The sequence below is a fragment of the Pleurodeles waltl genome, chromosome 3_1 (genome assembly GCF_031143425.1).
Source record: "Pleurodeles waltl isolate 20211129_DDA chromosome 3_1, aPleWal1.hap1.20221129, whole genome shotgun sequence".
Lineage (NCBI taxonomy): Eukaryota > Metazoa > Chordata > Amphibia > Caudata > Salamandridae > Pleurodeles > Pleurodeles waltl.
The window spans coordinates 36,880,928-36,953,016 of NC_090440.1; the positions used below are offsets into that span (position 1 = coordinate 36,880,928).

The 72,089-nt window shown below is 45.6% G+C and overlaps 1 long non-coding RNA gene across 1 annotated transcript; it reads left to right on the forward strand.

Annotated features, from left to right (window-relative positions):
- Positions 1-16,777: 16,777 nt before the first annotated feature.
- Positions 16,778-44,479, forward strand: LOC138285956 (uncharacterized). The gene is made up of 3 exons (XR_011201668.1): positions 16,778-16,848; positions 37,921-37,945; positions 44,390-44,479. It is a non-coding gene; the product is annotated as an uncharacterized lncRNA (long non-coding RNA).
- The last annotated feature ends 27,610 nt before the right edge of the window (positions 44,480-72,089 follow it).

Below are 72,089 nucleotides of genomic sequence, written 5' to 3' on the forward strand. Positions count from 1 at the left end.
TAGGCACATCATGAGCAATGGTGTGCCCCCTTGTAATGTATGCTCAAACCAGGGCTTAAACCAGGAAACATGAATGAAGCTTTACCAAACCTTAGAATAGCTGGTGGGAAGTTTATAGCATCTATTTCTGATGACCCCCACCTTGAATCCATGATGCCTGGGCAAGCCTTGATGTGGCAACAGGGGTCTCAAAGCGGTGGATTGCATACAAAGCCGCCCATATTGACAAGGACACAGGAAATCTAGCCTTGTTGGGCCACGTGATTCTCACAAGTTTGTTAACACATATGTTGAGGAAGGACGGATTGGTCCTCTCACCTCTGGGGCCTGATGGTCAACAATGGATAGCCATCATCCCAGTGACACGTATATGATACCGTTGATGGCTGGTGGGAAATAGTCATTGATTAGGAGTAAGTCATTGTGGACTGCATGTGCCATCTTCAGATGCAGTGTACATTATATGTCTGTTCTACCTCCAAACAATGCTGTATTTAATGCTTGATTCACCTCACTTTTCAGCTGCCAATATGACACCCGAGGAACGTCATGCTTTCCACAAAAGGGCAGACAGATACCGTCACATTTTGGATGTGGTTGCCGGGTACCAGGGGATGGGGAGGAGGTTCCGGAAGGAAAAGGCCACAGGGGCATGACGTGCTTTCACACATGTGGGACCTCTGTGGCAGCCACAGAAAAAGCAGGTAACACTGGGGAAAACATTAGGGGTCCAGGTGGCCCTTGCAGCTCCAACCACATCCACACCTGCTGTACCTCTCACAACCCAGGCACCCGTGCAGCCACCTGCTGCAGTACTGAGACCGAACTTTGAAAGTGACATGAGACAGGACATGGCTGCCATGATGGCCAGATTGGACAGGTTGGAGCAGGAGAGTGCAAAAAACAGGAAAATATCAAAGTACTGCAATAGAAAGCTGAAAATATTGTGATGTGGAACAGGTACAACCTCCCAGTTCTTCCCTCTCCCTTTTACTGTTGTTAATAGTTGTAGATTGGGTTTTAGATGGGTAGTGTTAGGTTAGTGAAGTAGTGTTAGGTAGGCATAGGTTATATTAAGTATAGTTGGGGGATGGGTATAGTACTTTTTTAATTGGGGGGGGTTTGGGTGGGGGTTATGTTGGGGTATATGTGCAAAAAATAATAAAACATATAAAAAATATAAAGTACCAAAAATATATGTATTTGTTTAGGCCATAGGTTAAGTAAGTACATGTGTTGCCTTAGTTTATGTTGTCCCACTTGTATCTTGTCTCTTAAGGGGGCTGGGGGACAATGTTTAGAGTGTGGTGTTACATGTGTAAGATTAGTTTAGAATAGGTTAGATGGGTGTAGTTGTAAGTTAAGTTGTTAGTTTAGGTTAGTTTAGTGTAGGGTCATTTTTAGGATTGGTTTAGGTATGCAGTTTTAATTATTTTAAAATAAATCCTGTTTGTATAAGGCTATTATTTTTCCATGTTTATTGAGTGTCTACGTGTTCTCATGTGTGCACTGGCCAAGTTGCAGGAATGGCTTAGGGTATGCTTAGTGTCTTGATTTCCATGGATTACAATGTGCATCCCCTATGACCAAGGAGCTGTCAGATTGGCTGCAAAATAACATCAACTAGTCCCTACATTTGCCATCCACTGGTCCAGCCATTCACATTGTATATGTATATGTTAATTTGGACAGGTAAGTATGGAACATCAACTGTTATTGGTGGGGTCTTGCAGTATCTTTGTTGGCAAGTGTGGCACATATGACGACAGGCAAATTTGGAACCGTATCTGACAGGTGCCCATCACTGATAAGGTTAGCCTCTTCTGTACGACACATATTAGTTTTTACTGGTACTTCCTAGTGGGTAAATTACCATTGACGTGGTTCTGAGCAATACATGCCGTATGTCAACTTCCAAGGATTTCTGCTCAATATATTTATAGAATACTCTGTAAGCTGGTTGTAGCACACAATGCCATCATTCACCTTTCTCATTTTAGGATCCCAGTGTGTGGCTTTCTGTCTGACAGTAATACACTCATGTAATGATGTTCTGTACTCATTGACATGGATTCACACAAAGCAATCGTTTAGTTGAGTAGATGGATCACAGTAAACGTACATGTTACATGTATACAAGGTGCTTTATTCACAGGTGCAAGTGTAATTTCAAATGCTATATAATGTCTAGTTCACTGACCCTATGAGAGAACCTTAGACCATTTGTAGTACAATCAGAGTCCAGGGGTGCGTGTGAGGGACATGTCATGAGATATGGATATAAGATGTGTGAATTAGTGAGGAGTTTTAAAATTCCCAATGGGTAAGAATGGAGACAATGACAGTACATAGCAGACAAGTCAACAGTGGTTGATTGAAGAGAGCATATTTCCTGCTGTCACAACAGTGGCGTGATCTGAAGCCCAGAACTAAGGATATACTGTCCATGTGGCACAGACTGTTGCTACCCAGTGGTTTTCCTCACAAATGTTGTTCCTTCCACATCTTCATCCTCTGATACGTGTGGTGCCTCCTGTGCCGTGGGTGGTGCTGTTGAGGTTGTGGGGGGCCACACACACATCAGGGGCTAGAGATGTGGAGTCAAAGGTCGCAGCAGCTGCCATTTGTGGGAACATAAGGCATCACTGCAGCAAGGAGGAACTGCTGATTTCTCAAAACAGCAGCAACATCACATTGGTAGGCAGCCATGTTTTTCCTGAGGGAGGCCACTTCTGGCTGTACTCTGTATACCCCCCACCTGGCTGCGGTGTGTTGGTAGTTGGGTGGTTCATGTGGAGACCCTGCAACGCTGTGTGTCCTCCCTGCGACTGGAGGTGGTGTCTGGAGGGATCCAAGGACATCCTGGAGTCTCTTCATTGATGTTCGGCAGCTGGTCATCCATATCATCTGTAAAATCCAGGACAGGCAGGTCGGCAGGAGGTAAGCCACCATCCTCTGCAATTAGATGGTGAAAAGTCAATCTTGGATTGTGGTGGCTGTGGACATGGCACATCATTTACTTGCTACTGGAGGCTCAGTGACATATTACAGACCCAATGCTGTAGTTGTATATTATGTGTAGAATTGTGCATCACACATGGGTCAAGCTCACAAGGTATTTTTGGGTGTAATTAGGTGACCCTAGTGCCACGTGAGTGTTTCTTTTCATGATGTTCGGGTGGCGCAATGCCCTGTGACGGTTTTATAATGTGGCACTAAGGGCCAGATGCAGCAAAAATTTGCGAGTCGCAAATGGCCCGAATCTCAATTTGCGACCCCACAAAATCGGAAATGGGATTCAAAAATCCCATTTGCGTAGTGCAAATTGCGATGCAAGCCATTACCGACTCGCAAAAATTGCGACCCCATTGTGCGACCCGCAAATAGGAAGACGCAATTTCGAGTCGCAAACCATATGAAAAAGCCAGTCGCAAATTGCGACTAGTCGCAAAAAGCCCATTTTGCACACCCAAATTACCACTAAGTCAGAGCAGGTGGTAACCATTACCAAAGTATAAAAGAAGACCCAGAAGGCATCTGGGTTACTCAAAATGGCTGAAATATATGTGATAGCAAGGAGGAGGAGAGTCCACGCCGCACAGCAGAGGAGGAGGAGGAGCCAGAGACAGGAGAGGATATACAGAACCAGGCAGACACTTTTCCAACAAACTGAGGAGGAGATTTATGACAAATACAGACTCAGCAGTGCAGCAATATAGGAATTAATTGATCTACTCAATCCGCAGCTTCGACGACAGACTGTGCGTGGCAGCGCCAACTCCCCTCACATGTGCAAGTGCTATGCTCACTGCACCTCTTGGCCTCGGGTAGCTATCAGGGGGTGATTGCAGTGGCAGGTGGGGTATCCCAAAGTGCACTCTCACAGTTCTTCAGATGTTTCCTAGATGCCATACCCACACACATGTCCAGAATTGCCAACTTCCCACATGTAATAGGGTGTGTAGACGGGACACATATACAAATATGCCCTCCTGCAAATCTGGAATATCTGTTCCGCAATCGGAAGTGTAACCACTCACTGAACATCCAGGTGGTATGTGACGCCCATTATGCCATCACTGACATGGTAGCCAAATTTCCAGGGAGTACACATGACTCTTACATTTTCAGGCACAGTGGGATACACCAACGCCTAGAACGTGGGGAGTTTGGAGACGGATATCTATTATGTATTGCTGCAGACACCCTGAAGCCATAAACACAGGTCACTGTAGAAACCATCCATGCCCTGCTAACATTGTTAATTTTTGCCAAACAGGTGACAGTGCATATGCGCTACGACCATGGATACTTACCCCATACCTAACACCCAGCAATGAGAATGAAAGGCGATATACCAGTGCACATAGGCGGACCAGAAATGTCATAGAGGGGACCTTTGGACTGTTAAAGGCAAGATTCCGATGCCTCCACAGAAGTGGAGGTGCGCTCCAGTATGCTCCAATAACAGCTTTCAAGATAGTTGGCGCATGCGCTATGCTGCACAACATTGCCACCAGACATGGGCTACAACTCACCCCTGAAGACCCAGATTCGGAGGATGATGAGCAAGAGCTACCACATCGCCAGCCTGGGGATAGAAGCACTGCAAATCAAGGCAGACAGAGACGGGACCACATTGCAGACCAATACTTTGGAAGGTACGTGGCAACTGTCACCACACACACTAATGTCACACACAAAGAGCTCAGTTGTGAAGTGGATCAAACAAAACATTTTAATACGTGAACCTAATAACTAAAGAACAGAACTGTTGGTAAGGGGCTGCACATGTCCACCCTCAATGAGGACACATTAACTGCATGTGCCTCATGAGTCCTGCAGTGTTTGGGCCTAACACCTCCTCCTGGTACGCCCAGCATGGCTCGTGCCAGGTGGGTCAGCAGACCCCTGACGTGCACTGCCACTCCGCAGTAGACGTGTGTCTGTGGCAGATGCACTGCTGATGGTGGACCCCTCCTCACTGTCCTGAGGGGTCTCAGCTGTGCCCCTTGCCTCCTGCCTGGCCTCCAACATGTCGACAGCATGGCTAATGCGGGCCAGTCCCATCGCCACATCCCCTGCAAAGTGGCCCAGGTCCACCTACAGGCTCACGGTCCGTCGTGACAGGCCTTTGGTGTTCACTGCAAGACGGACAATGGATGCTGTCATGCGGTCAAATCTCTGCACTAGTTGGCGCTCACAGCGCCTTGCACTTTGTCTCTCAGCCACCAGTTCAGTCACCAGTTGGCGTATTGATAGTGCTAGGTCACTGACATTGTCATTCAGTCTTCTGAACTGTGTGTTCACTTCTGCCAGGCCATGAGTGAAATTGTGCTCCATCCTCTGCATTGCCCCAGAAATAATCCTCAATTGCCTTGTTTGCAGGCGCTGACCAGATAGGAGTGATGCCTCAACTGCAGACATGGATGCCTCCCCTAGATCCTCCTGGGCCACTGCCTGGACCTGGACTCTGCGTCTGCAACGCAGTGGTGCTTCTGGCTTTTGCTGTCTCACAGTGTGGCTGGGACCAGGTGTTGTGTCTCTTTCGTCCATGTCCACTTCTTCATCTGGAGGGAACTGTGGTGGTGTGGTGCTGGGCCCTGTATTGGCTGCTGCAGCCTCCTGCCCTGCCTGTGGCCTGCTGTCTTCACCCTGGATGGTGTGGCTGATGGGGGTGCCTTGTGGGAGACCTGTGGGACATAGGGAACAACACTGTCAGTATCTAACATCTGTTGTATGCCTCCTAATAAACATTTGCCTATATGTTGCCTACTGTACTACATTGCCCATAATGCACCATTCTGGTGGTTGCTAGTCTGGAATGGAGCTAGTCTGGTTGTGCATGCTGCTGTGTACTGGGTGAGTGCGGGTATAGCATTTATAGATGTACATGCATGTTTCATGGTACTCACTTTTGGATTTCCCTTGCACTGACGTGTCCAGTGCTCCCATTCCTGACACTGCCTCAGGCTCCAGGGTCTGCTCAACCAATTCCTCCATGGCTGTGGGTGGTGGGATGGTGGATGGGCCTCCTCCTGTGCCCCTCATCACCCTGAGGTGCTCTGCCACCCTCTCCTTTGTCCTGGAGAGCAGGTCATACCACCGTTTTTTTATTTTTTTCGATGCTTCTGTGGCTCACCCCTATGGCATTGATCCTCTCCTGGATTTCCTGCCAGATCCTCCTCTTTTCAGTGTCTGGGACACTCAGGGATTCCTTTCCAAAGAGCTGGTCATGGTGCTGGCAGCATTCCTCTGTCAGCACCTCAAGTTCCTTCTCAGAGAATTTCAATTTCCTCTTCCTTCCTGCACTGCCTGTGTCTTCCATGGTTGCAGCTGTTCCTCCAGGTAGTTGCTCAGCAGTTTGAAAAGGGTGTGGTCCTCCCTCCTCCCATGTGTATTTGAGGTCTTCCTGACTCTGATGTCATCAGCAAGAGCCAGGAAGTGTTTTTCCAACTGTTTTGCTGCACCTGCATGCAATTTGCGGCACAGTCGCAATTTGCAACACCCGACTCGCAAATTGCAAGTTCGTTTTTAGCGAGGTCGCAAAAAGCGACCTCGCTAACAGCAGACGCGCAATCTGCGTGGCAACATCATTTGCGAGTCGCAAATTGATGTTGCTTTTTTTGATGGATCCCATTTTGCGAATCGGAAATTGCGAGTCGCAATGACTCGCAATTTCCGACTCCCAAATTGTTTCCTTCCTACATCTGCCTGTAAGTGACTTAGGGGGTGATTCTAACTTTGGCGGGCGGCGGAGGCCGCCCCCCAAAGTTCCCCCAACAGAATACCGCTACGCGGTCAGAATACCGCTACGCGGTCAGAAGACCGCTGCGGTTATTCTGTGTTTCCCGCTGGGCTGGCGGGCGACCGCCAGAAGGCCGCCCGCCAGCCCAGCGGGAAACCCCTTCCCACGAGGAAGCCGGCTCCGAATGGAGCCGGCGGAGTGGGAAGGGTGCGACGGGTGCAGTAGGAAATCTTTTAGGGGCCCTCTTACGGGGGTAATTGGCATGGGCACTGCAGGGGCCCCCAGGGGCCCCACGACACCCCTCACCGCCATCCGGTCACAACCGCCAGGAACAGGATGGCGGTGAGGGGGTCGGAATCCCCATGGCGGCGCAGCAAGCTGCGCCGCCATGGAGGATTCCTCAGGGCAGCGGAAAACCGGCGGGAGACCGCCGGTTTTCCGTTTCTGACCGCGGCCATACCGCCGCAATCAGAATGCCCTTGGGAGCACCGCCAGCCTGTTGGCGGTGCTCCCGCGGTCGTTGAACCTGGCGGTCAATGACCGCCAGGGTCAGAATGACCCCCTTATTATGGCTTAGGATCATCTTGTTTGGAGCGCCCCTTCATACGTAGCACTTTGCGTGGTAGGAGCGTGCAATGGCTGTTGCTGTGGGTGTGCCACAGCAATATCCATTGCCTTTTGACAGTGCCTCAGATTGATGACTTTCTGCAAACCAGAGTCCTTGCCAAAATACCACACCAATCCAGGGGTGGCATTAGCATGTTGCAATGATGTTAAATGCCATATTGTCTCCTCATTTTGAACTTGTTCCATGTGTGCTACAATGAGCAACACACGTAGACAGAGCGAATGGCCTCTTAAGAATATTTTTGTGCAGAAAGATGTTCCCTCCTGCACAAAAACCAACCTCCCCCTCAACGCAGCCATCCTTGCACTGTGGTGCAAGGCTTTCTGCGTTGGCCCAAGTCAGCTAAGTTAGCCCCGGCACAGGGAGTGACACAGGGGTGCCCCGTATTCTGGCGAATACTGACCATCAATTACTTTAGAAAAGTATGTTGCGGGAACACTGGCAAATACAGGATATGCTGGCACACCATCATTTGGGCCTTTGTGATTTTATCCCACACCACCTACTTCCTTGCAGACTCCTTGTCCCTGCCACTGACACAATGGTGGCATGTAATTAGCCTTCCTATTCACCATGGTGGACAATGCCACAGTAGTGTAATGTGTGCTGTCACTCGTTTGGTGCAATGATGCATTGGCACTATGAATGATGGGACTAGCGCAGCATAGCACAGGTAGGTCCATTGTATACAATGCTTATGTTACATTCTCATCTAATTGTAGCAGGCCCCACACGTGCTAATTGGAAGGGACAGTGCTACCATTATTGATTGTCTGCCCCATTAGATTGTCCCTCCCAAAATCTGAAACATTTCCTTGCACACAACATATCAGCAACAGGCATGTGTTGGAGTAAGGATGTTGAATGTGGATCGATGGAGGAATTTTGTGACTTTGTAGATGTGCAGCTTAGTTCCACATGGACTATTATTTGTATGATGATACAGTTGCATTACAGGCTAGTGACATTGTGCCAGTAGTGCAACATTGATGCCACATGTGCCAGTTCTCACGCATGTTGATTGTACCATTAAACAGTAGACCAACCTTTCACAAAAGGCACTCTATCTTGTCGGATGGTGAGACTGCAGCTACATGTACAGCTGCACACATGATGTTCACAGACATGCTCCATCTGTTGTATGTGCTGTATTTTGTGGGTATTCCCATATGGCGCATGGAGATGTGTGTGAGTTCACCCTGTATGGTTTGCGTTCCACAGGTTGCACACTTTATGCCTGTTTTTGTTCTCAAGTGGCACAGCTCAGTGCATCAGCAATATGTGTTGCACAATGCTGCACCTGTTTAGAAACTGCCGTGTTTACTGGAATCCGGTACACCCCTGCAAGAACAGATTTGTTCTCCCTGCACCAACACAGGCTTTGTTGCAGCATGATGAAGGGGTGCATGCCTTGAGGTGATAATTTGTTTATGTGCAGGGAGGTGTCCCTTCCTGCACATGTGCAGGCTATTTTTGCCAAGGTGGCATTTCAATGTGTGCTGCAAGATTCAGCACACATGAGAAGGGCAATAGGACAAGGAGGAAGGGATGCATTTTGGCCAGTCATACCACCCTGACACCACCCCTGGGGTGGTATTAATTTCAGTCCTAGCCTCTGATGTACAAGTTGTGTAGGATCAGGGGCTTTGACAATATGCATAGGGTGTTGTCGTGGCACAGCCACAGCCCCACTTTTTGCACGTCCCTTCCAGGCTATGTGCTGCATATTTACATGCTGGAGTATAGTCATAGTGAGTGGCTTATGCCCACGTTGTGTATATGTTGGAGTGCATTGCACAATCAAATCATCAGTACATGTGTGGGTTGGCTGGAGATGACGCGTCTTCATTCAGGGCCTATGTGTCCCAATGCAACCCTTTAGCATGCATTGAGTGTTTCCTTTGTGCCCCCCCCCTTCTGCCATTTGTGGAATTCCAGATATTCCTCCCTGCAACTTACCCTTCATTTGTGCTAGTTCTTGGTAATCTGCGCTGTCCTGTGATTCCACTGGCCAGCTCCTCCGGGATAACTGCTGCGACCATCTCCTCCAGCTCATCCAGGTCCTACTGTGGTGCGGGAATTCCACCTCCAGTTTGCAGTGCTGCCTTTCAGTTCCTGACCAGTTTCTCCCTAGCCTGCATTTGCAATCGTGCCAGCGCTTCTTGCAGTCAGTGACAGTCCTCTTCACCTCTGCCACACTGTTGACTTTGTCTACTATTGCCTGTCATATTGCGTATCTCCTACCAAATGGCAATTTGGAGGTGATGAAGAGCTGGTGTTAGTGCTCTGTCACCTCTCTGACTAGGACGTCATGCTCCTCCTCACTAAAGCGATACTTGCCCTTCTTCTCCTGGGACTTGACTGGACCCTCCTGGCTGGTACATGGGTGTTTGGGGTCTCCCTGGGGTCTCTGGTGGCCTGCATTCTCCATCTTCTCTTTCAATTTAAATTTTTCTAGCTTGTGCATTTTGTTTACGCCAATGCAGTAGGAAATAGCACTAACCTGTTTTGCGTCATAGATACGTGCCGCAAAACGGGCTGGCCCCAATTTTGCAGCATCAGCATCATTTCTCCTTACTGCATGTCGCAATGGTTAACGCCATTTTTTTTACACTAACCATTCCTTAGCACCATTGTGCATCATTTTTTAAATATGGTGCACAGATGGCGCTAGGGAATGACGTTAGCTTGTGTTAAATATTTTGACGCACAACTACGCCTGTGCAGTTGTGCTGCATTTTTTATAAATATGGGCCTTAATATGTTGTATGCAGAATATCTGCCCTGGTTCAAACATTTTCTACAAAGCACAAAAACTCGTATGGGACATGCTGAACACAAGTTGTCAACTGTCACCTGCACATAGGATTACTCTGCAATGCAAACAATAATAACATATTTAATACCTGTTCACAGCTATGATGTATTAGGAGCACATGTGTATTGTAAACACGTACACCCACTGGCTGGACAGAGGCAGTACAAAAGGCAGTACAAAATTAGTTAAGGAAATACTATGAAAGTTATGTGCCACTATGCAAACTATACTATGCAAACTATAAGTAAAAGTAACACACAAAGTGGATGATCCCATCAGTGATGTCATCAATTAGGTCATCATGTATGTCATATAACATGTCATGAGTGATGTAATATGTGAGAACATAAGCAGTGCATTGCAGGGGGTAAGTTATAACTGGCTTTGCTAACTATTACTTGTAAATTTCTGTGGTGTTTTAGTTCAAAATGTTAATGTCACTGACAGTCACCTAAATGGATAAGTTACTTACCTGTAAATCCTAGTTCTCTTCCAGGGGTATCCTCATCAAAGTCATAGACACTGAATAATCCCGCCCACGTGTGGGGAGGGGACCCCAGAGCATAGATAAAAACACATGTATATGCATTAAATGTATATGTACGTATATATAAGTGTAATAATCTTGTAGAGAATCTTAGTACATATGTATCATATACATGGGTAAAACAAAAATGCAGTGTATGTTGACAAACAGGCTAAAATGTATTATGTTTGTGTTTTATCTTTAATTAAACTCTTCAGTTAGAGGTAAAACCTTTCTGCAATCAAAGGAGAGAGCATAGACAGTAAATACTATTCCATGTAAAGAGAAAAACTGCAGTGAAAATACAGGGGCATAATTAGCCAATAGGCTGCATTCAAATTAACATTGCAGAACCAAAAAACTGGCTCCGTGCCTTTAAGGCCCTGAGCACCTCCAGTATCCCACCATGCTTCAGAGGTGAGAGTGAGATGACAGTTGGGTTACAGTTAGGTCAGTTCTTTTTTCCGGCTCCTTCTGTTAGGATCCTGGCGCACTGAGCTCTCTTTTTTTTAACCAGAGAAAAGCTGTAAAACAAAATTTTTCTGCATTTTACTCAACATCGCTTGTCTTTTTCTGAGTAAAATTAAATTTTTCTCTGAAGAAAATGCCTTCCCTTTTTGTGAAATGTCCTGATTGTGGTAAAAAGAAGGCTCAGACTGATCCACACTCAGTCTGCATAGTGTGTTTGCCTCAAAGCCACTTTACTGAGACCTGCAAGCATTGCCAGAATCTGTCAAAAAGAACTTTGATGGACAGAAAAATAATTTGTCTTCATGGACTGTATTAGAGAGAGAAAACGTTATCCACCTCTCTCCAGAAAAAGGACTCCAGAGAAAAGGCTTCTTCGGATAAAAGATGAGCAAGATCTACCTCAGCAGGTAGGATAATACCTGTTTGTTCCCCGTCGGCATTGACACAGATGACGTCAAGGGACATGAAGTCGAATACACAGCCACCTCCAAGAGATAAGTTTCTGTCGGTGGTCACCCACCGCTCAACGTCGAGCCAGCACTGACGTGCTGATACTCCAAGGGCATGCCCAGACCCATTGACATTGAAGAAATCAATGTCGAGGACAACCGCACATAGATCGAGGTCTTCATCGGCGGCAACAAGACGTTCGACGTCGAGGCACACTCTCCCAGTGACTCAGCACTGGGCGTCAAGGCATTCGACATCAAGGTTTTCAACATCAAGACATTCGCCTCCAGCAAATCGTTCCACAGCAAAGCATGGACGGTCTCTGTCGAGAGCACTACATCATCGTTCGTTGTCGAGACACTCTTCATCTGTACGATCAGCGTCAAAGCGAGCTTTTCAGCACCTTTCATGCTCGCCACAATCGCAACAATCTTCTCCTACCTCGCCATAAGTGCCAAAGAAGCAGGACCCTATCCTGACCATTTCATGTAGTTCATCTATTGCGTCCTCAAGAGCATTGTCACTCTCTAGATAGGTCTCGCCGATAAATCTTTCGCCAAGGTGGTTGAAAATCCTAAGCAAGAGCCCAGCTCATCAGTCTCCGGATATTCAGTATTCCCAGTTGCACTCCCACTCGGCCTCTTTTACGAGGACATCATCTACAACTCCTAGAGCTAAGCGAGTAACAGTACCATCTGCTGAACAACCCACTCCACGAAGACGGCACACTACTCCTCAGTCGCCCACAAGAAGCAGGTCTCCACAAACACCCAGACCAAGGTCAAGAACACGGGTCTCTCGATCCCATCACCACAGCTGCAGATCCTCTTCCTGGTCCACGGCTTCTACCTCATCTATTAAAGACTATTCACCCACGCTAACAGACTCTCCTCTGGCAAGAGTCTCTCCAGTGGATGACATAAATACCTTTAATGAGGTGTTGGTTAGAGGCAAGCTCATAAACTGAACATAGACCTACCTGAACCTTCTAGATCATCTTCTATAATATTCGAGAGGCTCGCCATAGTCCTCTTCTAGACAGCTTCTACCGCTAGTTCCTGGACTTTTGAAACCAGCCACTTTCCTGACACCAGCAAACTTGCATGCAGTGTCTGCAAGACTTCTAAAGAAACAAAAGGCCCCAAACCAGGACCCTTTACTTCTTAGAACCAATCCTCCAACAGATTCTGTCATCCTGGCGGCTGCCAGAAAAACTCATTCAGTGCCATCATCTTTAACAGTCCCTCCAGACAAGGAGAGCAAGCATCTGGACTCGTTGGGAAGAAAGATGTGTGGTACCTCCGCTTCCTTTATGAATGTCTCTAGTTCATTAGCACTTTTAGGAAGGTACAACCGATCTCTGTGGGACTCTCTCAACATGTTTCTCTATAAAATGCCTAGGGAAGACAGACATGATTTTCAAGAGATCCTGCAAGAAGGAGGCCTAGAAGCCAATCAGGTAATCAGCGCAGCGGCGGATAGTTCAGATCTGGCTGCTCACAGATATGCGCATGGTATATGTACAAGATCCTCATTTTAGCTGTGCCTAACGGGTCTCAAACCAGAGGTGCAACATCGTATTTTGAACCTCCCTTTCAATGGAAATTCATTATTTGGGGCTCACACAGATGAGGAAATGGCCAAGATGAAATCAGAATTATATACACTTAAGGCCGTGGGACTAGAAAGGCGCAAGGAATACTGTAAAAGGTATAGGCCTTATGATAGACGTCCCTACCAGCAGAGTGTTCAAACCCCTCAATGGACACAAAGACAGCAGCAAAGACAAGGACGACCTTTCTACCAGTCCCAAAAAACAACAAGGAAACTTGTCTCCAGCAGGCAAAATCAGACTGCAATGAAAACATCAGAAAAACAATGAGGACTTGCTTCCCCTAATCTTGTCACCCACTCCATTAGGGAGAGTATTACAGATTACATAAATGAGTGGCGATCCATAACAAAAGACAAATGGTTGCTACATATTGTCGAAAATGAGTATTCTCTACGTTTCAAGTCAACTCCTCCACCGGTGCAAGCAACAAAAACAGTTTGTCATCACCAGCCTCTCCTGCAGGAAGAGGTTCTCATTCTGCTACAAGAAACACTTATCGAGAAAGTTCCACCTTCCCAAAGAGGAAAAGGGGTGTGCTCCCGCTATTTCCTAGTACAGAAGAAAGGTCCAGACAAAGCTTTCAGGCCTATTTTGGATCTGAGACATCTCAACAAGTACATTCGAAAAGAAAAATTCAGGATGCTAGCCCTTCACCAAATCTTTCCCCAACTACATCAAGGGGACTGGCTGTGTTCCATAGGTCTACAGCAGTGGTTCCCAACCTTTTGATTTCTAAGGACCCCCACTTTAACATTAATGGAACCCAGGGACCCCCACTGAATCATAATGGGAATCCGGGGACCCCCGCCTGAGTCATTACTGGAATCTGGGGACCTAATTTGTCAATATTTGTTCATATTTTTTAATTTTCTAGGCTCTCGCGGACCCCCCGAGAAGGCTTCGCGGACCCCCAGGGGTCCCCGGACCACAGGTTGGGAACCACTGGTCTACAGGATGAATATTTTCACATCCCAGGTTAGTGAAACACCGCAAGTTCCTTTGCTTCGTAGTTGCATCCCAACACTACCAATACAGGGTACTTCCCTTTGGACGAACTCCGCCCCTTTAACAGTTTTCAAATGTGTAGCAACAATAACAGCACTCTTGAGAAAGAAAAAGATTGGTATTTACCCATACCCTGACAATTGGTTACTAAAAGGCAGCACTTCATTCCAAACCTTGCAACACCTAAAAATCACTCTGGATACCTTCAAATCCCTAGGTCCAAACAGAAGTCCATACGGACTCTAACCCAGAGGCTCCACTACTTGGGAACAACACTGGACACAAACCTCGAAAAAGTGTGTCCTTCGGAGGAGAGACTATTATCAATAGCACAGAAGTGTCATATCATACTCCTCTAACTACGGCCAATGGCCAGACAATTAGCATTGCTCCTAGGTTCCATGACCTCCTGCATTTTCATTGTTCCGAATGCCAGGTTACACATGAGACCTATTCAAGAGAACCCTGAGGATCAGTGAACCAGTTTGCAGACAGATGGCAAGACAAAATAACTCTTTCACCGGTGGCAAAGAACTCACTACAGTGGTAGACTCATCAACATCATCTGTTGGTAGGGGTTCCTTTTCAACAGAGCATTCCTACCCATATGCTCGTAACGGATGCATTGCTTCAGGGCTGGGGGGCTCACATGGGCTCTCTACAAGCCCAAGGACTGTGGTCATACAAAGAGCAGCAATCTGCTGGAACTCAGAGGGGTGCATCTAGCCCTCAAGTCTTTTTACCCTTCCATCAAGGGCAACTCCATCTTAGTCCAAACAGACAACACAACCACAATGTACTATTTGAACAAACAGAGGGGCACTTGATCTGGCCCTCTATCTCAAGAGTCACAAACCATTTGGCATTGGCTATTAGCGAGAAGGCTCACAATCACAGCGATTCACCTTCCGGGGGAATGGAACACACAATTGGATGCCCTCAGCCAAGGTTTTTCAGTTTTGCACGACTGGGTGCTACACGAAGACTTTGTAAAAGACGTTTCTAACTATGGGGACATCCTCAGTTAGACCAGTTTGCCGACGAAAAGAACAAAAAATGCTGAGACTTTGCATCCAGGTTTTACCGACTAGGGACAAGGAGAAATGCCCTGTTGATAGACTGGTCAGGGACATTTCTCAAAAATGTTCCTCTCATTCCCCTAATTCCCACAGTGATCAACAAATTCTACAGGGCCAAAACCAGATTATATTAATAGCCCCAGAATGGCCCCATCGAGGATGGTACACGGATCTCCTCCAGTTATCAGAAAAGCCTCACAAGAGACTGCTGTGCAGACCGGATCTTCTCCACAAATTAGAGGGGAATGTTTTGCTTCCCAACCTTGTCTCGCTGAGCTTGACGGCATGGCTTCTGAATTTCTGCAGTATGGCCATCTCTGCCTCTCACAGGAATGCATGAATATTCTAAAGGAGTCCAAAAGACCCTCGAAACGGCGCATTCAGTTGGAAGAGATTCTACATGTGGTGTGTCTAGAACAGCTTCAATTCCACCTCCTTCACCTTGTTAAGTCAGGATTGCAGTTTTCTTCCATTAAGGTACATTTGTCCACCATTACTGCTTATCGTAAGTCAACTTCACAAACGTCATTCTTTACTATGCCAGGGGTTAAGGATTTCCTAGCGGACTTGAGAAAAATGTTTCCACCGGTTCATACACCTTCCCCTCAATGGGAATTGAACTTGGTCTTGTGTAGACTCTTCAGCCCTCCTTTGAGCCCATACACAAAGCCTCTTTGCAATATCTTACATGGAAGACAGCTTTTCTTGTTGCGATTACTTCAGCCAGAAGAGTAGGGAAAATTCAGGTTCTTTGTTCAAAAGAACCCTATACAGTGTTTCTTGATAACAGGTTGGTTTTACAAACCCATCCTGGGTTCTTACCTGAGGCGGTAATATTCATATTAATCAGACCATATCTCTTCTAATATTCTTCACGAAACCTTCTACACCAGCAGAGAGAACTCTGCACTCCCTAGACTTGCAAAGAGGGTTAAAGTTTGATCTCGATAAGATTAAAGACATCAGGCAAACTGATCAATTATTCATAAACTATGGCCACTTCACAAAAATAAGACATTTTTAGCCTGTTTCCCAACATAGACTGCATTTTTGTTTTACACATGTATATGATATGTATGTACTAAGATTCTCTACAAGATTATTACTGTTATATATACATTTAATGCATATACATGTGTGTTTATCGCACGTCGGCGGGAATATTCAGTGTTTATGACTATTGATGAGGATCCCCTGGAAGAGAAATAATGTTATTTTAACCTTTGTTTTTTCAGCAAATATGTGTGTATATGTTTGTCAAAGACGTTTTATGGGACCCAAAACAGAGTGGGGATATGTGACTATGGTAGCCCAGGTGCTGAAGAAGCAGCAAAATAGTCATTTTCATGTGACTGTATTTTTGTTTGTATCAGCCATGCAATAAACTGACATGGGGTCTCAAAGACAAATTCATTTCCACAGGTGAGGGGGATGACACTGACAGTGATGAAGATTCTGGGGATAATGAAGATTCAGTAACACAATCCATGAACACCACAAGAGGGAAGGTAGGAAACAAATCTTCTGTTAGTTCATCATTTCTTGACCCTTATTCAAACATGCATTCTCACTCAGAAAATGTTAATGATTTATTTGAGGTGTTAGGTAATTACTGAACCGTGTTTTGTCTGGGGTGAACGTTTTTCAGTTTTATGTGGTTTTTAAGTGGATGGTGGCCGAGGCCAATTTTGGGCAAAAAATTATTTATTTGAGGGAGGTGTGAGAAATATTTTTATTATGCTAGATGTTGCCACTTTGTAAAGAGCAATATTTTCACTAATCTGCTTGCGGTACAGCCACTTGTTTCAGAATGAACTGCATCTATTCATGTAAAACAAATTCACCAACTTAAACATCAATCTAGTGATCTGGAATTAAATACTCCACACCTTCACTTCTATTTATTTAACTAATTTTGTGTTTGTTATTTTTCTGTCATGTTTGTTTTTTTGGTAATTATGTTTTCATCTACTTATTTATTTTTGACTAAGTCAAATGCCTTCTCAGCATCTAAGAAGGGACTAAACAAAGGGACCGTCTAGAGGTTAGCATTCTCGATTAATTGTATATGATTAACCTGCCTGAATAATATTTGATTAATCTGTATGAATGGTAGGAGTTAATTCCAGCATTATTTTCAACACTCATTGCAACAAGTGGTTTGCTGAAATTATGTGAACAACATGCAACAGCCAGATGGGTCTATACCGCAGCTTTGGTTCAACTTGGGAAACAGTTTATGTTTGCTTGACAAACTCTGCCATTTAACATTCTTTAAAAAAAGGCCTAATGAAGAACAGTACCTTTCCACTAATAACACCTTCATATGATCTGCCTGGCTGAGGTGACATATTACTTGGCAGTGTCATAATGTAACAGTGGAGCTCCTTAGAACTAGCTTTTTTCAATAACCTAATGCACTTAACACCAGAAACTATGAGCACGTCTATTCCAACTATGCGCTCTATGACTTTCCCCTTATAGCGGATCCCCACAATAATATCATCAATGCATTTGCTAAAAATTCTACCTATCACATCCTGTTCCATGAAAACTATTTACTGCCTACATAGGAATTTTCACCCCAATTGCTAAATAAATTGGAAGTGATAGACAGAATGCTTAAATTACTCTCAGCTGCCAGCAACGGCTCAGGGGTGCATCCCAATCAACCATTTTTTATCCACCATGTTGCCTCAGTTTGGACCCAGCCATACGCAAATCATCTTTAACTCTGCTCCAATCCGAACAGTCCAAGCTGAACTGCCGGGCCAGGTCCTCCCTGAACCGGAAAAACAAGCAACCCCGGACCTGTTTTGCCCTTTTTATGGGCTCATCATCAAGGTATTGCTTGATTCCAATGGCACATTGAGCATGGGTCCTACGTCTGGACATAAATGTCACAATTAGGGCAGCAATAATGACAAGGTGATGGATGGAATGCCTGAGTTCATCTCAGTTACTGGCATAACTCTAATCCATGTTTTTATTGCCCACCATGGCGTTTCAGTTTGGACCATCCCTTGCAAATCAGCCTTGACTCTGCTCCAATAGGAACAGTGCAGCTCAAAATACCAGGCCAGTTCTTCCCAGAACCTGAACATAAGCAAACCAGTACTGTGTTTTCCCTTAGTAGGGCTCATCAGTCAGGCATAGCTCGGCTCCAGTGGCAGAGTGAGCATGGGATCCACATCCGGGCACAGCTGTCACACTTAGAGCAACACACTAGAATATACAAAAAAGTGATGAAGGGAATTCTGGAATAATTTCAGCCACTGGTAATTAGAGTGTCTGTAGGACTGCAAATATAATTTACCATTCAGTTTCATGTATCGACATAAAGAGTTTAACCTACAGACCTTGATCAAATTCTACACATGCTTAAATTCTATGATGTTTTTCACACTGAGGTTTCAAAAATCCCACTTTCTGGAAATGGAATAACATCCATCTAGTAATCAATACTATCTCACAATATGCGTCCCATTTTTAATATTTCCTAACAATCTCTCATTCTCAATCTACGCCCCCATTTCAACTCTTCTCTATTCTTGCTTTCCAGTCCTTGAAACTGATCACCGAAAGAACATTGTATTGTTTATTATTATCACTACTTGTCTTGCACCATTTACCTCCTCAATCAATGCTCTTACATCCTGCAATTATGCGGATACTTGCATTTTTTATCATTGGCAATGTTTATCTTGCAACTGTAATAACCTGATTTTTTGGGCAAATATATGAAGTTCATCTCAAAGCTGGACCCTTGACGTTTGCTCTGCATTAAAAATATTGGTGATGAATGATAAATTATTGTTTCCCCACTTTAGAGTCTCTCTCCATCCATTGCGTGTGGGTTTGAAAAACTGGCCAATTCATAATATTGCATGGAATTTCGATACCGGGTTTACCGGGTGTGCCCAAAGCATTTTGCAGTTAATTAATTATATGATCCAATATACTACTGAACGTGTACCAAGGAAGAATAGAGGTCAAGAACAAAACAATGGTAACTGATGGCTATTTCCATCAATAAGGGCGTGCCTCAGGGTTCATCGCTGAACCCAACTTTACTTAACATCTTTGTGCCCTCCCCCCGACCCCGCTTGTTAAACTGTGCAGCTTTGATTTAATTCCCTATGCTGATGGTACCCAACTGAGAATTTCGCCGGGGCAGGATATTGACAATGCAAAATATCGTTTTCAAGACTGTCTGAGAACAATTGCAGCTTATATGACTGTCCTCAGCTGAACGGTGACAGAACTGAGATGTTACTGTTTGGAAAAGCTCAGTTTCTCTTAACTCCCGACTGGTGGCCTGAGGAGATGGATGTAGCTCCTTCACCATGTTATGCCATAAAAACTCTGGGTGTTAAACTGGATTAGGAACTACCCATTGAGAATCAAATTATTGTTACTTGTGGTTCTAGTTTTGCCATTATGAGACTTCTGAGGAACATCTTTCCTTAGCTACCATCCTCTGGCAACAAAACGATGGCCCACACCTTGGTTATAAGCCTCATGAATTACACTAATTAGCCGTTTATGGCAGTTTAGTGATATTCCACTACCTAAGCTCCAGGTGGGGCAAAATATGGTAGTCCACCCAGTCTGTCTTTTTCCGTCAGGCTCCCCCTCAGCTCCTATTCTGAGAGATCTTCACTGGCTGCCTGTCCGAAAGCGTATCTTGTTTAAGATTTGTTGTCTTACCCACAAGTCCTTGACAGGCAAAGCCTCTCTGTACCTAAAAGAGAAATAAAATTAGTTACTTACCTGTAACTGCTGTTCTCCAGTATTGGTATCTTTCATAGAGTCACATGCTTGAATCTTCCCCGTCGTCGAGGTGGGAGCCTCACGGTAAGTTTAAATACATAAAGCAGTAAGTCAATAAGTTTAAAACCAATAGGCCTCAGTAGGCCTTATAGGGTATTTTACAGTCTATCCACCTTGTTTTGTGAAAAGACCCAAACTTCAGTGTCAACCAATCAGGATTCAGCCCCTCCTAAACACTCCCAACAGAGGCTGCATTCCCTCAGGTTTTCTAGTAGAAGTGTGACGTTTAATATCTGTATAATAGGGGAGCCTCTGAGGGGAGGAGGGTGGGTCGCATGTGAATCTATGAAAGATACCAATACTGGAGAACTGCAGTTACAGGTAAGTAACTCATTTTCTTCTCCAGTATTGGATCTTTCATAGATTCACATGCTTGAATCAGAATAACGAGCTGTAATGTTTGAGAATTAGCGAATTAATTTGACTGTCATTTTATCGTAATTCTCTAAGTGATCTCACTTACGTTAGTATACATTTATATATACATATATATATATAAATATATCTATATAAGAATAATAGAAAAAGCTGTATGGCAGAAAATTTTGACACAATATGTGTTGTTGTTGTTTTGAGGTCTACAACATGTTAACACAATATGAAAAAGCGTTGATATTATGACTAATTTGAAGCACAATCTTAGAGTAAACCACACTGTGATATAAAATTAGATATTAACAAGACTGAGAAAAAATATCGAACATACCTTGAGTGTGGTGGTGGGATGTGTAAGAGGCTCACCTTAACGAAATAAATGCCTCAGCACTGCCTGTCCCACTGCTGTATCAACGTTACTAGTTTTCTCGAGACAATAGTGCTTTGTAAACGTATGCTGGCTGGACCATGTGGCTGCTCTGCAGATGCTATGTAGTTGCACCCCATCAAAGAGTGCAGCTGAAGTGGCTACCGATCTTGTAGAATGGGCTCTCACCTTGCTGTGGAGCGGTTTACCTGCTTTTGCATGGCAGAATTGAATTGCTAGGCCAATCCATCTGGCTATAGTCTGTTTGGACACCGCATGTCCCTTTCTCGTTCCGCCAAATGCAACAAATAATTGGTCAGACTGGCGGATGGCTCGTGTTTTCTGTAAGTAAAACTTTAAACACCTTTTTATATCCAGGGAATGTAATGTCCTTTCGGCTACTGTTTGTGGATTTGGAAAAAAGGTTTTTAAGATGACTGGTTCATTCAAGTGAAATGTTGAGGGAACTTTCGGGATGAACTTAGAATTTGTTCGTAGGATCACACCGGAATTTGTAAATTGGAGGAAAGGCTGTTTGACAGTGAAAGCCTGAATGTCGCTGACTCTTTTGGCTGAAGTAAGAGCTAGTAGTAACGCTGTTTTCCAAGAGATGAATTTTAGCTCGGCTCTGTGGATCGGCTCAAAGGGAGCTTTCATGAGCTGCATTAATACAACATTCAGGGACCATAACGCGGATGTTTTCGAACTGGTGGGAAAACACGAAAAAGGCCCTTCATGAATTGCTTGACAATTCTTGTGGAGCATAATGAGACCATGTGTGGTGATCTACGGTACCTCGAGATTACTGCTAGATGCACTCGAATGGAGGAATATGAAAGTCCTGACTTTGCCAAGAGCAAGAGATATGGAAGTATCTGGTCTGGAGGAGCGGAAAAGGGATGTATACCTTCTGCTGCACTCCATATACAAAAACGTTTCCATTTAAGTCTATAGGTTTTGTTGGTAGTGTCAGCTCTAGCGTTTGCTAAGATGTCTCTACACTCCGAGGAAATGTTGAGATTCAGATACTCATTGTATTCAGGAGCCAAGCCGACAAATGAAGAGATGATGGATCTGGATGCCTGACTTGTCCCTGGTGCATCGTCAAGAGAGTCGGACTCTGTCTGAGTTGCACATGTGGCTGTTCGGAGAGCATTAGGAGCCCCGTGTACCAGACCTGTCTGGGCCATCTGGGAGCTATGGATAGGAGGCGACACCCCTCCGTCTTTAGTTTGTTGATGACTCTCGGAATGAGCGGGATCGGAGGAAAAGTGTAGGCATAGACCCCGGACCATCTCATCGAAAACGCATTCCCCCACAAACCTTTCTGGGGAAGCCAACTTGCGTAATACTGGCATTTCTTGTTCTCGAGAGTGGCAAATAAGTCTAGGTTTGGTTTGCCCCATAATAGAAAAAGTCGGTTGAGAAGTTTCTGGTCTAGCTCCCACTCGTGATAAGGTATCACTGTCCTGCTCAGGGTGTCTGCCAGAACATTGGTTTGTCCTGGCACATGCTCCGCTTTGAGTGAAATATTGTGCTTGATGGCCCATGTCCAGATTTCTTGAGCTAGCTGCGAGAGTTGTAGGGATCTCGTGCCTCCTTGCTTGTTTAGATAAAACATGCTGGTTGTGTTGTCCGTCCTGATTGGGACGCTTGAATTTTGTAGCTTTGGCAAAAAAGCTTTTAGAGATAAGTGTATCGCTTTGAGTTCTAGGTAATTGATGTGGAGTTGAACCTCTTTTGCATTCCAGGATCCACTAATTTGCAGGTCCTGGCAGTGTGCACCCCATCCTTCGAGAGAGGCATCCGTTGTTGCTATGTAACTGGGTGTTTGATGAAGGAATGAAAGTCCGTTTGACAAATTGGTTAGTGTCGCCCACCACCTCATGGTGTTTTGTATTAGAGGTGTTATGTGAATCTTGTCTTCGAACGAACCGTTGACCTGGGTCCATTGTATGTCCAATTGCTCTTGCAGGGGTCGCATATGGAGCCTGCAGTCTGGGACTAGCGGAATGCAAGATGAGATCATCCCTAGCAATGATTTGTAGATGCGGACTGAAACAAACTTTTTTGTAGAGAGTCTGCGTGCTAAGGAGGTTAGTTTTTGTTTCCTCTCGTGAGACGGGTACGCTTTGTTGTGGACCATGTCTAGTATTGCTCCTAAGAAGTTTAATACTTGTTTGGGGTGAAGCTGAGATTTTTGGTAGTTGACTACAAACCCCAGGCTGTTTAACAATTGAAGGCAATACGAAATATGACGTATCACTTGCGGCTTTGAGGGTGCCTTTATGAGCCAGTTGTCCAAGTAAGGAAAAACCTGGATACCCGACTGGCGGAGATGCGCTGCTACCGGAGCCAACATTTTTGTGAAGATTCTGGGGGCCAATTTGAGACCGAATGGGAGAACTCGAAATTGGAGGTGCATACCACCCACTCTGAACCTGAGGAATTTGCGGTGGTTGCGATGTATGGGAATATGAAAGTAAGCATCCTGGAGGTCTAGGGATGCCATCAGATCTCCAGCATTTAAAAGACGCAGGACATCCTGAAGTGTTACCATCCTGAACGACTGTTTCTTTAGATTACTTGTTTAGTGCTCTTAAATCCAGGATGGGGCGCCAGTCCCCGGAGGGTTTCTTTACGAGAAAGAAGCGGGAATAGAATCCTCTGTTCTTCTGAGAAAAAGGGACTGGCTCTATCGCTCCTTTGACCAGCATCACTTTTACTTCCTTGAGGAGTTGGTTCATCCTCGGAGGTGGTGGGCCCGATGGAGGAACAATTGGTGGTGTTTGCGTGAATTCCAGAGTATGGGGGTTATTCCAACTTTGGAGGAGGTGGTAATCCGTCCCAAATGTGACGGATTTACCACCAGCCGTATTACGAGTTTCATAGGATATAATGGACTCGTAATACGGCTGGTGGTATATCCGTCACTTTACCGTCACTTTTGGGACGGATTACCACTTCCTCCAAAGTTGGAATAACCCCCTATGACCTCTGGCCACTATATCGAGCACCCATCTGTCTGATGTTATAGCCGCCCATTGGAGGAAATAGGAAGTGATGCGACCTCCGACCCTCGATATTGGTGGGGGGAAGAATACTGAAATGACTGGCGGGTCATTGTTTTCTGCCCGTATCTCTTCCTCGGGCAGCTCCTCTTCCTCTAGTTGGATGTTTATAAGCTGCGGCCGGTGGTAACCTGTAATGCTGCTGTTGCTGGTGGTACTGGTGTCGTGATCCTGTGGAGGAAGACTGATACTGGGATCTGTACTGTTGGTATCCCCCTCGAAAGGAGTGACTTCCTCTTCCCCTTGCTCCACGAAAAAGTTGTTTTTTATATTGAAGGGTACCTAGAGATTTTGCCGTATCCGTATCCGTTTTGATGGCCTGTAACATGTCGTCGACATGCTTCCCAAACAAACTCTCACCATCAAAAGGCATGTCGAGAACGCGACTCTGGACCTCCAGTCGAAATTATGTGGCCTTTAGCCATCCTTGCCTGCGCAGGACTGCTGCGCCAGCCAATTGCCTGAAGGCAGTTAGAGAAATGTCTATTGTGCTGTCTATAATCTCTGCGGCAACCCTTTCTCCCTCCTGCAACACCTTTTTTGCTTCCACCTTGACGTCCTCTGGCAGGAGATCCAAAAAAGCAGACATGTCTGCCCACATTTGGCGATCATATCTTCCCAGGATGGCGAGGGAGTTAGCCGCCTTAACTGTGACCGCTGCTACAGAGGAGAATTTTTTACCAATGTTGTCTAATCTCCTCCCCTCCTTGTCTGGGGGAGATGCTATAGGCGCGGAGGGGTATCTGGAATGTCGCTGCGCCGTCTGTGATATTACTGAATCAGATTTTGGCTGTGACACTAAACAGGCCGGAGAATCATCCGGGGCCTTGTACTTCTTCTCTAATCTTGGCATTTGTGAAGGCACTGTTGCAGGATTTTTCATTGCCTTCAAGCCTTCCTGCCATAAGAAATCTACTATGGGTATCACTCTTACCGATCTCTTTGATGGCTCTTTGAATTCGTACAGAAAACACTGTGTTTCATGAGAGACAATTGAAAGGACAAAACACTTTGCCGCTCTCTCTAACAGATTATGAAAACCTCCTATGTCTTCTGGAGGCGAATCTACTGGACCTGCTGGAGGTGGAGATGGTGTGGGGACGAGATAATCATCCCATTCACTAGTCACAGAATCTCTTAGCTCACCCTCTTCCCTTTCGTCATCTGACGAGAGATGAGCTTCCTGCGTTTGGCTAGTTAATGGTATGCTAGCCTGTGGTGTTTCCGGAAGACTAGTAGTCTGGGTTTGACGAGGTGTCTGGTAGCTTTCAGGTCTAGGTGGCTTGGTCTGCGTTGATGGTGGAAACCTTCTATAGTAGTCATTAAGCATATATTGTAGGTCCGCCACTAGTGTGCTAGGCATGGAGAGGGGCGAATGTTGTTCTGCCTGTGGGTAGGATGTTAAAGCATAACTAGGCTGGTAATGCTGTTCGTCTTCATCATCAAAATCCTGGCACTTGACATGGAGTTGAGACGAGCTACTCGCTGCCCCAAACATTCCCTCGTTTTGGGAGTATGCGTCATCATCATCATCATCTAAGAGATGTTGTGGGGGGAATGGCAATACCTTGCTTGGGGAGGTATGCATTGGCAGAATATCGGAAGCTTTGTCCCCCATGGTGATAAGTGAAAGGGGTAAGAACCTGGTTGAGTCGTCCTGAGGATAAGGCAGACTAGTTGACGATTGGTGCGGTGGAGTACCCAGGAGGGTTGATGGTCTATACATTGCCAGTGCCGTGGACGATCTGCTCGTCGACGGTTCCCTCGTCGATGGTTCTCTCGTCGACGGGTCCCTCGTCAACGGTTCCGTCACTGGCGGTGTCTTTGTCGACGGGTCCTTCGTCGCCGGGCCCTTCATAGACGAATCCTTTGTCGGCGGTTCCTTCGTCAACAGTGTCTTCGTCGACCGTTGTTTTGTCAACGTATCCTCTGTAGGTGCCGTCGATGGCGGTGCCTTCTTAAACCTCATTGAGAGGTGCTTCATAGACGGGAGTGCCCTGGTCGATTGGTGGACCCAGGAGGCCTCCGCCGTCGACGATGTGTTTGCTGATGAAGGCTTTTTAAATATTTTTGCCGTAATTATCGTCGTCTACGATAACGGCGACGACGTCATGATCATCGGTGAGACCGCCGTTGTGAAGGTCGACGACACTGTAGTAGATGTCACCGTCGACACCGTCGTCGACGGGGTGGTCGTCGATGGGTGTTTTTTCCCTGAAGATACTTTTTCCGGCTCTATCTGGGGTGACAGAGACAGGGATGTCTTTTTTACATCCTATGTAAAGGCGTAGTAGGCTCTGAATGAACCTTTTTTGGCAAATTTTTGTGTGTCTCTGAATGGGAAACATCCTTTTTTGTCTCAGTAGAGACTTGTTTTATCTTTTTGGCCATCTTCCTTGGTGGCTCATCAGACACTCTGCCTCTCTCACCTGTTCTTTTCTGAGGGTAAGAAGCATGAGATGACGCTTCACTTTCGTCTGAGGAAGGATGCTCCATGGCTTTCTGCTTCTGCAGCCATAAGAGAAGTCTACCCTCACGGTCCTTGAGGGTTTTTTGACTAAAGCTGCGACAGATCTTGCAGTCTCTCACCTTGTGGTCTGGATGGAGGCAGTAGATGCATTTCTTGTGGGGGTCATCAACATGTAGTCTCTTCTTCACACAACTGTCACAGTCTCTGAACAGACCCTTTTTTGTATTTTCAGACATGATAAAGCTGTAAAGCTAGTTTCCTGAGAGAAACAATTTTCGGTCAGAAATAAGGTAAACTGAGCAGAGCTCAGGGAGACTCCCTTCACACGACGTGCGGTAGAAAATCTGAGGGAATTCAGCCTCTGTTGGGAGTGTTTGGGAGGGGCTGAATCCTGATTGGTTGACACTGAAGTTTGGGTCTTTTCACAAAACAAGGTGGATAGACTGTAAAATACCCTATAAGGCCTACTGAGGCCTACTGGTTTTAAACTTACTGACTTACTGCTTTATGTATTTAAACTTACCGTGAGGCTCCCACCTCGACGACGGGGATGATTCAAGCATGAGAATCTATGAAAGATCCAATACTGGAGAATACTGGAGAATTACAATGCTACCAGCGTTCTCGCACTCTAAGATCTAGCGATAAAAAGCTCCTGATTGTCCCCCTTGTTCGCACTGCAAGATATGGTGATGGAGCCTTCTTTACGGCCCCTACAGCCTGGAATCAACTTCCTTTCAATCTTCATTGCAGCACAGATCTCACTAAACTCAAGAAAACGCTGAGAACATGACTGTTCTAGTTCTCTGTTTTTCTTTTATGCTGGCTGAGCACTGAGATATACCTTTGGGTATGATTCATTGCTCTTTATCAGATTATATTAATATAATATAACATAACAATTGGGTAGACAGAAAACAATTAAATAAAAATAACAGTTCCAGATTCTACAGACCTCTTCCTAATGAGAAGATGAACAAACAACATTAGCAGATGCAGTTGATGGAAACACCAACACTTACCCAAGTTCCATTTTCAATTATGAAGACTGCAAAATTGTTACATCCAGGCCAGCAAAGATGGAATAATTTGGCCAAGGCAAGCCTAGGATGATGCAAGGGTGGAGCCAAAATGGTCCAACAATGGTATGGAATCTAATGATCCAGAAGGAAGGAGGGAGCAGGAGGGGACTCCCTTCTAACAGGACCAACAAATCAATAATATATACACTCATTTCAACCATCGAAGTAAGGTAGATGGTGGGGAGTGAAATGGCAGAATAGGGAGATTAACTTTAGCAGCACAGGAGTGTAGCCCACATGATCAGAGATCACTAAGGAAATCCACTGACTCCTCTTGCTGGGTCACAGCATGTTTCAAAGAGCTGCCTTACCTACAAAACCATCACAAGCAGTGATCCTCCCTATGTGGATGATCATCTCTGGTGGCTATCAGCAAGACCACTTCCAGGAAACCATCAGACTGGGGATAAGAAACTGCAAAAAAAAACAAGAAAGCACCAGGCCTTCTCCATCTATGCATCCAGGATCTGTAGCAACATCCTTGTATCCAAAAGGCTGCCCAAACTCTGCTTCAGTTTAGGAATGGGCTTAGACACACCACTATAGACAACACTACCTAATTTAACTTTTTCTCTTAGAAACCAGCTACGCCTCCAATCACCTGTTAACTTTGTCTGTGCCTTTGACACTGTATATTGCTCTGCTGCTTTTTGGTTAGATGTGTGTTGTATAAATATCACATACATACATAAAAACATGCATACAAACATACCCAACAGTATGTAGACGTTTCAGGGACCCAGAACCACTACAAGTTGCACAGACCAACTCTCAAGTCCCGCAGACCCTCCAAATCACCTTAGCTGGGGCCAAAAGCTGGAAATACCCACTTTAGCCATCATAAACGTTTGCCTTGGCACCACAAGTGCGGCAGCAGTTAAAACAACTCAATGGCAGAGTGACATGCTACATACCATGGTAGTGGCACCCCACCACAGGGACTAGCAAATCCTGACCCCCGATCAGCGAACAGCAGAGCATGCCTCCTTGATCAGCAGGTAATGCCCATTGCCTCATTATTAGGTCCACAATACGTGTTTTTTTTCAAACATGTCATCATTTTATAATGTCTAACACTCATTCCTACATTTGACATTAATTACTACAACCTTACATAGGCCTCACTGGATTGTGTTCTATTTCTCCATAAATTAAATTCAAATCTTATTTTCTCGCTGAAGAAATAAAAAACATATGGACCGACTTGAAGTCATATACTTTGATTTTGAACCTCCACTAAGCCAAATTCAGCAAAAAAATCATATCTTGATATTCCAGGTCAAATCATCTTCACTAACACTTAAACAGTTCCTGAAATTGAGGGACTAATTTAATGGCAGTACCCCAACTTTCACTCATGCTTATTGACTTTCATTTCTTCAAGCCTAATTATTTCATGGGATAGGAAGTCATGTAATATAAGCAAGCATGAAACAATACTCTTATTGTTTTGGCTGCAGTAAATTACATACTGATCTCCAGAGCTATCAAGATATATTGTTGAGTCATGGCTTTTGTGAAATGAAGTCATTCACTGCCAGCTCAGCTTAAAAGCAATACTGAGATATAACACCATTTCTAGAAAAAGTCATGCATTCCAACCTTACCTTACTCACAGTAATGTAGACGAGAAGACAAGCTGCCTGACTCAGCAGTTTATCTGGCTATAGTTTTGATGATGTGCCTTAGATGCAATCATACTAGGACATTTTCCATGCATTTTGAGGCCATTGATGTATTTCACAAATATTCTACTAAGAATGTCTTGGATTTTAGACCAAACAAAAAGTCAGAGAAACAATGGAGCAAAGCTTAGTCTTTCCTTCTTATAATTCATGGAGATGTCCTAGGGTATGGAATAGCTATCCCGACAGAATGATATTCCTAAACTTTAATGGATTCAGGATTGACACAGCTGCAGCTTCGCACATATTTCCTCAAACAACTATGGGAAACATAGCTAGGTGTACATTAGCCTACACTTTAAATGGAAGGTTCTCGTCGAAAATCAATCACTCAGGAATGGAAACTGTCTTGCCATTTTTAGATTACATTTTTTATTTTGTTATATCTTTTCAAAGTCAACTTTAAGCTGTTTTGGGGCTTATTTTTATGTTTGCAGAGAATTGTTGGAAATGTTTGAGAAAATAAACCATTTCATAGTTGGCTGTGAGTTTCTGACCAGAAAGGATATGGCATTTGTTCACAAGACTTAAGTCAAACACAGTTGCTTTTAATCATAGAAAACAACCCAGGCCAAAGAAAGGAAGATAAAAGTATATATTGAATAATAGATGGGGCAGGGATGACACTTGAAGGATAACATGGGTTGATTTAAAAGGGCATGACTGGTATGGATTGGAACTTCCACCGTCTTCCAAAAGAGACTGCATTGACTTCAACTTTGATGTATTAAACATACTGTCCCCTCAATCCTAGCTCACATCTTTTTGTAAAGCTCATTTCTCAAATACTACTGAATGGATTTACACCTAATGACAAAAATCAACATTTTTGAATAAATACATATCAGGAATGATGGAATTCCTGATGTGATGAACACGTTGTACACAGTGTCCCTACCCTGGGTGTCATAATGCCAGCATTTAAATTCTTGTGTAATGTGTGTTCTGTGGAACTTAGCTAGCCACCATTTTCATTATTCTGTAATATACAGTGCTTAATTTGGAAAATAATAAGTGCCAGTGCACCAAGTGTGGCTCAGAAGCCTGTGGCTAGTACTATTAAATGTCAGCGTGCCAAAGACCAAGGCTGCATAGTCCTAAATGCACCTTAGGCCCTTTTACTCCACTACCAGACACTCTCTGCCCCATTATCTCACTCAGGCAGCTCCGTGCTTTCTCCCTTTTTAGTCATTCTTTTTCTCAATTTTTGTTGTTTCTGTATTTTCACCCTCTTTCACTTGAGAAATGTCTGATGGGAATAAATATGTTCAGGTCCCCAAAAAAGAGTGCCGGTGGCCCCCACTGGCTCTAGTTATCTGAATTTGAACCTAGCCTTCTCAATGGCATTTCCGTGCCTAACTTCACTTCCAACCATTTTTGATTTTTTGCAGTTTTATATAGCATGTGCTGGACCCAAATGTATTGGAGTGTTTGGACTGCTTTTTCTTGTTAGTCCCTGTTGAGAGGGGTTGCATATTGTTTTACAAGCTGTATTTTTCTACATACTTGTAATGTATTACTGTATGCATGTTATTTGACAGTTTATGTGCACGTGAATAGTCCAGTGTTAGGTTAAGTGTAAAGTCAATGTGAAAGAGTAAAGACTTAATCTGTTCATCGGGAAAAGCGGACCAAATTTAATAGGCTTGATCAGTTTATTATAAAAGATTATGACAAACCCAGTAGGCAAGACCTACTTATTGTGAAAAGGCTAATATTATTTTAAGCTGGATTGTTTTTACTCTGTACTAAACCTCGTAGGCAAGTACTTGGTTTCACAGATTACTGTAGCAGGCAACTGTCTTGATGCCGGTGATCTACCCAAGCAAACTGTGGGAATAGAAGACACGCACTACAGTGATCTTTATAAGGCTCTCTTAGAAGAGCTAATATTTTGCTTTGCCAACCATAATTTTGTAAACATTAGCAATTTTTATGAGTGTATGCCTGATGGTTGCATTGAGGGAAAGCTTATGCTCAGTACAGTAGGCCTACTTTGGTTATGATGACAAGTCAATGGTAACAGCTCTAAGCTTTATTGGTGTGCAGGGAAATAGTATGCTGGAGAGCATAGGGCTGACATGTTATCACAAAGACAGTAGGCCTGGTTTATTTATTGTGAAGAGCACACGGTATGGCCTTCAAAAGTGGATTTTTGTCATATTATGGTACTGGTTGTAGAAAGGTATTTGAATACATGTAATCCCACAGATTACCATTGTAGGCAAGGGTTATGATGTTGATCACCCACTCTAAGGAACCCGGGGAGTAGAATATCACTGTTATGATACTTGTCAGGCACTGTTGAGAGGAGCTGTATATTGTTTTGAAAACTTTGTGCACATATTTGTAATTTTATAATGTTTATCTGATGGTTGCCAGCTTCTACTCACTTCTGCAGGTCATCATTTGTATATGGTGTCAAGACACTGGTAGAGACCCTATCAGTTCACAGGGAAAAGTTATGCCATGATCCTTAGATGTGATCTGTTTGTGATAAAATGTTAAAACAAATCAAATGGGCCTTACTTACTCATTGTAAAAAGTATGCGTTAAAGACAAACAGCTTTTAAATGTGAAATGGTACTACACAATGCTAAAGACTATGTGCAGGCATTTTGTTACTTTGAATCTCACAGATTACTATAGTGGGCAAGCATGTTCGTACTGGTTACCCATCTCTGACAAAAAGTTGGTATAGAATGTTTGTACTGTCAGAATATTTCTTAGGCCCTCTTGTGAGAGATAATATGTTGCTTTACCAACTTCAATTTTGTATGCTATGTTAATTTATGACTGAATGTCTGATGGTTGCCTTGTGGAAAGGTTTCTCCTAAGTACAGGAGTTGGTGATGGACATAAACATTGATCGTGACTACAGGCCTGACTGGTTCACTAGGAATACAGTCTCTTGCCATAGGTCTGGTCTGTTTATTATGAAAAGTTATGACAAACACATTAGACTTGATATATTGATTGTGAAAAGCAGATGGTCATATCAATAGACTTTTATGAGTGGATCGTGACTCCTCTGTATTAAAGCCTGCAGATAGGTATTTTGTTGCAGAAACATGTCAATTTACCTTGCTAGGGAATGATTTTGATATTGGTACCTCCCTCTGCCAAATTCTTCCTGATACAATCACTTATTTGATTTCTACCAGGGTCTTGTAATAAAAAATCAATAAATAATACATATATTGATATATTTAAATGTATAACCAAATAGATATATACTTGGGGTCCACTCTGTTCTACCATTGGTCTGGCTGAGTATCCTTTATACTCTGCTTCCATCAATGAGAGTGAACTGCATAGGGTAATGATTCAGTCTGCATCAGCATTTGGCTCTTTTGCCATGTGAATTATGGCATTTTCTGATGATGTGTGTACTTCCACCTGAAAATTGGTGTAAATCAGTATCAGGGCTGGTTTACAAGTTCCCTAGCTTTGAATTTTCTCCTTTTATAGTTTCCTTTACACTTCTTTGTTTTTCTGCTTTTTATCTTATTGCTTCTTAAGAAGATACTACAGCTCCCCAGGCAGAACTATTGGGTTGTTTCCTTTGCCGTTCATTTCCATGAGGCCACTTTCTATTATCGGTGAATTACATTGGTTTGCTCCATTTGAGTCCAAATCATAACTCAATTTTTTACTGTTTTTCAGTGAATTAATTGTTTTTTTTAAAGAAGTACCCAAAATTTAGCTGAATGCTGTATACAACTGGTGATCACTGCTGAGTCGAGAGTTTGAAGATAGCTGGAAAAAAAACTTCAGGGCCCTTATCCAACCAATCACATTCTAAAAAAAATAATAAATGTAAAATATGATTACAGGAATCATAAGTCATAGCTGCTGAGTTCAAATTGCAGTGATACACAAAAGTGTTAATCCTTTAAAGTTCTCTTGGCAACCTTTTGAAACACCAGTACCTTAAAATCTACCTATGGATTTACACCAAACCAACAAAAGCAGCCAGTGAAGAGATGCAAATTTATACCTACACCTTGGAATAGTGGCTGGTAACAAAGGGTAGAGTTACACCAAGGCATAGTAGTAAATTAAAACATATGTTATTTATATATATCTATACTGTGTGTAGAGGCCCCTATATGTTTAGAGCTAAAATTATGATGACAATCAAACAGTATGTTGCTTGGGTACAAAATGGATATGTAAGCCTTAGAATATGTTAGATATTATTGTCCTATTATGCTGCAGAAACTCAATTGTGGTTTATATATTAATTATAATTCTTCGGTTCACCAGGTTGTGTGCTTTACCCATGCAGATTATGCTGGAAGGAGAAACATATTTTTCTTTATACACCTCTGTTGGGATGGTGTAGCGTTTTGACGCAATCATGTTTACCTTCCTTAGTAAATCTGAGATTATGCCAAAGTCCCAACGCAGAGTAATACAAGGCAGTGATCTGTGATGCCTTGCATTACTGTGGATTTTCTATGCCATGTAAGCCAAACCAGGTGGATCTGCATGGCTTAGTAAATATCAATTAATCCTTGCATTGCCTTGCGTCGCCTTGCAAGGGCCAGAGTGTACATGTTATGTTGCATTACAAGGACGAGCATCACTACATATTCACGCATGTGACTGAAAAATATAGGAACATAATCAGCATGGGTAAATCACAAGACCTGGCGGATCACCGATTTATTTGATATATAAAACATTGTTGTGTCTAAAAACTATTTCATCTGGAAGGCCATAATGATGTTTCCAGTCAGACTCAAATGTGTCACAATGTAAAATTTTGTTTGAACTGGCTTTAGCCAAACTTTGGTGCCTATTGGTCAAGGAAAGCAGAAATTCAGAATGTGAAATTGGGTTTTGCCATGGACCAAATACTTCTGCCATAATATTTACATGCATGAATTACTTCAGAAGTGAGCACAACAAAATGCAGCTAAAACTGGATTCTTATTTTAGACTTTCTCAATGTCCAAGGCTTGTCATCTTTAGAGACGTCAGTGTTTTACTGAAACATATATAAACATTTAGGATGTCAGTGTATAGTATTACAGTCAGTATTAATATCAGACTAACAAGAAGAGACATTAACATGGTCAAAACACAACTGCACCACTTCCTTTCATCTATTCCTTGCTTTTATGTCTATATTGAGCTCAAGGCCTCCCAGGACAGTACAGTGTTTTTAAGAAATTGGGTACAAAATTGTGCCGGATGTAAGTCCTGTGAAAGTAATAGGTCCACAATTGTTTCCTACCGGGAACCAAGTACTCCACTGAAGCACTTTACTATTTTAGGGTAGCAGAGCGGTCCAAGGCCTACTGAGGCTAGAAACTTGTGGACTAGCAATCTCCATTTGCTGGCACGCAACAACAACACTCAATAGGTTATTGTGCAGTCAGTACTTTTTCTTTTAAAAGGAAAAAGTACCTTATTGCACATGCACATTATACCACTAGTGGGCCATGACCGCATAATCACAAAGAACAACCACCTATACTAAATACAACATCACAATATAATGGGGTGTCATTTTAAATAAAGTAGTCCCATTGGAATTGAAAAGGGGGTCACTACATCATAATGTAAGGAACGCCTATTGGATTTGTCAAGGGGTCATCGCATTAAAATATAAGGCAAGATTATTGGCTTTGTCAAGCGATCATCACACATGTAATAAATAATCACATTAGTACTCAACTTCAGAACCAAAATAACCCAAAGCATAGTCAGAGGCATTCACTATTAGTAAAAAGTTTAGCAAAGTTCACCAACAATCATAACCAATAAAGTATGTGCGCATTATATTTTCCATGAGCATTGAGACTTAGGGAACGTTTCAAAACATATCTTTCTAGAGGCCAATGCACACTTGGCATCACCCACTTAATCTTTTAAGAATGTTCATTGTGCTTCTGTCATGACGTGGCCATCAAAAGCAGCAGGACAAATGGAAAATAGCCTTTCTGGGACACTGTGGGGAGGTCCCAGGCTGGGTGAAGTGAATATCAAATGAGTGAGCTCACCCACTGCTTTTGGTTGATGGAGATCGCCTAGTGTTGCATGTTTCTGTCTTTTTCCTTTGTTGAATCCTGGGTGCTCTGCTCTCTGCGCACCAAGGTGCAGCTCTGGACACTGGAGGCAGTCTGGGGAGCCAACTCCCTACTGCTCCATGGGTTCCCCACTAGTGCATGCACCTCACATGTGGCGCACAGTAGCCAGCATTTCTGCTGTGGGTACCCCAGCACGAGAGCAGTTTTCTTACTCTGGCCTTCAAGAGGGAACAGTTCTTCACTTACTCTCCCACCCACAGTGGCCTCTTGTGAGCGGGTGCAGCATTATGTTCTCTAGGTCCTATGGATGCAGTCCCCGGACCCACCATTATTGCAAAGGGACAGAGAGATGGAGTACTTCTTCGAGAATGAGCCTGGCAAGGGGGCCCAATGCACGTCCCATCTATGGACATATTAAAATACTCAGAATGTGTTGAGCGGCAGGACCTATCCTGCCCGAGGGTTTTGAAGGAAGTCCTGGCAGAGCCCGCACTCTCTTTTTCGAGTATGTTTAAATAACTAATGTTTCTAGAATCATAACTCTGGCCCAGTGGGCCAATTTTCGACACATTTCGATCTGCTGGAGAGCTCTAGGCCACCAGGTGCATTTTCAGCAGGCCTCTATGGGGGTGCAATGCTCAAGGAGCTGGTGTCACTGGCTCCCTGTGCCAGCCTTCGCCCCTTTTCCTCTACTGGCCCTGGGCGCTCCCCTCCTTCTGGTGGGGGCTTCTTGTGCGGCCCTTAAACAGAGCACACTTCTATTAACACTCAAACCTCAGAGCATCCTGGCTATCTTATTGGGCACATGCAGTGGCGTCCAGCTCTTCCCCCAAGTGGCCCTCAGGAGGCATGAACGGATCAGCTTCACTAGACCTGGAGATACCAATGGGTCGCCTGCAGACAGGGCATCGGGAGGATTCTCCTTCCAGCTGTGCATGATTCTGGTGTCGTCACTGTCTAGGCTCTTGCTCTCTGTCTCTCACTTGTGTAGAGGCTTATACGTGGGGGTGGAAGGTTCTAGAAAACAGGCATCCGTGGCTATTCTTAGGAGGCCTCATCAAGCCTCCACCTCCACCCTCCTGCACATAATTCTGGGACGATCTAATATGGTAGAACCCTTATTTACCTGGTAGAGTTCCTGTGCCCATCCACAGGTGTAGCTATGGTAATGGGCAAACCCTCCCTTACAATCACTTCAAACCAGTACTGGGGCCCCTCCCACCGTTTTTACAGCCAAGATGAATAGAGAGACAAAGGAAGGGGACAGGTCTGGTGTCAGGTTTATCTGCTTGTGAGAGGGAAGGCCCCTTTGATGTATTGTATTATTGGTCAGAGCCACCAGGCCATCCTCTTAAATGGCGGCCAGCACCTACTACACCGAGCCCTTTGTCCTCTGTCAGGGAGCAGTTCACATCTTACCACAGGGGAACCCATCTATCTTCCAAGTAACAGTTTAGTGCTTACATACTTCAGGCAAAAAATTTAAACTTTTACGAGTGCCTTTTGCTCAATAGGTAGACAACATTCAACTTCATCATTGCATTATATTTTGGATAACTATAAAAATGAGTCCTTTAATTATTTCTTTAGCTGCTACCAACTGAAATTTAGCATTTACTAGCAACAATGTAGCCTAGCCCAATATTTCATTATGGAAGAATTCAACCTTGCTACAATCAAAACAGCTTTTAGGGAAATTTAACTAAAAGGCATGTTCAACATTAATTTCGAAGTCATACTTTTGAATATCTGCACCCTGCCTTCATGGGCAATAAGGCCTGACATCAATATTTAAAAGGAAGGTTTAAGCCCGTCAAAAAGGGTGATTTTGGCAGGTCGAATTTGCAGTTTAAAGTAGCCACAGATATTTAACCTGTGTGTAGCTACCATTGTGCACACTGCAAGCGCAAGTGTTTATGTATAATCAGCTCAGTGGCACTCACCCTGGCTGTGCTGCAATAGCCTTATCTTATAAAGCAGACACTGGTGGTAAACATGCACACTCCAATTTACAATGAAATGACCGCAAGTGAGACTGCGGTAGTGAGACGTATCACAGTGCAATGATCACTCACCCAGGATTCTGGCCTCATATGTTGCCTACTGTAGTACTGAATACAACATATGCTCATTAGGGAACAGGACTGTTAGTGCTGGCCCATACACACTCTATTTCAAACAAGGGATAGATATATTGGCCTATGCAAATTGGATGTTTATTCTATGCAGCAAGATGCATTCAAAATGCCTTTAATAAAGATTATAGTATGGTATATCAGTTGACAGGAAGCACCATGTATCACTACAGCTAAACACTTTACATTTCCTGCAAGATATATGTTGTCGAAACACACATGAGCACAGTAAATCCAACCATGCACATGGTGCATGTCAAATTATAAGCAATTAGCTACTAAGAAAAGTAACCTGTCATCCGTTTTGAATAGACACAAGTTAGAGAAATTATATTTATGCTTAAAGCTATTGTGGATACATGATTAGATGGAAAACATAAACAACTGAATATTAAATAATGTGATTATCCAGACTTGAATGCATAGTTTTCTATAACTTATCCAGAAAACAGATATAATTATGAATTGGGGTTCAAACAATAAGAAAGCTAATGTGTTTTTATTTCCAACTGTATCTCTAGGAGATTGTTCGGCCTTCCCTTTCAGGTATGTATTCAAATGCTCAAATATATATGTAACAAATAATGATTGCCTCATTTGATGTATATGTGTTGAAGGCCTTGTGGCCAGGTCACCCTTATCATAAAAAAATCCAACGCCCACCCTACCTTAATTCAGTACATCCATACGGTTTCCCTCCTATCTTGGCTCGACAAAACAATAAGAAAATTATTTGAAAAGCAACTAAATATTGTTATATCTGATGAACACTTGCTGGTCAATTAACAAGGTTGTTTCAGATCCTCCTTAGCTTTCAGATGGTAGTAGTGTGATGGAGGGTGATTGGTACCATAGATTACGAAAGCGTCTGTCTCATTCTTATGATTTATTTTAGATTTCCTAGCAACCTTTAATATTATTGACCACAGATACCTGAACACCCCTTAGCGTTATCTTAGACCAAATATTTGTTTTTTAGTTGAGAAGGATGTGAGCCTTTCTCAAGCAATAACCACAGTCCCTGTCACAGTGAATCACAAAAAGTCATTAAATTAACCTGTGCTTAGCTCTCTGGTAGCTTGGCACCGAAGCAGTGAGGCTTAACTTAAAGGCAATGTGTAAAGTATTTATGCAACTCTTAATCAGTAGAACTGGAGTTATCAATTTTTAAAATGTTTAGTAAGAACTAGGGCCTAAGAGATCAAAGCGCCAACTGCACACATCAATTTGCACATAACCGGGGCCACGTTGACATTTCTGGCTGACCCCTATGGAGCGAGGGACGGATACATGAGATGGGTTGGGCCCGGTCACATCCTTATCTTTTGACCTAAAATACATTTTAAAGAAATATGTCTGAGAAGGTGAAGTTAAGGGGCCGAAGGTAGTCAGTGATGTCCCCTGCGGCCTCCAACTAGTATATGAATGGTGGGTGCCCTGGGTGGGCACCAGGACACTCACCTTTAATAATGCGAACCCTGGGAGATGGGGTCCCTGGGACCAGTAAAGGCTCGTGAAGCGGGGCTGCGCAGCCCACTCCCCTTAAATTTTTTTTTTAAAAGGCCCTGGGATATGGAGTCCACAGAGCCTAATAAATCTTGGGGAGGGAGGCCATACCACTTGTTCTCCCTTATTAAAATGCGGCTCCCAGGGCCTAATGAGGTTCCTGCGCTTTAAAAAAAAAAGGCATTAGGGAGTGGGGTTCCAAGGGGATATTAAGGATGGGGGAGAGGGAAGCCACTTGGCCCACCTCCCCGTTTCAAAAACATAAATCCCTGGGATCCCCAGGGCCTAATGGGCTAAATGTGGCTCTGGGAAGGGGACCACTTGTCCACCCTCTCCTTTAAAGACATAAGGCCTTTGCTGGGGTGTGCCGCAAGGCCTGTCCAAAGGCAGGGGGTTGGCTTTATGTATGGTATAGTTAGGTGAAAATGTCAGTGACGGCATTAATATTTTGAACTGAAAAAAACACAGAAATTCACCAGTTATAGCTAACAGAGCTAACTCCTGCCATCCACTTCTTATAAGCTCAAATTTCACATCACTCATGATATGTTCTATGAATTCACTGATTACATCATCCAAACTTTGTTTCTGCACACATTGCTCTTTAAACTAGTGTGGCATTAGAGACCTGAAAGGAAGTACAAAATAGTTCAGAAGAATATGAGGCATCATTGATGTCATCACAGATAAAACTCCCTTAAGTGTAGAAAGCACGGGTTATGTACAACATTGACCATATACCATACACTTCACGGGTAGCATAGCCCACATGAACAATAAACCCTAGCAATTTGGGAAACTCTCATTGCATACGATGTTCAGACTGCATACAACTGTTCAGAGAAAGCCAAGTTCTTAAACATACTTAAGGTCTGCTCTAAAACAAATGCCCTACTAAAGACAGATTTTATCTGTATCAAATTTTTGGCACTCACCAATCCTACATGAGGAGATGAAGTTAATATGAGCAGAGAAGTGGTGTTGGAAGGTAGGTCATTAGTTGTGTGGCGTTCACAAGTAATGGGTCTTCACTCAATCACCACTGGGAACCAAACACTTCATTGTAGAGCTTGATCTCCTAAGGGAGCTTTGCAGAGCAGTCCAAGGCTTACTCAAGGGAGCTCGTGTTGGCTAGTAATCACCATTCACAAGTACACCATTCACAAGTACACATGAATAACACTCAATAAATGATTGTGCAGTCTGCTGTTTTTTAGTTTGATAAAGAAAAAGTACATTTATTACACACACACACTACTCAATACTATGCAACAATTTACAGATATACACAAGCTGATGGAATTCCTTTGGGGCGACATTGCATAATCGTTCTTGTCTCTTCCAAAGGGAGATGTAGACCAACAACCCACATGGCACAACATTCACTTGTATTCCAATATCTGACTGTAACTTGGAGTGAGAGCACCTAATAGGGGTAATAAAGTACATCTACTTTGATAACTAATGTCTGTCAGTCTTGTTATTCAAATAAAGCATTAACAAGAAACATGTATAGACATGTTGGAATGATTTGTGTTGTTACAAAACTCTAAACATGATTGACACAGTCTAACAACACCCCTCAAGGGTGTTGGCAAAGTTTGACCACATTCCATATTGAAGCATTCAACATAAAACAATGATGTACAGTAGAAAAAGTCCCTAAAAGGCATCAACCCCTAGACAGTGCCTTTTCATATGACCATACACGTCACATCATTGGCCACAAAGCTGCAGCCATACACTTTTATTCACATTCAGCACTTTAACCAGTCTCTAAAGGGCTACATTTCTGTAAAAACACATGTAATTACAGCCTTTCATCCCTAGAGGTTGTTCACCAATGGTATTCACATTCAGACCACTAAAACTGCAGCCTTGTTCTTCACCCTTATAGGGTGCCGTTCCACCACCTTGAACAAAAGTTCAAGCTGGGACTGAACTGAAAACACATTGGGAACCTTGAGGGGTGTTCCTTTTCATGTCCCCTGAAACTGAGGGAGCGGACATTTGGAAGATTCTCTGGGGTAGGCTGAGCTCCACATGCAGCTCCCTCCGTGCTTTAGAATCAATTTGGGGGTCCCCACCATTTCAAAATGATGCATTTTTCCTTCAACATGTGGGCAGGCAACACAGGGCAGTATGGGGTGCTCCTCCGGGAGTGCTGTGCATATACAATGAGCGGTTCTCCTGCTGCGCCTCTGTTTCCTCCTTTGTTGGCAGCCTCACGCTGTGGCGGATTCTCCTGCTTTGGGGTGTCCGGTCCCAACCGGACACCTCACACGAGGTAAGGGTCGTTGGGGAGCGGCACAGAGAGCCCATTCTCGGCCACTCCTGTTTGCTTCCTACACAGCCAGCACTTAGGGGTGCTGATGTGGGGAGCAAGCTCAGACTCTGAGGTCTGCCCGCTCCAGCAGGCAGATATTCGTGAGGCAGCCTGGGGGCAGCTCACGAGGGGGAGGTGCGATGGCGCTCCCTCACCTCTTCTTCTTGGTCTGTCCGCTCCTGCAGGCAGACACAGTGCTTGCAGCGTCCTTCCTTTCTGCGTGTGGGGGAGTGCAACAGCACTTCCCCCTCCACTATCTCGCCAACAAGACCCAGGGATGGAGTTCCAGGCCCCCAGCAGCATCTTCAAGGGGAGCACAAAGGTGCTCCCAGGCTTTTCCTTTGGCCACAGGGCTGAGGGATGGGGTCCTGGGCCCCTTCCTCATCTTCATGGGGAGCTCGATGTGCTCCATGACTTTAGCTTCAGCCTTGGGTGAAGCTTCATTGGGCTTGCGATGGTGCTCCCCAACTTATTTTTTGTTTGTTGGGGGCCAAGCAATGAGTTCTTGGGGTCCTCCTTTCCAACATCGAGGGTGTGTGACGGCACTCCCTCACAACTGACTTTTCACTGGGGATGCGCAACAGCTCTCCTCAGATACTCCATCTTCTTGGGGCAGCCCCCGGGCCCTGGCCCACCCCATGAGCATATGGATATCGAAGGCGGAACCCCACAGGCTTCGTTGGCAGTCCTCCCTGGGGGTCAAAGGACATGTACCTTCCCTTATAGATAGCTCAGGGCCCCCTGGGCCAACCTGGGTGATCTTGGTCTCCTTTTGTTCCTGATGACAAGCCCTTGCCACCTGGAGCACTTCCTTCAGGCCTCCTGGCCTTGAAGGTCCCCAACTTGGTAAGGAACCAGTCTCACTGACACCCTGCACCAGCTTTTCATTTGGGTGCCCTTCTCCCTCTGGGCAGCGTGCCCACCTTGAGCCAAAGCCCAGTCTTTTCCCAACTGCTCCTCTGGGTAAGTAAGAGGACCAGCTTATCTGGTCCTAGGGCATGCCCCACCGAGTCTAGGGTCATTCACAGACAGAGTCCTTGTCCCAGTGGGTAGTCAGGGTGTTCTTCTTTCCAGTTGTCCAGGACGCCCGTCTTCAGTCCCAGTGTTCTGCAGAAAAGCACATCCAAGAGAAAGCTCTATCCTCTGTGCAAGAACTTTTAAGTAGAGGGAGAAGTGTCTATTAGGATTGTGTCTCTGGCCTATCCTGATATGCCACATCACTTCTCTGCCCTTCCCCAACCTTCCTGCACAGTCTTCTGGCTTCACCCAAGAGTCAGTTGCCACATGTGCTCTGAGGGTCTCAGCTCCTCTCCTCCATGACATTCCTGCCAGGGTCTCTTCCAGCAATTTCTCCAAAGAGCCCCTCAACGTTGAGGGGTCTGGGGCAGGTCCGGTTCCTGGCACGGGATGACAGCTGGCTGACTGATGCAGAACCCTGTTCTGCAGCTGGGGAAGAACTGTAATTAATCCATCCCAGCACAAATGCCTGGCAGTGATCCTGAGCTGAGTCAGGGAAAGATGACATTCCTAGATGACCCATAAGCTGTACAGATATGCTTTTTTAACCCACTGTACAGTTATGCTTTAGTAATCTACTTTAATACAGGTTAGAGTGTACATTGGTGCGATTCTTGAGTCTGTGCACCCTAGGGAACTGGAGTTGCATCCTAACGCAGCAGTTCACATTGGCTTATCATGGAGTGTCACTTCAATTAAGACAGTAAACATGTCGACTGTCCTTCACATGTGTATACCCAACTCCTAAAGCCTAATCCAGGTCGCCACCCTCTTTGCATGCTCCCTTCTGTGCCAGGCTACCTAAGTGCAGTTTTTGGGTTGCCCATGATAGGAATCCTCCCCGCGCAGCCCTCACACGGGTGCCAAGACATGGGCATACATGATCACATGCAACCAGTCCCGGGCCTCCTACCCTTGCTACGTCACAGCAGCCTTAGCGTAACAAGGCAGCACCAACGGTAAACATGCCCAGTCCATTTTACCATGAACTTACTGTGGGGGAGTCCCAAACTATGAGGCTCCCTCACAGTAAAAGGTCAAAAGCCAGGTGATCCAAAAGCAAACACATTTAAGTGGACCAGATAGTCAGAACTGCTCTATTCAACCTAAGGAGAGAGTTTGCTTTGTTCTACATTATTTCTCATCAAAGAGAAAATCTCTTGAGAAATACGCTACTGCACTAGGCAAATGGAGAATATTTGCTTAAAATAAGCAACGTCTAAATGTACTAAAGATGGATAATACCTGCAGCCTTTATACTGTGGTGAAATATTTACTGATAAACCACCTTCTGAAACAAAACAAGCACAGGTACATAGCTTAATACCTGGTGCACAGAGTCTTATATGTTACAAAGAAATTGTCATGTTGAGACAGTTCTGTCTAATACCTCAAGGTTGCTTACAATACTTAATATGTTGTATGTAGAATATTTTCCCTGTTGCAACAATTTTCTACCAAACCTCAAAACTTGTATGGAACATGCTGAACACAAGAAGTTGTTAACTGTCTCCTGCACACAGGGTTACCCTGCAATGCAAATAACAATAACATATTCAATACCTATACACAGTTATGATGTATAAGGAGCACATACGTACAGTAATCACGTACACCAACAGGCTGGACAGAGGCTCAGCAAAATTAGTTAAAGAAATACTATGGTAGTTACATGCCTCTATGTAAATTATAAATGAAAGTTACACACTAAGAGGACGATCTCATCAATGATGTCATCAAAGATGTAATAAATAATGTCATAGAACATGTCATGAATGATGTAATATGTGAGGTCATAAGCAGTACATGGTAGGGGTGTAAGTTATAGTCAGCTTTGATAACTATAAGTTGTGAATTTTTGTGTATTTTTAGGTTCAAACCATTAATGTCATAGACGTAATCACCTAAATAGAACGTTTTTTTAATCTTCGTTTTTTTCAGCAAATATGTGTAGGTGTGTGTTGTGTGTATGCTTGTTAAAGAGGTGTTTTGGGTTCCAACACAGGATTGGGACATGTGAATATGGTAGGCCAGCTGCTGAAGACGCAGCAAGGTAGTCATTTTCATGTGGCAGTATGTTTGTTTGTATGAGCCATACAATAAAATGACAAGAGGTCTTAAAGACAAATTAATTTCCACAGGTGAGGGGAATGAAACTGACAGTGATGAAGATTCTGGGGATAATGAAGATTCAGTAACACAATCCCTAAACACCACAAGAGGAAAGGCAGAAAACAAATCTTCTGTAAGTTCTTCTTTTCTTGACACTTATTCACACATGCATTCTCACTCAGAAAATGTTAAGGATTTCTTTGAGGTGCTAGGTAATTATTGCACCGTCTTTTGTCTGGGGTGAATATTTTGCAGTTTTATGAGAGTTTTAAGTGGATGGTGGCCCAGGACATTTTTGGGCAATGAATGATTTATTTGTGGGAGGAGTGAGAAATATTTTTATTGTGCTGGATGTTGCCGCTTCGCAAACAGCATTATTTTCACTAATCTGCTTGCGGTACAGCCACTTGTTTCAGAATGAACTGCACCTATTCATGTAAAACCCATTCACAAACATCAATCTCGTGATCTGGAATTAAATACTCCGCACCCTTACTTCTATTTATTTAACTAATTGTTTATTTTTAATGTTGCTGTCATGTTTCCTTTTTGGTAATTGTGTTTTCGTCTAGTTATTTATTTTTGAGTAAGTCAAATACCTTCCTAGCATCCAAGAAGGGACTGAACAAAGGGATCGTCTGTATCTTAGCGTCCTCAATTAATTGTATGTGGTTAACCTGCCTGAATAATATTTGATTAATCTGTCTGAGTGATAGGAGTAAATTCCAGTATTATTTTTAACACTCATTACAACAATAGGTTTGCTGAAATATTGTGAACAACATGAAGCCAGGTGTGTCTATAATCAACTTGGAAACAGTGTGTTTGCTTGACAAACTCCGCCATTTAATCTTCTTTCAAAAGAGGCCTGATAAAGAAGACCACCTTTACACTAATAACCCCTCCATCTGCTTTTGACTTATTACTTGGCAGTTGTAGGAGGTTGGCCTGGTTTGTTGTGGGTACCAGAGGTACTTACTCATTATACCAGGTCCAGTTATCCTTTATTAGTGAAATGTAGTCAGTGTCTAGAAGCCAGGCTGTCTATAGCTGAGCAGCCAAGACTGATCCAGGGTACATGCCAAGCTTTTTCAATACCACTGTAACCGCACAGTACTCACACGCATATGAAAGAAAATACTCAGTGCTTCAAAAAATAAAGGTACTTTATTTTGATGACACAAATGCCAAAAATACCTTAGAGACTATACTCCCTTAGGAGGTAAGAAATATACACAATATATACACTAGAAACCAAAAACAGGTAAGTAAACAGTCAGAGAACAGTGCAAATAGTAAAAATCAAAATAGGTTGGAATGGGCCTAGAGGGAACACAAACTATATACTAAAATAGTGGAATGTGAATGCCAGGATCCCACCTAGGCAAGTGTAGTGTGTAGGAGGGCGCTGGGAGTGTAAGAAAACACCAAAGGTATGTAACAGAATTCACCCCAGAGCCCAGGAAAAAAGGAGTACATCACAGTAAGTTTCCTGAAACACACAGGAAGTTGTCATAGAAGACTACGCAAGAGCCCGAAGAGACTGCTAGACACCAAGGATGGATTCCTGCACCTGAGGATCTGTGGAAAAAGGGGACCAAGTCAAAGAAGAACTTTCCCGCCAAGGTCACTGAGAAGCTAGTGAACGCCCGCCTGTCTCACTTCCTTGAGGAAAACAACAAACTCAACACCTCCCAGTCTGGATTCCGCAAGAACCACAGCACTGAGACCGCCCTCATCGCCGGCACTGACGACATTAGAACAAGAGCTGGCAAGGGCAAGACCATCGCACTCATCCTCCTGGACCTCTCCGCAGCCTTCGACACTGTCTGCCACCAAATCCTCGGAACACGCCTCTTTAACGCAGGAATCCAACACAAGGCCATGGACTGGCTCACCTCCTTCCTCGCCGAAAGAACCCAGAAAGTTCGCCTCCCCACGTTCCAGTCCCCAGCAACCAAGATCATCTGCGGGGTCCCACAGAGGTCCTCGCTCAGCCCTACCCTCTTCAACATTTACATGGCCCCGCACGCCAAGATCCTCTGCCCCCACTGAATCACCATCATATCCTACGCAGATGACACACAGCTCGCCATCTCCATCACCAGGAGCCCCACCACCGCCAAGTCAAACGTCCACGCCGGACTCCTCCTGGATTCCGCCAACAAGCCTGGGAACACACAAAACATGCGGTTGGCGGAAAATGGTGCTGCCCAGGACCAGGAGGGACCTGGTGGCCTCTACCCAGGAGCGGGGGACAGAGGGGCTCTCAGCAACTAAGAGAGCCCTCAGAAGACCAGGCAGTGCACACCGGAGTCCCACTGTAGGGGGACAAAGAAGGTCCAAATGGAGGCCCACACAGCATGACACAAAGGGGTCCCACACCGGCGGAGAACCACTCAGGAAGCTGTGGGTCGCAGGATGGAGTGCTGGGGGCCTAAGCTGTGCTGTGCACGAAGAACATCATGGAAGGTTGCACACAAGCCTTGGCAACTGCAAGTCATGCAATGAATGGGGGTACTGTCTTGCATGGGGAGGTAAGCTCTTACCTCCACCAACGTTGGCCAGGTGGACCTTGGGACGGTCAGGGTCACTTCAGTCCACCACCCGTGTTGCTGGATCGACACTTGTCATCTGGAGACGGGACCCATGCCACCGGTCATCGCTGCAGAGAGGTGCCTGCTGAAGAAGCAGGGAAGTGACTCCGTCACTCCAAGGGAGATTCCTTTGGTTCTTCTGGTGCAGGCAGTCCTCGGAGGATGCACGACCTGGAAACAGTTGCAGCTGCTGGCAGGAGCTGAAGTTACAAAGTTGTAGAAGTCGTCTGTGCTTCTTTGTTGCAGTTTGTAGAGTTCCTGGAGGGGTCAGCTGCGGATCAGTCAGTAGGAGATGAAGTAAAGGATGCATAGGATTCCTGCTGGAGTCTTGCAATCCAAGTCAGAAGAAACAAACAGAGGAGAAACCATAAATAGCACTAAAAGGCGGATTGGTCGCTTAACCAGATACGCACCTATCAGGGGAGGGCTCTGACATCACCTGCTGGCACTGGCCACTCAGATGCTCCCAGAGTTCCCTGCCCATCCTGAAAACAAGATGGGAGAACCCAGGGACCCTCTGGGGTGGAGATGGGCAGGGGAGTGGTCACTACCCTTTCCTTTGTTCTGTTTTGCATCAGAGCAGGGACTGGGGTTCCCTGGGGTCCCTGAACTGGTGTAGACTGGATTATGCAAGGAGGGCACCATTTGTGCTCTTCAAACCATTACGAGAGGCTCTGGGAGGCTACCCCTCCCATGCCTGTAACACCTATTTCCAAAGGGAGAGGGTGTAACACCCCTCTCCCAAAGAAAATCCTTTGTTCTGCCTCCTTGGGCTTGTGCAGCTCAATCAACAGGTGTGCAGGAAGCTGTCTGTGAGGTGGCAGCAGCTGGGACAGTCTGGAAAACCTCAGAAGGCTGGTATGGCAGTACTGGGGGTCCACCGTGGAGCCCTCAGAGTGCATGGAATTGTGCAACCAATACCAGAATCAGTATTGGGGTACAATTCCTAATTTGAAGTTACCATTGTGAAGCTGGACATAGGTACTGACCTATGTCCAGTGCACGCGTAAAATGGCGTCCCCACACTCACGAGGTCTGAGAAAATGGCCCTGGATGATGTGGGGGCACCTCTGCTAGGGCAGGGGTGCCCTCACACACAGGTACTTTGCACCGAGCCTTCAGGGTTGAAAGGCCTGACATATAGGTGATGTTAGAAATGGGGTTTTTGGTTGGCAGTCAGGTTACCCCCTGTCCAAGCAAAAGCCCTCACTCTAGTCAGGGTAAGTCACACACAATCCAAGATTATCCTGTGCCCACCCTCTGGTAGCTTGGCACGAGCAGTCAGGCTTCACTTAGAAGGCAATGTGTAAAGTATTTGTGCAATAAATCATACAATACCACCATATAGTACCACAAAAATACACCACACAGTGTTTAGAAAAATATATAATATTTATCAGGATAATTGTAGGTCAAAACGAATAAAGTTGCAATGTGAATTTGTAGAGATATCACTGAAAAGTGATATAAAGGGGGTCATTCTGACCCTGGCGGCTGGTGGCCGCCAGGGCCACCGACCACGGGAGCACCGCCAACAGGCTGGCGGTGCTCCCACGAGCATTCAGACCGCGGCGGTTCAGCCGCGGTCAGAAGCGGAAAGTCGGCGGTCTCCCGCCGACTTCCCGCTGCTCGGGGGAATCCTCCATGGCAGCGGAGCGCGCTCCGCCGCCATGGGGATTCTGACACCCCCTACCGCCATCCTGTTCCTGGCGGGTCTCCCGCCAGGAACAGGATGGCGGTAGGGGGTGCCGCGGGGCCCCTGGGGGCCCCTGCAGTGCCCATGCCAATGGCATGGGCACTGCAGGGGCCCCCGTAAGAGGGCCCCACTGTGTATTTCAGTGTCTGCAATGCAGACACTGAAATACGCGACGGGTGCAAACTGCACCCGTCGCACCCCTGCAACTACGCCGGCTCAATTCTGAGCCGGCGTCCTCGTTGCAGGGGCATTTCCTCTGGGCCGGCGGGCGCTCTTTTGGAGAGCGCCCGCCGGCCCAGAGGAAATGTCTGAATGGCCGCCGCGGTCTTTTGACCGCGGTGCAGTCATTTGGCGGCTCCCTCCAGGCGGGCGGCTCCTGCCGCCCGCCGGGCTCAGAATGAGCCCCAAAGTGTCTTAAGTCTTTAAAAAGCAAACAAAGTCTCTTTCAAGCACAAAGTACCTGGTATGGAGTGGAAAATCTCCTCAGAGGGCCACAGAAGAAGAGATACGTGGAAAAAGGGTGTGTGCGTCGATTTCTCCCCAGCACACACGGACTCGCGTCGTTATTTTCCACGCGGGGAAGTCGTGCGTCGTTTTCCCGCGCGCGGACAGTCTCTTTCTGTGGATCGCGGGGATTACCAGATGTCCCGGTTCTGTGCGTGGATTTTCCTGCTTGTTTTCCGGCTGCGCGTCGTTCTGCGGGCTGCACGTCGAAATTTCGATCTCACGGCAGGCGTCGCGTCGATTTCTCCTCTGGAGGTCGGGCGGCGTTGTCCTTGCGAAGCCGTGCGGCGAAGTTCCGGTCGTCCCGAAGGCGTCGCGTCGGTCAGCATCGGTGTGCAGTGTTTTTCTCGCCACGGAACAAGCTGTGCGTTGAAAATTTCACGCACGGAGCGTCCAAGTGAAAAAGAGAAGTCTTTTTGGTCCTGAGACTTCAGGGAACAGTAGGCAAGCTCTATCCAAGCCCTTGGAGAGCACTTTCACAGCCAGACAAGAGTTCAGCAAGGCAGCGGGCCAACAGCAAGGCAGCAGTCCTTTGTAGAAAGCAGACAGGTGAGTCCTTTGAGCAGCCAGGCAGTTCTTCTTCTTGGCAGGATGTAGTTTCTGGTTCAGGTTTCTTCTCCAGCAAGTGTCTGATGAGGTAGGGCAGAGGCCCTGTTTTATACCCAAATGTGCCTTTGAAGTGGGGGAGACTTCAAAGAGTGGCTAAGAAGTGCACCAGGTCCTCTTTCAGTTCAATCCTGTCTGCCAGGGTCCCAGTAGGGGGTGTGGCAGTCCTTTGTGTGAGAGCAGGCCCTCCACCCTCCCAGCCCAGGAAGACCCATTCAAAATGCAGATGTATGCAAGTGAGGCTGAGTACCCTGTGTTTGGGGTGTGTCTGAGTGAATGCACAAGGAGCTGTCAACTAAGCCCAGCCAGACGTGGATTGTAAGGCACAGAGAGATTTAAGTGCAAAGAAATGCTCACTTTCTAAAAGTGGCATTTCTAGAATAGTAATATTAAATCCAACTTCACCAGTCAGCAGGATTTTATATTACCATTCTGGCCATACTAAATATGACCTTCCTACTCCTTTCAGATCAGCAGCTACCACTTCAATACTGTATGAGGGCAGCCCCAATGTTAGCCTATGAAGGGAGCAGGCCTCACAGTAGTGCAAAAACGAATTTAGGAGTTTTACACTACCAGGACATGTAAACTACACAGGTACAAGTCCTGCCTTTCACCCACACAGCACCCTGCTCTAGGGGTTACCTAGGGCACACATTAGAGGTGACTTATGTGTGGAGAAAGGGGAGGTTTAGGCTTGGCAAGTACTTTTAAATGCCAAGTCGAGGTGACAGTGAAACTGCACACACAGGCCTTGCAGTGGCAGGCCTGAGACAAGGAAAAGGGGCTACTTAAGTGGTTGGCACAACCAGTGCTGCAGGCCCACTAGTAGCATTTAATCTAGAGGCCCTAGGCACAGAGAGTGCACATTACTAGGGACTTATAAGTAAATTAAATAGTCCAATCAGGTATGATTCAAGGTTACCATGTTTTAAGGGAGAGAGCATATGCACTTTAGCACTGGTTAGCAGTGGTAAAGTGTGCAGAGTCTAAAAGCCAGCAGAAACAGTGTCCAAAAAGTGGAGGGAGGCAGGCAAAAAGTTAGGGGTGACCACCCTAAGGCTGTCAGGTCTAACAGGTGACTTATAAGTGATCTTGTGCAGTGTAAATGGCAGTGAAAGGGTGCGTGTACCATATCACACAGGCTGCAATTGCAGTCCTGTAGAAGCCTTTGCATGGGTTCCCCATTGGTGGCAAAAGTAATGCTGCAGCCCATAGGGATCCCCTGGAGCCCCAATGCCCTGGGTACCTAGGTAGCATACACTAGGGGCTTATAAGAGGGCACAAGTATGCCAATTTGGAGTGAAATACTGGGTTACCAGTATGTAGTGACAAATTTGAGAGGAGAGAGCACTGGGGTCCTAGTTAGCAGGACTCCAGTGACACAGTCAAGCATACTGACAAAAACAGTGAAACATACTAACAAGTTGGCCAAAACCATAAGCACTGGGGTCCTAATAGTATCCCAGTGACACAGTCAAAACACACTGACATGAGGCATACATTGGGATAAACATGCCAAAAAGAGGGTACTTTCCTACACAACCCCCCCCCAAACGAGGGACAGTAAGGCTAAACTTGCCCAGGTGAGTCTTCATTGTCTAAGTGGAAATATCTGGAGAGTCCATCTGCATTGGAGTGGTCTATGTTCCACTGTAAAGTCCATCCCTTGTAGTGAAATGGACCACCTCAACAATTTATTGTTTTCACCTTTCATTTGTTTTAACCATAAGAGAGGTTTCTGGTCTGTCTGAACTATGAAGTGAGTCCCAGATAAGTAGGGTCTTAGCTTCTTCAGGGCCCAGACCACAGCATAGGCCTCCGTCTCTATGGCTGTCCAATGCTTTTCTCTAGGGGTTAACCTTCTACTCATAAAAGCAACAGGTTGATCCTGGCCCTCTGAATTCAGTTGTGATAGCACTGCCCCAACCCATACCTCCGAAGCATCTGTCTGGACAATAAACTTCTTAGAATAGTTCAGGCTTTTCAGGACAGGTGCCGTACACATAGCCTGCTTAAGCTCCTCAAAAGCTTTTTAACAGCTGGCTGTCCATAATACAAAATACATGGCCATTTTCTTGGACGTAAGGTCATTAAGAGGGGCAACCATGGACCTGTCATAGTTTGGATTCTTGCTCTGGGCGAGACTGCTGGTTCAAGGATGACAGTACTTATGTTTGTAGGCGACTATGCCTATCCTACAGCAAGTCGCAACTGTAGTCGCAACCCTTCCGGCTCACTAGCAGTACCTCACCAATAACCCAAACAGTTAAAGGTGATTTGTGGCAGCATTTATGCATGGACTCAGAAGTATGACATCTCAGGGAGTGTCGTGGTTAAACGGAGATTACCCCTTTCTCACAGATATATCATGTCTCAACCAAACACAGGCAATAACGAAGATGCTGTAATGTTTCAATAGTTTTTATTTAATACAATCTACAATCTGCGGTAAATCACACGGGCTGCAATGATTATAATAATGAACAGTGCAAGAAATAGAATTGTAAAGGCAAGGGTCATGATTATAAAGACCCCCACCATCTTGCAATAGCATGGAAAGACATTGAGTGTGTGATATGTCCTAATACCCTACCATAATAAGCCTAACCTTCTACCTAGAGGAGAGCTGGGTATGTTAAACTTAATCTGCCAATGCCATGTCCCTAGAAGGAGCCCCCAACCCTTGTTACCTTGGAATGAGGTCTTGTGCTCAGACTCCGAAGGATCACGAAGTCCGGGTCAGTGTCAAGGCGACGTGCAGCATCGATAGCAGCAATGGTATCTGGTCGGAATCCCTCTGATTATCTGTCTAAAGTGTGATGTATTTATACAGATCTACTTGGACCCCTGAGGTAAGTTCTTCCAAAACAATAGATAACACAGCATGCTTGGGACGGTAATTTCTAATGTGAGCACCTACAGTTTGTTTGTCTTTGTCGCATGAGTTGAAGCCTTAGCGCAGTGACACTGATAACATAAATCTAAACAAAATGGCCTAACTATAAACAAGACAGCCATCTTAGAAGAATTAATTATATAAATGGTCTAAGACAGAACAAGCTAAGTAGGTTAAAAGTCACTAAGTGACAGGGGCACGAGTCTGCAAGCCTAAGGCTAAGCTAACTCCTGTTATCCCATTGAAACAAACTAGGATTCACTACAGAGCCATAATTCTTAATGAACCTCCTGTAATACCCAGTGAGACCAAGAAAGGCTCTGACCTGGGTCTGAGAAGAAGGGGGAGGCCAGTCTAAAATAGTCTGGATCTTCCCCTGCAGTGGTCCAATCTGTTCCCCACCAACTAGGTGTCCCAGATAAACCACATTTCCCTGCCCTATCTGGCACGTTGAAGCCCTGATAGTGAGGCCTGCCTTTTGCAGGGCCTCCAAAACCTTCCATAGGTGGACCAGTTGGCCTTCCCAGGTGGAGCTGAATACAGCAATATCATCAAGATAGGATGCACTGAAAGCTTCCAGACCTTGGAGGACTGTATTCACCAGCCTTTGGAAAGTGGCAGGTGCATTCTTTAAACCAAAGGGCATAACTGTAAATTGATAATGCCCTCCAATGGTAGAGAATGCAGTTTTGGGCTTTGCATCTTCTGATAGCTTGATCTGCCAATACCCTGCAGTCATGTCAAAAGTGCTGAGATACTTGGCAGGTGGCAGTGTATCTATAAGCTCATCTGACCTGGGTATAGGGTGAGCATCAGTCATAGTGATTGTATTGAGCCCTTTATAATCTACACAAAACCTAATTTCCTTGTTACCATTTTGAGAATGAGGTTTGGGTTCTAGCACTACTGGGCTGGCCCATGGGCTATCTGAGGGCTCAATCACACCTAAGTCCAACATTATCTTAACTTCAGATTTAATGCAATCCTTGCAATGGCCAGGCTGCCAGGCTGCCTATAAATCTTACTTTTGACAGACACACTGTCTCCAGTATCTATGGTTTGTTCACACCAAGTGGTCTGACCAAGTGTCAGAGACAACAGGTCAGACAACTGGCCTAGGAGGTTCCTGCAGTCCTGCTTTTGCTCTTCCACAAGGCAGTCTGCAAGGACAACTCCTTCCACCGAGCCATCAGCTGCAGTGTTGGAGAAGAGGTCAGGAAGAGGGTCACTCTCTTCTTCCTTCCCCTCATCAGTGGCCATGAGTACGGTTAAATCTGCCCTATCATACTAGGGTTTCAGGCGGTTCACATGAAGTACTCTTAGAGGACTTCTGGGAGTGCATAGGTCTACTAAATAAATGACCTCACCCTTTTTCTCCACTATCAGATGTGGGCCACTCCATTTGTCTTGGGTTGCCCTTGGTGCCACAGGCTCCAGTACCCACACCTGTCCTGGGTGGTACTCAGTCAGGACAGCCTTCTGGTCATGCCATTGTTTTTGCAACTTTTGGCTGGCCTGAAGGTGTTTGGTGGCCTTTTTCAAATACTCAACCATTTTGGATCTTAGGCCAAGTACATCGTCTACAACATCTTGTTTGGGGGGCTTCAAGGGTTACTCCCACCCCTCCTTCACAAGTGCATGTGGACCCCTAACAGGGTGACCAAAAAGGAGTTCAATGGGCTCCATGTAGGCAGAAAGGAGGCATAGCAATCAAACATCCCACCTCCTTCTGAGCTTTTCAGATAGTCCTATAATCATATCTTTGAGAGTTTAATTAAACATCTTAACCAATCCATTTGTCTGAGGGTGATAAGGTGTGGTAAATTTATAGGGTACACCACACTCTTTTCACATTGCTTTCAAGTATGCAGGCATGAAGTTATTACCTCTGTCTGATACTACCTCTTTAGGTAAGCCGATCCTGGAAAATTTTCCCAGGAGGGCCTTTGCCACTGCAGGAGCTATAGTGGTACTTAGAGGAATTGCTTCTGCATATTTAGTGGCATGGTCCACTACCACTAAGATAAACATATTGCCAGAAGCAGTAGGAAGGTCAAGGGGGCTAACTATGTCAACCCCTACCCTTTCAAAGGACACCCCAACCACAGGCAGTGGGATCAAGGGGGGCTTTGAGATGCCAACAGTCTTGCCACTGGCTTGGCAAGTGACACAAGAGCAACATAACTCGTTTGTGTCTTCTGACATATGAGGCCCGTGAAAGTGAGGGACCAGCCTGTCCCATGTCTTGCTTTCCCCAAATGTCCAGCAAGGGAAATGTCATGTGAAAGTGTTAGATGAAATTCCCTATACTGCAAGGGAATGACCAGTCTCCTGGTAGCACCAGGTTTTGGGTCCCTTTCCTCTGTGTAAAGGAGCTTGTTTTCCCAATACACTTTGTGAGAGTCACTGACATCCCCTGCTTCCTGTCTGACAGCTTGCTGTCTCAAACCCTCTAGTGTGAGACAGTTCTGCTGTGTCACACTCAACTCCTCCCTGGCAGGCCACCCTGCACCCATAAGCTCAGCTGTGTCAGCCTGAAGCTCCTCTGGTGTAGGTTCTGCACATGGAGTAGACTCCTCCGCATCAAAAGGGGAACCTTCAGTGGAGGGAGGGATAGTAGATAACGGTTTACCCTTTCTACCCCTAGTTTTGGGAGCACTTGGTCCATTGTTCCAGGATCCAAGTTTCCCTGTCCTCGTTGCTTTTTGGCCTGAGCCTTGGTTAAGGCAAAGGTGTGCCCAGAAATGGCCAGCATTGCTTAATGAGCCTCCAACTCCACTTCAGCCCAAGCTAAAGTCTCCAAATCATTGCCCAGTAGCCACTCTAAAGGTAGATCAGTGGCTACCACAACTTTCTTTGGACCAGTAAACCCCCCAGTTGAAATTCACAAGAGCCATGGGGTAGCTAACAGTGTTATTGTGGGCGTCAGTCACTTGGTACTGATGACCACGTAGGTGTTGCTCAGTTGCTACCAGTTTTTCCATCACAATGGTGACACTGGCACCTGTGTCCCTGTAGGCCTCAACCTGACCACCATGGATTAGGGGTTGTTGCTTGTAATTATCCATATTAAGGGGACAAGCAACAAGGGTGGCAAGGTCAATGCCACCATCTGAGACTAAAACAGCCTCAGTGGTTTCCCTAACTAAACCAACCCCGCTACATTACACAAAGTGAGCCCTGCTACTCCCTTGGACTGGTTATTTCTAGTATTTTTCCCACCACCACTGCTATTACTACTGGCACTAGTGGAAGCAGTGGGGGTTGTGGTGGTGGGAGCTTTGGTGTTTTTCTTGGGACAAGTGGGGTCACTTGCCCAATGGCCTTTGTTTTCACATAAGTAACACCAAGGCTTTTTCGTTGGTTGGAAGAGGATTTGTGCCCACCCCAAGGGGATTTTGGTGAGCCTGATGAAGACTCTGACTTTTTATCTTTGTCCCCACCCTTATCATGTTACTTGCCATCCTTCTTCTTGTCCTTGGCACCCTCTGTATGAGCTTTTCTGCTCACTCTTGTTCTGACCCATTTGTCTGCCTTCTTTCCCAGTTCTTGAGGAGAGGTCAGATCTCAGTCTACTAAGTACTGGTGCAACAAGTCAAACACACAATTGTAAGAATATGCTCTCTCAAAATCAGATTATAAAGACCCTCATAATCAGACACTTTGCTGACATGTAAGCAACCTTCCAAAGCCTTCACAGAACAGTCCACAAAGTCTATGCAATCTTATGAAGACTATTTTCTGGTTTCTCTGAACTTAATTCTATACTGTTCAGCGGTTAGGCCAAATCCACCCAAGAGTGCTGTCTTCAAAACATTGTAATTATCTGAATATTCCTCCCTGACAGTGAAAATTCTATCTCTCCTTTTGCCAGAAAAGGACAATCACAGAAGAGCAGACCACTGCAGTCGAGGGACCTTCTGTACTTTACATGCCCTCTCAAGTACAGCAAACCACTTGTAGATATCATCCCTCTCCTTGTAAGGGGGAACAGTTTTGTGCAAGTTCCTGGAATCAAAGGTATTTCCATAACACCATAATTCTCGAAACTGCTGCCACCAAGGGGAACAAACCCAACCTCTGCCTTTCCCTTTCCACAGCTAAGGCCTCACTATCTAGGGCCAGCTGTTGCTGCTGGAGCCGCCTCAGCCTAGCCTCCTTCAATCTCAGCTTTCTGAGCTCCCTGTCTATGGAGTCATCACCTGGAGTGGTTGTGTGGGACCCATCAGAAACTAAGGTGGCATGGGAATGTGCAGAGGCAGATCTTTCCCTATCTTTGGTAACCCTAGTGAACTGACCTCTAGGTGTGAAGGGAGCCCTACCTGTATGAGAACCCCTCCCATTGCCAGCCAGACTAGATGGTTTGCTAGGGGGAAGGTTTTGTGAAGAGCCCTCCCCTGATTCTTCAGGCAGAATCTCTGAATCTACTTAGAATTCCCCTCCCTCTCCTCCTCCTGGTTGCCACACTGTTCCTGGTCACCCTGGAGAAGAAGACTTAACAGGAAATTCTTATTAGGGTTCTTCCCAAACTCTATGTTTCTCTCAGATCAAAGCCCCCTTAGAAATAGGAAGTCAGGTTCTCATAGGGAGTTCCCATGACTCCAGGGGTGGCCTCAGAGGAAAACATAGGCCCTCATTACAACCCTGGCGGTTGGTGGAGAAATGGCGGTAATACCGCCAACAGGTCGGTGGGACAAACAAAAGTTCATTACAAGCATGGCAGTGACCGCCATGCTAAACCGCCACTTCTCCACTCCGACCGCCAGGGTGGTAACGGCCGCTGGGCTGGAGACTTCAGTCTCCAGACAAGCGGCTGTCACTACACTGCCGGCGGTATCACGACCCCGCATACCGCCATGGATTTCGTGAGGTTCTGTACCGCCACGAAATCCATGGTGGTAGGCACTGATAGGGGTCTCCCCCACCTCCGAGTCCTCCCCCCACACCACTGACCCCCCTACCACCCCCAAAGGTGGCAGGCCCCTCCTCCTCATCCCCCCAACATTGACACACACCCCCCTACACGCACACATACACTACAACCACACATACCCGCACACATACCAACATTCCACCAGACATACACACAGACATACACGCATACATACTCACAGACATACATGCACACATATTCACAGCCATAGACAGACATGCACACATTTTCCACACACCCAACACAGCCCCCGCATGCATACAAACACTCACACCCCCCCTCTACACACTCACACCCCCATGCACGCACACAACACACAACACCCCCCAACTCCCCCCCCAAGGGACGAGCACCTTACCTGGCCCGGTGATCCTCCGGGAGGGAACGGGATCCATGGGGGCTGCTCCGCCGCCAGTTCCCTGTCACCAGAACACCACCACACCGAAACATGATTCAGTGGGCGGTGTTCTGATGACGTGGCGGTGGAGGTGGAGCAGCCTCCACTTCCCCGCCGACCGCCAATATGGCTAATGGCGGCTGTCCGTCTGTAAAAGGACAGAGTGCTGCCAGCAGTCATAATACGCTGTACGGAAAACCACCTGCACTGGCGGTCTTCAGCACAGCAGTACCTCAGCGGTATTTAAAAAAGACCGCCGAGGATGAAATAAGTGCCATAGTGTAGTAAGTTAGAGTCAAGTGAAAGGAAAGAAAAAAACCTACTTTACCTAACCTCTTGTCTTTTTAGAAAGAAAGTGAAAAGACTAGGTATACTTTTGTATATCTCTAGGTATAGAGTATACTTTCCTGTGGAAACCACCAGTGACAGAGTGATAAGGCAATTGCAAGTACTTATCCCACCGCTGCACAGCTAATATAGGAGGATGACCTGGTTTGTAGTGGGTACCAAAGGTACTTACACCTTATACCAGGTCCAGTTATCCCTTATTAGTGAAATGTAGTCAGTGTCTAGAAGCCAGGCTGTCTAGGAGAAGCTGTAGCTGAGCAGCCAAGGCTGATCCAGGAGACATGCAAAGCTCTTGCAATATCACTGTAGTCACACAGTACTTACACACATGAAAGAAAATACTCTGTGTTACAAAAATTAAGGTACTTTATTGTGGTGACACAAATGCCAAAAATACCTTAGAGGCTACACTCCCTGAGGAGGTAAGTAATATACACAATATATACACTAGTAACCAAAAACAGGTAGGTAAATAGTCAGAAAACAGAGCAAATAGTGAAAATCACAATAGGATGCTATGGGCGTGGGGGGAACACAAACTATATACTGAAATAGTGGTATGCGAATGTTGGTTTGCCACCTAGGCAAGTGTAGTGTGTAGAGGGGCATTGGGAGTGTAAGAAAACACCAAAGGTAAGTAATAGAACCCAACCCAGAGCCCAGGAAAACAGGGGTAAATCACAGTAAGTTTCCTGAAACACACAAGAAGTTGTGATAGAAGATTATGCAAGAACCAGAAGAGACTGCAAGACACCAACAATGGATTCCTGAACCTGAGGACCTGTGGAAGAATGGGACCAAGTCCAATAAGAACTGAAGAGTACATGGTGAACAGGAGCCCCTGCTAACCTGGATGAAGGTGCAAAAGAAGAACCACCGGTGAGAGGACAAAGTCAGTTATGCACCCAAGAAGATGGATGCGGGTTCCTGGTTGGTGCAGAAGATGTCCCACGCCGGATGAATGATTGCAGTCTGGATTGCGTCGCTGGATTCCGCCAACAAGCCTTGGCACATGCAAAACTCATGGTTGGCCGAAAATGGTACTGCCCGGAACCAGGATGGACCTGGTGGCCTCTACCCAGGAGAGGGAAACCGAGGGGGCTCTCAGCACTCAGACAGCCCTCAGAAGACCAGGCAGCACAGAGACAAAAAAGGTGCAAATGGAGACCCACTCAGCACAACAAAAAGGGATCCCACCCTGTCAGAGAACCACTCAGTAAGCTGTACATCACAGGATGGAGTGCTAGGGACCTAAGGTGTGCCGTGCACAAAGAACTTTGTGGAAGGTCGCACACAAGCTTTGGCAACTGCAAATCACGCGGTGCCCTTGCATGGGGAGGTAAGCTCTTACTTCCACCAAAGTTGGACAGCTGGACCTTGGCACCGTCTGGAATAGGGACCCACTCCACCAGTCGTCACTGCAGAGAGGTGCCTGCTGAAGCAGGGAAGTGACTTCATCACTCCACGGGAGATTCCTTTGGTTCTTCTGGTGCAGGCTGAAGACAGGCAGTCCTCTGGCAATGCACAACCTATAAACAGCTGCAGTTGCTGGCAGGAGCTGAAGTTACAAGGTTTCAGAAGTCGTCTTTGCTTCTTTGCTGCAGTTTGTAGAGTTCCTGGAGGGGTCAGCTGTAGTTCAGTCGGTAGAAGATGAAGTAAAGGATGCAGAGGATTCCTGCTGGAGTATTGCAATCCGAATCTGAAGAAACACCAAGAGGAGAGACGCTAAATAGCCCTGACTGGTCACCTAACCAGGTAAGCACCTATCAGGGGAGGGCTCTGACGTCACCTGCTGGCACTGGCCACTTAGATGCTCCCAGAGTTCCCTGCCCATCCTGAAAAAAAGATGGGAGAACCCAGAGACCTGCTGGAGGAGTTCTGAGCACCACCCCTGCGGTGGTTATGGACAGGGGAGTGGTCACTCCACTTTCCTTTGTCCAGTTTCGCACCAGAGCAGGGACTGGGAATCCCTAAACTGGTGTAGACTGGATTATGCAAGGAGGGCACCATCTTTGCCCTTCAACGCATTTCTCGAGGCTCTAGGAGGCTACCCCTCCCATGCCTGTTTCGCTTATTTCCAAATGGAGAGGGTGTAACACCCCTCTCCCAAAGGAAATCCTTTGTTCTGCTTTCCTGGGCTTGAGATGCTCAAGGAACAGCAGGGCAGAATCCTGTCAGGGGTGCCCTCACACACAGGTACTTTGCACCCAGCCTTCAGGGTTGAAAGGTCTGACATACAGGTGACTTATAAGTTACCTGGTGCAGTGTAAATGGCAGTGAAAGGGTGCATGCGCCATTTCACACAGGCTACATTGACAGTCCTGTAGAAGCCATTGCATGGGCTCCCTATGGGTGGCAAAAGTAATGCTGCAGCCCATAGGGATCCCCTGGAACCCCAATGTCCCGGGTACCTAGGTAGCATATACTAGGGACTTCTAAGGGGGAACCAGTATGCTAATTTGGAGTGAAATACTGGGTTACCAGTATGTAGTGACACATTTAAGAGGAGAGAGAGCATAAGCACTGGGGTCCTGGATAGCAGGACTCCAGTGACACAGTCAAGCATACTGATAAAATCAGTGAAACATACTGACAAGTATGCCAAATACCATAAGCACTGGGGTCCTGACTAGCAGGATCCCAGTGACATAGTCAAAACACACTTACATGAGGCAGAAATTGGGGGTAACATGCCAAAAAGAGGGTACTTTCCTACAGCAGTGTCATAGTTTAACAGTGGAGCTCCTTAGCATTGGCTTTCTTCAATAACCTAATGCACACAAAACCAGAAAATATGGGGAAGTCTATTCCATACATATATCTGATATCCACAACAACATCAATGCAGTTGTTAAAATTCTACCTATCACATCTTGTTCAATGAAAATTATTCTCTGCCTAAATAGCTATTTTCAGCCCAATGCCTAAATAAATTAGAGTAAAAAAACAAAGTGATAGACAAAGGGGCATATTTATACTCTGTTTGAGCCAAATGTGCGTCAAAATTTTTGACGCACATTCGGCGCAAACCTTGCCCTATATTTAAACTTTGACCCCCGAGCCCACGGACGTCAAAATTCCTCTGTGTGACTAATTTTTTGGATGTGGGAAACTGCCTTGCGTTAATGACATGCAAGGTAGGCGTTCCCGCCCAAAATATGACTTTAAGGCCTGTGCCCCTTATTTATACTCCTGCGTCATTTTGACGCACAGGAAAGGGCGGGCCTTAAAAAACGGCGCACAGCCTGATGTGCGCCTTTTTTAACGCCTGGGTCAGGGCAGGCGTTAAGGGATCTGTGGGCTCACTTCCATGGTCTCTGACCATGGAAGGAGTCCAGAGGTGCCCTTCCCTGACCCCTGGGACACCCCCTGCCACCCTCACCCACCCCTGGAGTACACCCATGGATGGGGGGACCCATTTCAGGCAAGTACAGGTAAGTTGAGGTAAGATAATATATATATATATTTTTTAAAGTGGCATAGGGGGGCCTATTTTGGGCCCCCCTACATGCCACTGTGCCCAAGGGCCATGCCCAGGGGACAGATGTCCCCTGGGCATGGCCATTGGGCAAGGGGCATGCCTCCTGTATTTGCTAAGGCAGGAGTCATTTCAATGGGGTTTGTGCGGCAAAAAAGTCCGGTTTGAGGCATGATTTTTGCCTCAAACCTGACTTGCACCCTTTTTTGACGCACAACCCCCATTTTCCCCTACGCCGGCGCAGCCTGGTTTGAGTCTTTTCTTTTTACTCAGACCAGTCCGCAGCGCCGCTAACGTCATTCCTTAAATAAGACGCCCGCATGCCGCATAGGAATGGGGTTAGCCGACGGTAAAAATTTTGACGCAAACCAGCGCCGGCGCTGGTTTGCGTCAAAAAGTATAAATATGGGCCAGACTGTTTAAATTATTCTCAGCCACTGGCAATGGCTCAGGGGCATATCCCAATCCACCATTTTTTATCCACCATGCCCGAACACTCCAGCCAGAACTGCCAGGCCAGGTCCTCCCTGAACCAGGAAAACAAACAATCCAGGCCCTGTTTTGCCCTTATTATGGGCTTATAAACCAGGTATAGCTTGATTGGAATCCTACAGTTAGCATGGGACCTACGTCTGGACGTACCTGTCACACTTATTACAGCAACAACAAGGTGATGGATGTAATGCTTAAATTAATCTCAGTCACTGGCATACGCTCAGGCCCAATCCATCTTTTTTTTGCCCACCATCGCACCTCAGTTTGGACCCAGCCATATGCAAATCAGCCTTGACACTGCTCCAATAGGAACAATGCAGCTCAAACTACTATGCCAGGTCTTCCCTGAACCGGAACATAAGCAAACCAGTACTGTGTTTGCCCTAATTAGGGCACATCAGCCAGGCATAGCTTGGCTCCAGTGGCAGAGAGAGCATGGGATTGGTATCTGGGCACGGCTGTCACACTTAGGGCAACACACTAGAGTATACAAAAAAGTGATGAAGGGAATGCTGAAATAGTTTCATCCACTGGTAATTAGAGTGTTTGTAGTACTGTAAATATATTCTACCATTCAGTTTCATGTATTGATAGAAAGGGTTTAACCTATAGACCTTGATCAAACTCTACACATGCTTACATTTTATGATGTTTTTCACACTGAAGTTTCAAAAATCCCACTTTCTGCAAATGGAATAACATCCATATAGTAATCAATAATATCTCACAATACCCATCCCATTGGCAATATTTTCTAACACTCTCTCAATCATCTTCTATGCCCTCAGTTTACCTCTTCTCTATTCTTGCTTTTCACTCCTTTAAAAAGATCGCCACAATGACATTGTATTGGTTACTATTATCAATGCTTACTTTGTACCATGTACCTCCTCAATCCATGCGCTTCCCTCCTTTGAATAGGCTACAACATGGATATTTGCATTGCTTATCATTGGTAATATTTATCCTGCTACCATAATAAACTGATTTTTTTGTCAATTATATGGGGTGCATCTCAAAGCGTGACCCTTGCCATTTTCTCTGCATTAAAAATATTGATGATAAATGATAAATAATTATTTTCCCACTCTACAGTTTCTACCCTACCCACTGCTTGTGGGTCTGAAAAACTGCCCAAATAATGATATTGCATGGAATTTCTATATCGGTTTTGCCGAAATTAGATGATACAGTACACTACTGAATGGGTACCAATGAAGAGCATAGGCAAGACAGAATAGAGATCCAATACAAAACCATGGTAATTGATGCAGGCGCGGCCCGTCCTTTAAGGCGGAGGGGCCATGCCCCCCCCCACCTTTTGCCCTCATGAAGAGTGACTGTCAGGCTGAACAAAGATCAGCCTGAACGACACTCTTCATGTTCAGGTCAGGCAGCCAGGAGCAGACATGAGTGATTTGCGCAGACTCCTGGTTGCCTGAGCTGAACTTTGCTGGGCCTAGGAGGTCATAGCTCCTATGGGCGTGACCTCCACGGCTCAGCAAAGGTGCCATGAGGCCTTCCCCTGGGTGACGAGGAAAGCGTCAACCATTGACTTCAACTTTGGCGCTTCCGGTTTAAGCCCTGAAGCGCCTAGGGCGAGTGTCAATCAGTGACACTTCGTCACAGAGTGGGGTGGGGTCAGCAGTCTCACTGACCCCATCCCACTCTGTGTCGAGGCTGGGAATGCTGCCTTCCCTCATTGGAGACCTAAAGTCAGCCAATGAGGGAAGGCAGTAGTCCCAACTCTCCTGGGACCTCGAGGTTGAAGGTAAGTGTGTGTGTGCGTTGTTTTAAAATGAAGGTTTGGTGCGTGCATGCATGTTTGAATGTTATGAGTTTTGCTAATGGGTGTGCGTGCGTGCGTGAAAGAATGAGTGTGAGTGATGTTTTAAAATGAATATTTGGTGCGTGTGTGCATGTTTGAATGTTATGAGTGTTAATGGATGTGCGTGCGCGTGTGAAAGAATGAGTGTGTGAGTGATGTTTTAAAATGAATGTTTGGTGCGTGCATGCATGTTTGAATGTTATGAGTGTTGTTAATGGATGTGCGTGTGTGTGTGAAAGAATGAGTGTGTGGGATCTTTTAAAATGAATGTTTGGTGCGTGCGTGCATGTATGAATGTTATGAGTGTTAATGGATGTGTGTGCGTGTCTGAGAGAATGAGTGTGTGTGTGTATGATGTTTTAAAATGAATGTTTTGTGCGTGCATGCATGTTTGAATGTTCTGAGTGTTGTTAATGGATGTGCGTGTGTGCGTGCGTGTGTGAAAGAATGGGTGTGTGTGAACTTTTAAAATGAATGTTTGGTGCGTGCGTGCATGTTTGAATGTTATGAGTGTTAGGATGTGTGTGTGTCTGTGTGTGAAAGAATGAGTGTGTGTGTGTGCTTTCCGCCTGCCCCCCCCTCCCTCCTAAAGCTGCCGGCTGCCACTGTATGCTGATGATTCCCAGTTGATCAGTCCGCTGGGGCAGGATATTGACAATGCAAAAAAAAAAATTCAAGACTGTCTGAGAAAAATTTGCAGCTTAGAAGATTGTTCCCAGCTGAACAGTGACAAAACTGGGATTTCACTGTTTGGAAAAGCTCAGTTGCTCTGGACTCCTGACTGGTGGTCTGCAGAGCTGGGGGTAGCTCCTTCACCCTGTCATCCTATACAAAATCTGGGTGTTAAATTGGAACAGGAACTATCCATAAAGAATCACATTGTTGCTACTTGGGGTTCCTGTTTTGCAACTATGAGACTTCTGAGGAAGTTCTTTCCTTGGCTACCATCCTCAGCCAGCGAAACGCTAGTCCAGACCTTGGTTATACGCCTCCTAGATTACACTAATTATTTGTTTGTTAATGACATCCTACTACCTATGTTCTAGGTGGGGCAAAATACGGTAGCCGCCTAGTCTGTCGTTTTCCACCAGGCTCCCCTTGGCTCCTATTCTGAGAGATCTTCACTGAAAGATATATGATTACGAACCACGCATGAGTACAGTAAAGCCAACTATGCACATATGAACAATGAAACATTATAAGCAATTAGCTAGTAATAAAAGTAACTTATCATCAGTTGTGCATAGAGATGCTAGGGAAATTATATTTATGCTTAAAGCTATTGTGGATAAATGATTAAACAATATAAAAGTAAGCAACTGTACATTAAATAATGTGATTATCCAACTTCGAGTGATGTCTTCAAAAACAGATATGATTATGAATTGTGGTTCAAACAGTAATAAATTGAATGTGCTTTTTTTCAATTGTATAACTAGGTGATAGATGAACCTCGCCTTCCTGGTATGTATTCATATACTCAAATATATATGTAATAAATAATTATTGCTGCATTTGATGTATATGTTTTAATGGCCTTGTGACCAGAATCATCAAAAAAATATAACGTCCTTTCCACCTTATTTTGGTACATCCATACAGTATTCCTCCTACCTTGGCTCAGCAAAAGAATAAGGAAAACAATTGCAAAATAAGTAAATACTATTATATCTGATGAACATTTGCTGGCCAATTAACAATGTTGTTTCAGATCCTCCTTTAGCCTTAAAGAACAAGTTACTTACCTTCGGTAACGCTTTTTCTGGTGGCTACAATAGCTACCTGTGGATTCCTCACCCTATGAATTTACCCTTGCGCCAGCATCCAACGGAAAACCTTCTTCCCAGCTCTCCTTGTCGATGAGGACATCACAATTGCACGGCTCCACCCGACTCCGTCTGACGTCACCGTGCCAATAAGAGGTCCTCGCCGGCGTGCTGATGTCAGTTTCACTCATTTTTTACGTGCCTTTAAGGGGAACGGGTGAAAACCGACTCCACAATAACTCCAATACATACATATATACATAAAACCTTCATGATGCAACATAATCAAAACCATAATTTATATATACAGGAAAAAATATATAAATATATACATACACCGTTACAACCACCTATCCTAGTGCAATCAGAAAGGCAATGGGGAGGCGGGTGGGACTGTGAGGAATCCACAGGTAGCTATTGTATCTACCAGAAAAAGCATTACCGAAGGTAAGTAACTTGTTCTTCTGATGGATGCAACTACCTGTGGATTCCTCACCTTATGAATAGAGTCCCAAAGCAGTAGCGCCTGCCTGATTACACCAAGAAATCCTGCAACACGGATCGTGCAAAATGGCCGTCCCTCCGAACCAAGCAGTAATGTTTTGCAAATGTATGGAGGGACGCCCAAGTTGCTGCCTTGCAAATTTCTACCACTGGAACCCCCCTTGCCAGGGCCGAAGTAGCAGACTTAGCCCTGGTGGAGTGGGCTCTGATACCCTCAGGGGGAACCTTTTTCACCAACAAGTAGCAGATCTTGATACAAAGGATAACCCACCTGGAGATTGTTCTTTTATGGACTGCTCTGCCCTTCCTCTGTCCAATATACCCCACTGTAGGAAGTTGGCTCTGTATGTACTATTTCAAAGTAAGAAATAGCATGCACAGAGTCCAAGGGTTACCCTCAGAGTTAAGATAGTGGCAAAAAGAAATAATTATAATGCTCTATTTTGTGGTAGTGTGGTCGAGCAGTAGGCTTATCAGAGGGTAGTGTTAAGCATTTGTTGTACACACACAGGCAATAAATGAGGAACACACACTCAATGACAATTCCAGGCCAATACGGTTTTGTATAGAAAAATGTATTTTCTTAGTTTATTTTAAGAACCACTGGTTCAAGATTTACAAGTAATACTTCAAATGAAAGGTATTTCACTTACGAACTTTCGGAACTTTGAATTAGCAAAATAGGATATACAGTTTTCACACAAATGGCAATAAGCTATTTTAAAACTAGACACAGTGCAATTTTCAACAGTTCCTGGGGGGAGGTAAGTGTTTGTTAGTTTTGCAGGTAAGGAAACCACCTACAGGGTTCAAAGTTGGGTCCAAGGTAGCCCACCGTTGGGGGTTCAGAGCAACTCCAAAGTTACCACACCAGCAGCTCAGGGCCGGTCAGATGCAGAGGTCAAATTGGTGCCCAAAACACATAGGCTTCAAAGGAGAAGGGGGTGCCCCGGTTCCAGTCTGCCAGCAGGTAAGTACCTGCGTCTTCGGAGGGCAGACCAGGGGGGTTTTGTAGGGCACCGGGGGGGACACCAGTCAGCACAAAAAGTACACCCTCAGGGGCACGGGGCGGCCGGGTGCAGAGTGCAAACAGGCGTCGGGTTTGCAATAGGATTCAATGGGAGACCCAGGGGTCTCTTCAGCGAAGCAGGCAGGCAAAGGAGGGGGGGGGGCTCCTTGGGGAAGCCACCACCTGGGCAAAAGTCAGAGTCACCTCAGCTCAGGTCACCTTAGGGGCTGTCCTGACTGGCCAGTGACTCCTCCTTGTTTTTTTCATTATCCCCTCCGGCCTTGCCGCCAAAAGTGGGGCCATGGCCGGAAGGGGCGGGCAACTCCACTAACTGGAGTGCCCTGGGGTGCTGTAACAAAGGGGGTGAGCCTTTGAGGCTCACCGCGAGGTGTTACAGTTCCTGCAGGGGGAGGTGAGAAGCACCTCCACCCAGTACAGGCTTTGTTACTAGCCACAGAGTGACAAAGGCATCTACCCATGTGGCCAGCAATGTCTGGTGTGTGGCAGGCTGCTAAAACTAGTCAGCCCACACTGGAAGTGGGGTATGGTTTCAGGGGGCATCTCTAAGATGCCCTCTGGGGTGTATTTGACACTAAAATGTACACTGGCATCAGTGTGCATTTATTGTGCTGAGAAGTTTGATACCAAACTTCCCAGTTTTCAGTGTAGCCATTATGGTGCTGTGTAGTTCGTGTATGACAGACTCCCAGACCAAATACTCTTATGGCTACCCTGCACTTACAATGTCTAAGGTTTTGCTTAGACACTGTAGGGGCATAGTGCTCATGCACCTATGCCCTCACCTATGGTATAGTGCACCCTGGCTTAGGGCTGTAAGGCCTGCTAGAGGGGTGACTTATCTATGCCACAGGCAGTGTGAGGTTGGCATGGCACCCTGAGGGGAGTGCCATGTCAACTTAGTCATGTTCTCCCCACCAGCACACACAAGCTGGCAAGCAGTGTGCCTGTGCTGAGTGAGAGGTCTCCAGGGTGGCATAAGATATGCTGCAGAGGCATTCCCTGACATCAGGGCCCTTGGTACCAGGGGTACCAGTTACAAGGGACTTACCTGGATGCCAGGGTGTGCCAATTGTGGAAACAAAGGTACAGGTTAGGGAAAGAACACTGGTGCTGGGGCCTGGTTAGCAGGCCTCAGCACACTTTCAAATCATAACTTGGCATCAGCAAAGGCAAAATGTCAGGGGGTAACCATGCCAAGGATGCATTTCCTTATACCCACGAACACCTGATCTTCCAGGTGAAAGTCCTTCATCCTTTCAATGTAAAAACTTATCGCCCTTCTAGGGTCCAAGCGGTGAAGCCTTTCTTCCTCCTTCGAGGGGTGAGGAGGAGGGTAGGAAGATGGAAGGGTAATAGACTGCCCTACATGAACAGGAGTGACAACCTTTGGCAGGAAAGCCGCCCTGGTTTTCAACACCACTTTATCTGGGAAAAACATGGTAACAGAAAGAGCTTGAAGCTCACTAACCCGCCTAGCCAAGGTTATGGCAACGAGAAAAACAGTTTTAAGCACTAAAAACCTTAAAGGGCAAGAGTGCCTGGGCTCAAAAGGTGACCCCATCAAAAAGGTTAAAACAAGATTTAGGTCTCACTGAGGCACATGAAAAGGAGTGGGAGGAAACCTATTACCTAAACCCTTAGGAAACCTAATCAAAATAGGTGAATTAAACAATGAGGGCTTATCCGGGAGGCAAAGAAAGGCTGACAGAGCAGCTAAATAACCCTTCACCGTACCCACTGCACAACCCTTCTTTTCTAAATCTAAAGCAAATAATAAAATATCAGAAAGGTGGGCCTTCAAAGGATCAATTTGTCTTTCTCCACACCAAGCCACAAATTTTGCCCACCTACCAGCATAAATGGTCTCAGTGGAGTGTTGCCTGGCCGATAAAATACCATCCACTACATCTGGTGGGTGAGAAAAGGAACTCAGGTTGCCCTGTTCAATCTCCAGGCATGAAGGTGCAGGCTCTGGAGGTGGTGGTGTAGAACCTGCCCTTGTGACTGCGAGAGGAGGTCTGCACTGAGAGGGAGACGGAGCAGAGGGCACAGCGAGAGCTGGAGAAGGTCCAGGGACCACACCCTTCTTGGCCAATCTGGGGTTATTAAAATGACTGAGCCCGACCGTGGTGAACCTTCCTTAGAACCCGAGGAATCAAGGGTATGGGGGAAATGCATAAAGCAACTGGTTGCACCAAGAGATCTGAAATGCATCCCCCAAAGCTCCTTGCACCGGATACTGGAGGCTGCAGAATGATGGGCAGTGCGTGTTCTGAGTGGCAAACAGATCTATCACTGGAGAACCCCACATCTGAAAGATGTGTTGAACCAGATCTGGATGGAGACGCCACTCGTGATCAGCTGAAAAATGCAGACTGAAAGTGTCCCCACGTACGTTGGGCACTCCGGCCAGATGATTTGCTATCAAGCAAATCCGATGGTCCCGAAGCCAGGACCAGAGATGCAGGGCTTCTCTGCAGAGAAGATACAACCCAACTCCTCGCTGCTTGTTTATATACCACATCGCGGCAGTGTTGTCCGTCAGGACCTGAACTGACTGACCGCGAAGGGACAGGAGGAAGGCCAGGAGAGCCAAATGTATCACCCGCAATTCGAACAGATTTATATGAAAAGTCTGTTCCACTGGAGACCAACTACCCTTGATCTCCAGGTCCCCCAGATGAGCTCCCCACCCTAGAGTGGAAGCATCCGTCATGATCATGGCCACCGGAGGTGGCAGTGAAAATGGCCTTTCTTGAGAAAGGTTGCCGTCTACAGGCCACCATCGTAACTCCGATGCAGCATCTCTGGAGATCGTTATCGACTCCTCATGATCCCCTTTGTGTTGAAACCACTGCCTGCGGAGACACCATTGGAGAGCCCTCATGTGCCAACGTGCATGAGTGACCAACAGAATGCAAGAAGCGAACAGACCGAGCAGACGTAAGATCTTGAGGACTGGAACAACTGCTCCATTGTGAAACATTAATATCAACGCCTGAATGTGCTGGATCTGCTGAGGCGGAGGATATGCCCGATTCAATATTATATCCAGTACTGCCCCTATGAGCTGGAGGCGTTGAGAGGGCTCCAGGCGAGATCTGGGTACATTTATCGAAAAAACCCAGCCTGAACAACAACTAAGTTGTCATCTGCAAGTGACACAACACAAGCTCTGGAGACTTGGCTTTGATCAACCAATCGTCCAGGTAAGGGAATACCGATATGCGTTTCCTTCTGAGACTTGCTGCTACCACTGCCATCGCCTTTGTGAAGACTCGAGGTGCTGAAGTAAGAGCAAACAGAAGGACCGCAAACTGGTAGTGTTGTGACCCCACCACAAACCGGAGATACTTCCTGTGCAACTTGATTATAGGGATATGAAAGTACGCATCCTGCAAGTCAGCAGACGCCATGCAATCCTCTTTGTTCAATACCAGAAGTACCTGTGCCAGAGTCAGCATCTTGAATTTTTCCTGTTTGAGGAACCAATTCAAAATCCTCAGGTCTAGGATCGGTCTCAAACAACCGTCCTTCTTGGGGATCAGGAAGTATCTTGAATAACAACCCTGACCCCTTTCCTGCTCTGGAACCAACTCCACCGCACCTTTTGACAATAGGGTCTGAACCTCCGGCTGTAACAACAGGAGATGGTTTTCTGAAAAAAGTGAGGGACAGGAAGGGATGGGAGGAAGAAACCCATGAAAAGGGAGAGCATATCCTTTTCTCACAAAATTTAGAACCAAAGAGTCTGATGTAACTAACTCTCACTCGTGGAGAAAAAGACGTAATCTTCCCCCTACAGGAGAAGTATGGTCAATAACGTGGAGAAAACTAGGGCTGCTTCCCTTGCTGTTGTCCTCTAGAAGAAGAGGATGATGCAGGGTACTGCTGGGTGGCCCCTCTTGTTCCATCCCTCCGCTGCCCTCTAAAGGATCGATATGGGAGGTTGGTAGTCTGCTGGACCGAGGACTGGGGTCTCCCTTGATAAACGGCTCCACTCCCAAACCCCCTGAATCTCCGAAAGGACCTAAAAGGAGTAGCAGAGGAGACTTACAATCCCAAGAACTTCGCCGTGGCCCGGCTATCTTTAAAGCGCTCTAGGGCAGAGTCCGCTTTACCTCCAAACAGCTTTTCCCCATCAAAGGGCAAATCCAACAAAGTGGTCTGTACATCTGAAAAAAAACCAGAGTACCTTAACCAAACGTGCCTCCTGGTAGCAATAGATGTACCCATTGCCCTGGCCACCGAGTCCGTAGAGTCCAGGCTAATCTGGATATTTTGTTTTGCCGCAGCCTGCGCATCAGATAGGAGTTCACCAAATGGTCTCTGTACATCCTGCGGCAGGTCAGGAACCATGGCCTTCGCTGAGTCCATGAGGGCGTGGACATATCTACGCAGCACACTGGTAGCGTTTTTAGCCTTGAGAGCCATGCTGCAAGACGAGAAAGTCTTCTTTTGCGGATTGCTCTATCCACTTGTATTCCCTGTCTGATGGAATCACAGGGAAAGAGCCTGGAGCAGACCTTGTAGAGCAAGAGGCCTGAACCACCAAACTCTCCGGGGTAGGATGTCTTGATAAAAACCCCGGATCACCAAGCGCCACTCTGTATCTCTGAGCTACAGCTCTATTCACAGCAGGCGACGA